At 54.2% G+C, this 70891-nt stretch overlaps 2 protein-coding genes and 1 non-coding gene across 4 annotated transcripts in view; 2 read left to right on the top strand and 1 right to left on the bottom strand.

Moving 5' to 3' along the window:
* Positions 1–30952: 30952 nt before the first annotated feature.
* TRNAS-AGA (transfer RNA serine (anticodon AGA)) lies at positions 30953–31034 on the top strand. Its single transcript has one exon. It is a non-coding gene; the product is annotated as a tRNA-Ser (tRNA).
* A 446-nt stretch (positions 31035–31480) lies between these two features.
* CFAP418 (cilia and flagella associated protein 418) lies at positions 31481–43478 on the top strand. Of its 2 annotated transcripts, XM_004619891.2 has the most exons (6): positions 31481–31712; positions 33820–33907; positions 37371–37435; positions 37868–37933; positions 39573–39668; positions 42279–43478. In XM_004619891.2, the coding sequence occupies exons 1-6, from the start codon at positions 31567–31569 to the stop codon at positions 42430–42432; spliced, it is 615 nt and encodes a 204-aa protein (XP_004619948.1). In that variant the 5' UTR covers positions 31481–31566; the 3' UTR covers positions 42433–43478. The 2 variants fall into 2 exon arrangements, with proteins under 2 accessions (XP_004619948.1, XP_054985117.1); XM_055129142.1 differs by lacking the exon at positions 33820–33907.
* A 19192-nt stretch (positions 43479–62670) lies between these two features.
* The window catches only part of PLEKHF2 (pleckstrin homology and FYVE domain containing 2), a 23604-nt gene continuing 15383 nt past the window's right edge, over positions 62671–70891 (bottom strand). The window contains exon 2 of the mRNA XM_055126983.1: positions 62671–64505. Within this exon, the coding sequence (XP_054982958.1) occupies positions 63742–64491 (750 nt within the window). The 5' untranslated portion in view covers positions 64492–64505 and the 3' untranslated portion in view covers positions 62671–63741. The remainder of the gene's footprint in view (positions 64506–70891) is intronic.

The following is a 70891-nucleotide window of genomic DNA, read 5'->3' on the forward strand; positions in this document are numbered from 1 at the left end:
CGCCTTTCCTTGACCACCGGCCGTCCCGATCCAGTCCACACACTGCGGTTCCAGGGCACCGAACGTGGGTGGTGAGACAGAGCCGCCCGGAGAGCCCGCGAGAGCACTCGCCCTTCGGCGAGCTTTAGTTTTTTACAGGTGGGCGGTGGACAAGCCCAGGGGTGCTTGGGCAGGAGCGGGAACAGAGCAGGTTAGGGCAGAGTCCCACAGGGCGGGGGAGAGGACCACATTTGGGGGGGGAGCAGCCCGGACAGTCGCTGGTTGGAGGCCGCAGGTGTGGGCAATGGAAGTTAACACTTGATGTGGGCGGCAGGAATTAACATTGATGTGGGCAGGGCAGAAAACAACATGTGATGTGGGGCAGTGGGAGATAAAATGAACATGTGATACGGGCAGTGAAATTAACGTGTGATGTGGCTAGTGGGGGAATTAAAGTATGGTGTGGAGGTCTCGGTAATCAACACATAATGTAGGGGTAAAAATAACGAGTGATGTGGGGGTGGAAATTAACATGATATGGGTGGAGAAATTCACATGTGATGCGGGGGTGGGAGTATGTGAAGTGGGTACCAAAACTAGCATGTGGGGGGCTGAGATGAACAAGTGATGTGTCTTTGGGAATGACTGATGTGAATGGTGGGGATCAGTGCTGGACGGTGCATCCTGGTCAGTCTCTGCCCCTCCTCCCAGGCCCGGGTGTCCCACACTGTCTCACCACCTGGACCTACACCTGTCCGCCAGAGCCAAGCAGGAGGGTCCTGAGGAGGGTCCTGAGAAGGCCCAAAGAGCCTTTCGTTTCAACAAGGGGAGTTGCCAGAGCAATGGAACAGCCCACAGGACGTTTATTTGCCCTACACGCAGCCGGCCAGGACTGGGTTGCCAGTCTCCCCTCCGACCCCACCCTGAGCACCGCCAGGAGTGATTCCTGAGTGCAGAGCAGGAGAAACCCCTGAGCAGCCCTGGGCGTGGCCCAAAAACAAAAACAAAAAATAATCATAATAAGAGGGTTTACAAGCATACCTGAGATTTTCATACCCAAGAGTCCATCCGTGACACCTCAAAGACCAGTTCTGAGCAGCCCTCACTCGCCCCCTCGAGCGCCAGAAGACGCTGCCATTTCTGGAGGCTCACGAGACCCTGCCCTCGGCTGGGTGTTGGACAGCATTGCCTTGTCCTTGCTCCTCCCTCAGGGAACTGAGGTTTATTGAGCTACTCCCACAACAGTGCCCCTGAGGCACACCCAGTTCCATCAGGCACCAATAATCCTATATTGCTTTTCTCTTTCCTCTAGGTCACTTGCATGGTTTAGCAATGTCCTTTTTGTATAGACACAGGAAGACAGTTCATGCTATGCTTTGTAACATGGGAGTTAATTGACTCCAAAATAATATTTACTCCTGAGCATCCATATTGACTTGACTTAAGCCTCAGTTGCCCTTGGTTCCTAGCACCCTAAAAGCAGTCTTCCAATGAAGGGATTGGATGAACCCAGGGCAAGCTGTAAGCTACCCTTGCATCGAAAGGGGACAAGGTAAGCACCATAAGTATAAGTTAAGAGCATGGTCATGGGACAAACTTTGTCATGACCCAAAAAGAAGTAACTGAATAAGGACCCTGCTGGGGTTAGGAAAGACTGACCTGGCCTGAGGACTGTGGTCTGGGATATATAGCGAGATGTCCCCAGGAAGAGCCACCCTTTAAGCTTAATATATCTCTTACTGTGTTCATACAAAATGACTAGAAATATTATAAGAACTAAATCCATGGGGCTGGAGCGATTGCACAGCAGGTAGGGCGTTTGCCTTGCATGTGGTCGATCCGGGTTCGATTTCCAGCATCCCATAGGGTCCCCTGAGCACCGCCAGGAGTAATTCCTGAGTGCAGAGCCAGGAGTAACCCCTGTGCATCACCAGGTGTGACCCAAAAAGCAAAAATTTTAAAAAAGAGCAAACTCATTATGACTGTTTAAGTGGATTACTTAGCTAAGGAAAGGAGAAAGCAATACACCCTGGATGGAGTCCCGCCCTTGAGCGGATCTCCTAGTAATCTGGAGTGCTGAACCCTCAGATGAGATCTTGTCCTTGAGTTAATCTCCTAGAACTTCCCCTGAAGGAGTGGCTTTACCTTTGTTTGCTGTTACGACAATGTTCAAGCCCAACTGTGTGTACCCCACCCTTCATGGTTTCTATGGAACTGTGCCGTAGGGGGTAGGAGGGGTGGGGGACTTTGAGATCTACGAGGAAACCAGGGTAATGGAACTATGATGACCGGGACTACCACTGAAACTACAGCTAGGACTGCACTGTAAGGGAGAGCTCGGGCCACGCTGGGGAGGAGAGCATGAACGACTACCCACCAGCCTGGGGCCCAGCCCTGTTTCTCTGTTCCCCCTCCTTCATCCATCCGTCGCCGTCATCTGGCCTGGGGAGGCAGCTCTCGGCCACCGAACACATGAGTCCAGTGTGCCCACAAGCTTTCCCTCTAAAACTCACAGCTGGGCCCCCCCCCCCGCCCCCTCCACCCACCCCCATTCCTTCCACCCGAAGTGCAAGGTCCGAGAATTTGTTGTCTATGCTGAAACTCTTGCCCGGTGTGGAAGCACCCAGCACCTATTCCACTCTGCCCCGGGTGTTCCTGACCCCGAACAGGAACGCTTGCCCAAGAGGAGGTTTTGGTTTTTTTGTATGAAGTCCAAGGAAAATTCTGCCAGTAATTGCATCCCTGCAAGCTTTTACTTCCCTTTTGTGGTGCTCATATGATGGAGAAGCCTGGAGAGCATGGGCCAGGGGCTCCCATCACAGTCTGGAGGCCTCTCCGGGAGCTGCTCGTGTCCAAATTAGTTCAATTGCCTCCAGGGTCAAGCTCGTGCAGCCACTGAAAAAGCGTATGACTGAGACTTAAACCTGAAAGCTTTGTAACTGTTCTCACAGTGATTCAATAAAAAAAAAGAGTTCAAAAAAATAAAATAAAATAAAATAAAATAAAATAAAATAAAACGCCAGGCTTTCTCACATCGCATGGTTGTCCTTCATCTAGTGTTCTGCCTATTCTTTTCAGGATGACAACTTGTATATGACAGACAGCAGGCAGATTGGGTGATAGTTGCCGATGTTGTGGATGTCTCCCTTCTTGTACAAAGAACAGTCCTGCTGGTTTTCCATTGGGACAGAACCTTGCATTCGGACAGATAGTGTGTGAAGAGCCAAGCCAGTGTATTGATGAGTACTGGCAGCAGATTCTTCAGATGTTAGGGTCTGACCTTGTCCAGACTAGGTGCTGAACCAAGATCGGTGTCTTTACCAACAAAATGGCATGTCGGAAGGAAGGACGTTGGGAATGACATATCCATCCTGCAGAATTTGGTATGTGGGCAGGTGGACATGGCTGTCAAAGAGATCCGAGTAGGAGTCATGAATAATCCTCTCCATTGCCCTTTTGGAAGATGTGATAGATCCATCGGGACATCGGAGGGCAGTCATCTTGGTCTTGTAGTTGGTGAAGGACAGGCGAGCGCTGCGAATACTTTTCCAGGCTTCTGCCGTATCGGCCAATACTGGTGCTCTTCTCTCTTTGAGGTCTTCCTTTATCGCTTCTCTGCACAGCTATGTGAGCTCGAACTTTAGCTTGTGGTTGCCTGAGGCTCGCGCCAAACCACGTTGATGAATGAGCTCAAGAGTTTCCAAAGACAGGCGTCTGTTTGTGGCTTTCTCACTCTTGGCATTCTTCGCGCAGTCATGGAGGTGCTGAACCAGTCCATTGTATTCCTTGTCTATGTTGTCAAGGACGGCATCTTCCCACATTGCCGCAATAGTGCCAAAGAGCTCCCAGTTGGTGGTCATTCTGGGAGTTCCCTTCTTAAACTTAAACTTTGCAGACCTTTCTCCCCTCTCTGTGAAGTAGAATTTTGCATGAAGGAGATGGTGGTCTAATCCTGTTTGGAATTTTGGGACAACAGCGACATCGGTCAGGCAAAACCTTCGATTGAATATGATGTAGTCAATTTTGTTGTGGAACTGTCCACCAGGAGACTCCCATGTCCAGCGTTTAGATTCGGCCTTCTGGAACTGTGAGTTACCATGGATGGTCTTGGTCGACATGATGAACTCAGACAGTCTCTCACCCTGATCATTCCATTCTAGGCCATGTGATCCAATGTGGAGTTCTTCAGGTGACCTTCTTGGTCCTATCTTGGCATTAAAATCACCAACAATGATCATGTAGAAGGTGTGGTCTTCTTTATAGAACCTCTCCAGTTCCATGTAGAACTTCTCAATTTCTTCTTTATCATAGTCGGATGTTGGTGCGTACACGACAAAGAAACTGCAGGCAGTGAGCCACATATATTCAAGCATAATAGTCCGATTTGGGTTTTTAGGCATTTGAATGAATCAATGCTCATGGCCAAGTTTGTGTTGACAAGGACACCAACACCACCGACGCCTCTGTTGTCGCATGTTCTGAAGAACAATTCTTCTCCAGTGTCGAAAATGACAGGATGTGATCGATGTCTTCTCATTTCGGTCAGACCAATGATGTCGTACTTGATCTTCTGTGCTTGCACCATCAGATGGATGCTTCCAATGCCAGCATACGTACATTGAAAGTACAGTCATTTCAGTTTTTCTTCATTTTGCCAGTCTAGTTCATCCCTGAGATTTTCTTCAGCCTCTTCTTGCTCATCTTTCTTAATGCTGCCATATTAGGGGCTCTTTCGGTGTCAGGTGAATGAGACCCATTGTTGTTACTGTTTTTGGCATATCGAATATGCCACGGGTAGCTTTTCAGGCTCTGCCGTGCAAGCGGGATACTCTCAGTAGCTTGCAGGGCTCTCCGAGAGGGATGGAGGTTTTTAGAGTGGCCTCCAATCGCCCTTAGAAGTGTTCCCATGGTTCACACCATATTTGAACTCTATCAAATATGGAGTGGGAATTATGGAAAATGGGTATTAAGTGTCTTCCGAAAAGGATTCAGCACAATCGACCATATCCACACAGCGACCAAACTCATTAAAGTTTCGAGAGAGTTCAAGATGCTGCTCTGTTTAACGTTCATCAATTTAAAGAAGGTTTTCAATTCTGTTGAGACTGAAGCAGTCATCGAAGCCCTAGCCAAACAGGGCATTCAAACTCAGTACATCAAGATCCTCTGAGAGCTGTATTATGGATTCACTACCAGGATCTCACCATTCTACAAGGAAATGATCATTGATGTAAAGAGAGGGGTTCAGCAGGGTGATACCATTTCACTGGAACTCTTCAGTGCCACCCTCGAAAACGTCATTCGACAACTGGAATGGGAAGGAATGGGAATGAAGATAGACGGTCAGCAACTACACCACCTCCACTTCCCTGATGACATCGTTCTCATAACACTGAACATTAGCCAAGTGGCACAAATGCTGGCTGACTTCGACCAAGAGTGTGGAAAGGTCGGACTGCAGCTGAACCTCAACAAGTCGATGCTCATGAAAAACGAACTAGTCCGGGGCTGGAGTAATAGCACAGTGGGGAGGGCATTTGCCTTGCACACGGCTGACCCGGGTTCGATTCCCAGCATTCCATATGGTCCCCTGAGTACCACCAAGGGTAATTCCTGAGTGCAGAGCCAGGAGTGACCCCTCTGCATCGCCGGGTATGACCCAAAAAGCAAAATAAAAAAGAAAAGAAAAAGAAAAAGGAACTAGTCCCTGACACTCCATTTGCTCTCAATGGAACCAACATCTCCTAATGCAGCAGCTATATGTACCTGGGTGAGAACTCAACATGAAGAACGACTTGGCACCAGAACTGCGCAGGAGGAAGAGAGCAGCGTGCAACGCCTTCAAGAGTGTCGAAGAAGTGGTTAAGAGGACGAAGAACCTCTGGCTCTGGGCACATCTTTTCAACTCCACCGTTCTTCCTGCACTAACATATGCTTCAGAGACCTGGGCCCTACGCAAACAGGATTCCTATTTGGGTATCCCAAAGAGGAATCGAAAGAGCTATACTTGAAGTATCACGTTTCACTCAAGTGAGAGAAGGAATACGGAGTTCCGACCTCCGTCGATGGTCAAGAATCAGGGACGCTGTCTCGTTTGCCAAGACATCAAAAATCAGATGGGCCAGACATGTAATGCGATTCAGAGACGACCGCTGGACTAAAGCTGTTACCAACTGGATTCCACTGGACGTCAAAAGACCACGTGGCTGCCCACCAATGAGATGGACAGACTTCTTTGTCAAAACCCTGAATGAACAGTTTGAGGCTCTTCATGTTCTGGAGCAAGCAGATGCCACTGGGCTACACTAGCATGTGACAGGGACAAATGGAGACATTACTGGCGCCTGCTTGAGCAAATCAGAGATCAACAGGATGACAAGTGATACAAAATGCCAGGATGAGCTCCTCGGTCCTGGCCCTTTGTGCTAAGCCCCTCGCTCGTGGGGATCAAAGGCACTCAACACCACACTCTGAAGAAGAAAAAGAAAAAAAAAAGGATTTTGGATGCATCTGAGAGTTTCTCCGCCAACAAAAGCTGGTCTGGACCAAAAGGCAGTGAAAATTCCTCTTAAACGTAAGTGCTCCGTGCACAGCTGCAAGAGTGACCGTCGGTCTGCCCTATGTCCAGCGAGTCTGAGGGCACCGTCAAGGTAGAGCAGAGCCGTGGAGGACTCGCCGTCAGCGAGACGCACAGCTTCCCCGCTCCAGGCTCTGTGTGCTGACCAGCTCTCTGTTCCTGTCACTTTCCCGCTTGTCTCAAAAATCATGGTTTATCTGGACAAAGTTCTGATAGGGTCAGGGGTAATATCAACAAAAGAAAAGTATCTGGTCTTGAAATTGGAGGAGGAAAAAAGAATCTAGGCAAAGTGCAATTAACGACAGAGCAATAATCCACTCAAACCAAGAGGAAATGGCTTGAACAGAAACAAATGACTTGAATTTTTTAAAAATAAACCGTTTTTAAATTATACAAATGCAATTTCCCACTTTTGTTTACTTTGGTCATATTCTTTTTCTATTTACATGTAAGCCAAAAGAACTGGGTGGCTGATTTTATCACAAAAAAAAAAAAAGAAAGAAAAGGCCCGACAGCAGAGGGTCAGGGTCCATGGAACCATGGGGTACCTGCCACAAGAATCAGAACCGCCCTTTGAGTTCAGTGTCTGCAGCTCTGGGGCTTCTGTGTGGCTTCTGCCCTTGACTCCGCCCTGACCTTATCTACAGTCAGGAAATCTGGACCACTGCTCAGAAAGGCAAAGAGAGGCAGAGACAAGCTTCCTGCTCGGCTCACTAACTCACACACACACACACACACACACACACATGCACACACACACACGCACGCGTGCACACACACACGTGCGCATGCACACAACACAAATCGGCTAGTTCATTCTCTGGACCCTGTTAAGCACGCCCCAACTACACCCAATATTTCAGTGCCACTCTACCCAGTGAGTGTCACTTCCCCTCCTAGTTCCTGTCCTAGGGACCCTGCTCCCAACTCCATGTGGCCTTAACCAAGGAGAGCAGAGGGACTGGGGGTGGGTGGAGGGGCCCCGCATCCTCCTGAGCTGCCACGCCCAACTGAACACTATCTGGACATTACCAGGGTTTTGCAACACCAAATTACACCCAGACAACATGTGCCCACACATGTTCTGTCATGTCCGAGAGCCTCTTCCTGCCATCAAAAGGCTGGAACAGGGGCTGGAGGAATAGCACAGCGGGTAGGCCGACCCGGGTTCGAATCCCAGCATCCCATATGGTCCCCTGAGCATTGCCAGGGGTGATTCCTGAGTCCGTGAGCCAGGAGTGACCCCTGTGCATCGCCAGATGTGACCCAAAAAGCAAAAAAAAAAAAAAAAAAAAAAAGGCTGGAACAAATGCTATGAATGGTGCCTTGACTTCATTCATTCAGTAAGTGCAGGCTCCTAGATGAGATCACGCAGACACGGTATCACACAGTGACGTCACACAGACGCAGTGTAATGCAGTGACTTCACACAGACACAGTATCACACAGGGATGTCACACAGGTGTAGTATCACGTAGTAATGCCACACAAACTCAGTATCACAGTGTCTTCACAGGCACAGTATCATGCAGTGACGTCACACAGGTGCAGTGTCGCGTGGTGACATCACACGGCAATATCGCACGGTGACACAACTCTCACAGCATGCTCAGTCAGGGGCTGGCCCTACTGTCCAGAAGCAGAGGGACCAGGGTGAAGGCTGGGGGCTCCCCGTGTCACTCCCTGGCGGGTGCTTTGCTGAGTATCCCTCACTCCTGACGGCTGGGAAGGCCCTCACAGACCGTGACTGCCAGGCAGGGCAGGTGCTTATCAAACCGCCCGCTGCACCCGGGGTGAGCCACACTGAGGGCGAGATTAACGCCATGGCGGCCCGCAGCCAACACTGAGTCTCAACCAGGCCTCAGTCTGTTTCCCCGGAGCAGGACTTGCAGATGCTGGTGAACTCCCAGTTGGGCAATTTGCCAAGGTAAGGACTGGGCAGCTGGGTCTGGCCATCATGAGGGGTCACTGCACCCTCCTTAGAAACTGCTGCTAACCATTGCCTAATTGCTGACCGCTGTTGTAAGAGGGCCGATACTAAAGATAGACCAGTATGTAAATTGCTTCTGAACTCTGAGCCCTATGTAAACTGCTTGTAGTTAGGAGTCGGGGTCCTGGTCCAGACTCCACTGTGTTGGATGAGGCTCGGACCCTAGCTGGGGCTAGTGATAAAGTTCCTTTGCTTTCGCATTATCATGTGTGGACTTGGTCTCTCTGTGACTGGGGACCCGAAACTCGGGCACCACACCACAACCCCCCTGCAGCTCAGAGACTGTCGTCACGCCAGCAGACTTAACACTAAACAAAACTCCCAGATATCAAGACCCAGCAGGGCGCTGACCCACACCACAGAGGGACGCAGGCCAAGAAGCCCGTTCCTGTGGGGGGTGTTGTCCGGGCCAGCCTTGTGGGAAACAGCACAAAGACCCTCAGCATGCCAGAGGGTCAGCGGGGTAGGCTCTTGCCTGTCGAACCACCCTCAGCTGAGCCCGGGCACCTCCGGGAATGGTTCCTGAGCACATTTCTAGGAGTAAGCACTGAGCACTGCTGGGGGTTCCCTCCCCCACCACCCAGTAAAAAAAAAAAAATGTTCTAGTAGAGTCCAGAACTGGAGAACAACAGCTCTGAGGAATGAGCAGGGAAGCAAGGGTGTAAAGTTGCATGCATCAGATAGACGTGACTATCCAGTTCTCAGCAGGGCCAGGTGGGCGCGGGGGCCGCCAGCAGGGGGTCGAGCTTGGGGGCTGGAAGGCCCGAGGCTACTCAGCCCACCCACCTAACCCCCAGGGCTGCCACTGTTCACCCACTGAGCCCCACATCAGATGCCACCAAGACGGTTCAGGTGAGAGACCAATGTCCCCAGTTTCTCTACCCCACGCCCCGCCCGCCCGCTGCTGCTGGAGTCCCCCCATCAGCACACGGGAAGGTTTGGCCTGACACTGTGCCTTAGAGAGCTGTGACTGCAGTGCTGGCACACAGGTGCCAACTCCAGACCCATGTCAGGGCCCGGCTTCCGCCCCCAGGGCCTCCTAGCAAACTCGTGACCAACTGCCTGCTGAGCATTTGGGTCACAGCTTACACTAGTGCGGGCTCAGAAGGGCTTGATGTCCCTCACCTTTGACCACTGAGGCGGCCGAGACCCTTGGCCAGTGCCCTTAAGTCAGCGCCAGACCCCCTCCCTCCCCCCTCACTCCCCTCCTTCCTGGCTCTCATTGTCTTTGTCTGAGTCAAGGGTTTCCATCACTTGATATTTGTTCGGTATCAACCAAAGATAAGGGCAGTCATCTGGTAACCAACATCACTTCACGGAATGCTTCCAGTTGCATACAAGTTGCAGTGGACAGCATGTTTCATCTTTACTTCTGGCTGCATAGTATTCCATCACATACATTCGTCTTTATTTCTGGCTGCATAATATTCCATCACATATATTCCCTCCTTTGATTAACTTATCATCGGTCTGCAATATTACTGAATCTCGGGTTTACCTTCGTACCTCTCTATGTGTCCCACACTCATCACTCCCATCACCAAACTCCCAGGGCCATCCCAGCCCAGAAAGCCCCCACTGCCTGTTCCTCCCTTCCACCCCTGCCTGGCACTCACCACACTTTCACTGGTAACCTACTGCATGTTCCTCCCATTTACATTTCTTTTCACACTGGCCTTGGGGACATGTTAGAAGAATCTCTGGGATGAAGCCAGAATTTAATTCTCACGAAGCATTTTAAGTTCTGCCTTTAAAAGCTAAACCCGGAGCAATTTTCCCGGTATCTGGGGAATGGTGAAAAAGTGGTAGTTGCAATATGAGACGAAGAAAGAAAAAATCATGAAAGGATGAGGGGGCTGGAATCCTGGGAGGAAACTGAGTGGAGGGGAGGTCAGAGGTCGTTGCCGAGGGCAGGAGGCAGCTTCAGCACCCAAAGGCACGTGGCCCTTCCTGGGTGCTGGGAGAGTCTCAGACGGGGGAGGCCCCTGTGTTGGGCACATCCCGGCAGCCCGAGGACCCTCTAACCCGATCCCTGAGCTGAAGCGTCTCTGGCCTTTCAGAGCAGCTGCTTCACCGCGGCTTCCCCCGAGACCGGAAGCAGAGGGGTCAGTTTCTGACTGTTCCTCAGGGCCAGGAGGGACACTCGAAGGGACAGCTGTGCACCTGGGCTGGACCCCGGCTCAGACACCCCCCAGTGCCACCGGGGATGGGCCCTCCTTGTTTCTTAATAGAAAATACCACTTAGGGGCTGGAGCGATAGCACAGCAGGTAGGGGGCGTTTGCCTTGCATGCGACCAACCCGGGTTCGACCCCCAGCATCCCATATGGTCCCCTGAGCACCACCAGGAGTAATTCCTGAGTGCAGAGGCAGGAGTAAACCCTGAGCATAGCCAGGTGTGACCCAAAAAGCAAAAACAAAAAAAAGAGAGAGAGAGAGAAAAGAAAAAAGCAAAAGAAAATAGCACTTAATTTCCTTGTAATTTAGGTTGCACGTCCATGGCTGCTCACTCACCACAACTGGCGTGCCCAGGCCCCTCCGCCATGCCGAGTCACCCCCAGACCAGACGACCCCCCTGTCTAGAGCTCCCTCTGTAGTCCAGTCTCCAGGCCGCTGCCCACGGATACTGTCCACGCCTTGGATCCTGTGGGCCATGCTCCCGGCACGGCACAGAGGAGGGAGACTGTCTGGTACCCCCTCTCGCTCCTGTGCCTCCAAGCTGCTGCGACCTGCTGTTTCCAGTGACTGCACCCCGCCCCGTGTCCACACACCCCGGCTCTCCAGCACTCACCTGCCCTGGACACGGGATCGCGTCCACATCCCGCTGCTCTACTCATCCGGCCAGGACGGCAGGTGCACGGAGACCTTTTGCGAATGAAGGTTTCTGGGCGTTGGGGATCTGTAAGCACTTAACTTGCAGATCCCTCTTCCCCGGCTCTGGTTCAGATCCACCAAGAGCCGAGTCCCTGTGTCCAGGGAGCCCTGTTCTTCGTGTCCTGGGGAACCCTGGACCAGGCTACACTCCTCACCACATCCACCACTCTGGCCGCTGCCCGTGCATCCCTCTCCCTGGCGTGAGGGAACACGCACTGTCATGCTCCTGATCATGAGTGATGAGGAACACTCGTTCATATGCTTATCGGGCCCCTTTCTCGGTGTATGACACCCAGCTCAGGGCTTACTACTGGCTCTGCACTCCCAGATCACTCCTGGTGGGCTCGGGGGACAATATGGGGAGCCGGGGATGGAGCCCAGGTCGGCTGCATGCCAGGCAAAAGCCCTGTCCTCTGTGCTACCACTCTGGCACTGTGACCCCTGTCACTGTCACTGTCATCCCGTTGCTCATCGAGTTGCTCGAGTGGGCACCAGTAACGTCTCCATTTTAGACCTATTTTTTAAAAATCTGTATAGTCAGAGAAGCAATTGCCCAAAGTGAAAAGGCAGAGCAGGGGGAGAGAGAGAGACAGAGAGGGAGACAGAGAGAGGGAGAGAGAGACAGCGAGACAGAGAGAGACAGAGAAGAGAGAACATGAGGGCAAGCGCTTACCTTGCAGATCCCTCTTCCCCGGCTCTGGTTCAGATCCCCAAGCACTACAGAGGGTCACCTGGGTGACTGCCAGGGGTTACTCTGGGACACAAAGCCAGGAACAGCCCCCGAGCACCACCAGGTGTGCCCCCACCCCGCAAAGCCAACAAGACACAAAGTGAAGGGGCAGCTCCCAAGATGAGAGAAATGCTAATCAACCAGAGCTGCAGGAGGGTTAAGATACAAATAAAATCAAGAACTCACAACTTAACAACCAAAACAGCCAGTGAAGAAGTGGGCAGAGGATCTGAATAGACATTTTTCCAGAGGAGACACACGCGTGGCCAACAGACACACGGGCCAGCGCCCGTGTTCCAATCCCCAGCAGACCCCGTCCACGCCGTAAGAACAGCCGTCACCAGGAAAACACAAGGTGACGGGAGCTGGCACAGCTGTGGGAAGCAGGAACAGCTCGAACCTGGGGCCAAGTCCAGGAGTCCACTGCTGGGGCACGAGTCCAGGGCGCAGAGAAGGGCACTGGGGTGCCCCTGGTCCTCACGAGAACCAGAGTACATGCGGAACAACCAAGGGTTCCCTCACACAGAGGGACAAGCAAGTCTACAGCACCACACCCACACACACACCACACTCACATATGCACACCTCACACACACCCCACCCATATGTACACCACACACGGCACAATCCCACAAACCACACATATGTACACTACACATAGCATACTCACACACGCCACACTCCTACATCCCACCACACACATATACACACCTCACACACACCCCACACATATGTACACTACATACAGCACACACTCCATGCCCCACACATATGTATACCACACATAGCACACGCACACATGCCACACTCCTACATCCCACCACACACATATACACACCTCATATATACCCCACACATATGTACACCACACACAGCACACTCGCATTCATATGCCACACTCATACATATACTACAGTCACATATACACACCACACACACACCCCCAAATGCTACATACACATTTATATATACGTATACATAAACACACACACACTACTACACAGACCTACCTCGCATCTGTACACATACTCGCATGCATACACCCCACAGACTGCACACGTCACACACCTGTACACACCACACAGGCGCACACGCTGCTGAGCGGCCCTGGGCAGACTCGCGTGAGACAAGCCATTCTGAGGAGGACAGAGACCTGGGTGTCGCTCGGTGCGGAGCGGGTCAAGTCCAGCTCTGGGGAAGCAGGCGGCCCGGTGTGGGGCGGGAGCCAGGACAGATGCCGGCGAGGCACCCCCTCCAGGAGCTGCTGGGTGCCGGCTTGCTCGTCACGGCGAGAACAGAGAGGGCAGCGCGGGGGCATGACCCGCACACTGCCGTGGCCTCCTGGCCCAAGGAGGAGGCATTGTTCCGGCCAGACCTTCGCGCAGGACGAGCCCCAGCTCCCGTGACCCTCCTGTCTGCCAGGGTATTCCCGGGGACCCTGTGCCAGAGGCAGCTGGCCCAGCAGAGCCGACAGAACCCTCCAGCATCCCGCTGGGACTCGCGTCCAGCACCCGAGACCAGCACAGCACAGGCCCAGCCCGGGAGCCGGCACAGAGCCAGGAGGCCTGATGGGGACCCCAGGCTCTGCCCCCCGCCCCAAAGTCCCCGTCTCCCCAGGGTCTAGTGAGAGAACGATCGTATGGCCCCACACTCCTGGGGGCCGGAGGGAGAGGCAGCGGGCCCCCGCGTCCTGCACCTCTGACTCCTCCTCCCGGGGTCCTGAGAGCCTCATGAGTCCTCCCAAGGCCAAAGAGCACCAGGCAAGGGAGGTGCCAGGCCCAAACTGCCGGCAGAGGACGTGCGCACATACCAGCAGGCGCGAGGACGCTCTCCTGGGTGAGGCCGCCGAGAAGGCACAGAGGGCGGTGTCCCAGCCGGCTCAGCCCCAGGACAGACTGAGTGCTCTCTGCACAGTGCTCTCTGCACACTGCCGGGGCCACTGGAGATGGGACAGTGAGAGGACAGAGGCCCTGCCCCGGGAACCCCGCCGAGCAGAGACACACACATTCCCACAAGCATGCAGGGCGCCGAGGAGTGCCGAGACTGTGGAAAACGGGGGATTATGGTGGGCTTCTGTTTCTCTAATCAAATATATATATTCCAGATTTTCTCTAATCAAATATATATATTCCAGATTTTTCCATTGTAATCACTAACTTAAGGTCAACATAAAGACTATGGTAATAACCTCACACCACTCACCCAAGAGTAGCGCAACACATTTGATGGGGTTTAAGGTAGAAGCAACCAATCTTAGAGGGAAACATTTTTACATTATATCACTGTATCATTGTCATCCCATAGCTCATTGATTGGCTCGAGCGGGCACCAGTAACGTCTCCATTGTGAGAATTGTTGTTACTGCTTTTGGCATATCAAATATGCCACAGGTAGCTTGTCAGACTTGCCATGCGTGTGGGATACTCTCGGTAGCTTGCCGGGTTCTCCGAGAGGAACGGAGGAATTGAACCCAGGTCGGCCGCGTGCAAGGCAAATGACCTACCTGCTATGATATAAATATAATATATGTATATATATTATATATAAGCACACAAGGCTCAACCCTTAACAACATATTGGTAATCTCTTATACAAGGGCTTAATGAGCCCTGGGCGAAATACAATAATCTTCACATACTCTCCTCTAAGGAAAGGTATTTGGAGCATTTTTCAGCAGTTTATTCACAACTAACAATACAAAATAAATTGTTTCAGCTCTGCTTTGGGGCAGGGCTTGGGGTTCGGGATGGAAACATCCAAAATATGATGGTGGGAATGTGTAATAGTGGTGGGATTGGTGTTTGAGTATTAAATATAATCTAATATTGTGAACTACTTTTTAAAAATTAAATTAAAATTTTTAAAACATTTAAAAGACTAAGGTAACAAAGGCTGGAGTGATAGCACAGAGGGAGGGCATTTGCCTTGCATGTGGCTGACCCGGGTTCTATTCCTCCATCCCTCTCAGAGAGCCCGGCAAGCTACCAAGAGTATCCTGCCTGCACAGCAGAGCCTAGCTGCTTTGGCCGGGAACTGAAGACATGCCGTCTGGGCATTTAGACTCCATCTCACAGAACTTCACAACTGGGTGTTTGGAACTTGAAGTACAAAAGCACCAGGGCGACTCCTCCACCCGCGAGCAGCCCCAGTGCCTCCCACCATCAGAGCCTAAGAAACCTTTATACCGCAGGGGAGGCGCTTGCCCTGCAGGAGACCCCCTGGGCTCCATCCCTGCCGTCCCATAGGGTGCCCCGAGCACAGAGCCAGGAGGAATCCCTGAGCATTGCTGGGTTTGGGCCCCAAACAAACCAACCCCCACTTGGGATGCCAGTGAGCCAGACCCGGCCTCTGTCCAGGCTGCCCTGCCCTCGGCATGGCCAACAGCCCCCATCCCGCAGGCCGTGTCCATGGCGACCCCTCCCGAGAAGCCGGGGACAGGTCCTGACGCTTTCTCCAGTGACAGAGGGCTCGTGGCCCCTGAACTTCGGTGCAGAAGAGCCTCCAAGCAGCCACGAGGCCTCGGGCTCTGACTGCACCTGCCGGGAACAAATAGAGCCTGACGCACGGCAGGGGGCCCAGCCTGACCCAGTGTGCAGAGGGGACAAAGGAACAATCTCAGCTCCCACACCCAGGCCTGGCCCCGGCGCTGCCCCTCCCAGCCCAGGTCCTCCAGGCCCCATGTGCCACGCTCACCGCAGGGGAGCACCATGGGTGGGTGGGGGCATGCAGAAGCCCCATCCCTCCGAGCTAGCACAGTGCCACCCCGGTTGGTTCACCCTCCCTGGCACGCTGGGTGCCCCGGGTGCCCTCTCGGAAGTGGAGCCGGCCCGGTTCCCCTTCAGCTTCCACTGCCTTTCTGCCCGGTCTGAGTGGCGGCCCACGCGTGCCCCGGCCAGCTGGCTCAGGAGGACCCTCCTGGCAGAGAGCACTTCCCCTCACCACCCAGCCGCTGGCTGCTTCCTACCACAAGGACGCCCCCACCCACAGGACGCCCGTTCCTGTGTGCTGCTCTGCCACCCCGGCCTTTCCTGCCCCCGGGCACGGCCGAGAGAGCTCCTCGGAACAGCTGGGCTGGCAGTGAAGCTGGTAAGTTTCTCATTTGCCAGGCAGCAAAGGTGGCACAGAAAAATTTCACTTGGCAATTCTTTTTTTTTTTAATAAATCTACTCATTTCACTGAAAGGTGTTTCCACTAATTAGACATATTTTTAGCCAGTAGTAAAAGATGAAGCAACAAGCACTCAGTGCAAGATGCTGGAAACACTTTTCAGACCCTTCCGGCTTGGCAGGGAGGGAGGGAGTTGACCCACATCATGAGCCACCTCCCTGCAAGGTTGACACATCCTCCCTCGAGCAGCACGTCCAAACACAGCGGTGAGTGCGAGGTTTGGCCCAGGGGGCGGGCGGGAAGGTCAGGGCCTCCCAGGAGACACAGCAAAAGGAAATCTCCAGGAGCACAAACAAGGGCTTGTCAGAAAGTCATCTGCCCGCGGTCTGTCCTGTGAACTAGACACAAGTTCCCCTCGGGCCTTGGCCCTGTGGATGCAGCCTCAGTCCATCTGTCCATCCATCCATCCTTCCATCCATGGCTGGAGCCACAGGCCAGTTTCACTCCAGCAACGGAGCACTGAAGCCAGAGAGAGCAGAGTATCACCACCAACTCAGTAATCCTCCTTTACCCCCCATGTCAACGGTCAAGCTGTATCAACTCTTGCAATAAGTTAGTTGGTCTGTATTTCCAACCACTTCATGTACCCCAAAAAAAAAAAATTTAAGATGAAGTATGCATAGGCACAGCCTGTACAAAGCAAAACTGAATTCTAACACAGTGACTAATCAAGACTGTAGGAATTCTAAGTGAGGCCCAGGAGAGCTCAAAGGGCTGAAATAGAGTCTCATGGCACGTCCAAGGCCCTGGGCATGGCCCCCAGCACCAAATGGCCCTTTGAGTCCCACAGGTTTGGCCCTGGGGGTCCCAGCCTCTGCTGCCCTGGCAGACCCAGGCACTGAACCATCAGCCCACGCACAGGCCAAATATCACTGGACATGACCTATAAGGCCCCTGAGACACTGATTATGCCCCCAAATATTTTAAATTTTAGAAATAGATTTTGTCAGTGTTATCCGTTGCTCATCGATTTGTTCGAGTGGGTACCAGTAACATCTCTCATCATGAGACTTATTTTTACTGTTTTGGGCATACCAAATATGCCATGGGTAGCTTGCCAGGCTCTGCTGTGTGGGCAAACACTCGGTAGTTTGCCGGGCTCTCCGAGAGGGACGGAGGAATCAAACATGGCAGAGCCTGGCAAGCCCCGTGGTGTATTAGATATGCCAAAAACAGTAACAACAAGTCTCAAAATGGAGACGTTACTGGTACCCATTAGAGCAAATTGATGAACATCGGGATGACAGTGATACAGTGACAGTGAAATAGATTTTAATAAAAGAATATCAAAGGAAAACTGTTAAGCATAAAATCAGTAGAATATATATGCTAATTATTTGGAATATGAAAATGTGTAAATGTATTTCATTTCTGTAAAGAAATAAATTGGCTGAGTATATATAATGCATCTAAGCTGCAGGGCCGGAGAGATAGGCCAGCAGGGAGGGCACTTGCCTTACTGACCAGTTTTTTTTGGTTTTTTGTTTGTTTGTTTCTTGGGTCACACCCAGCAATGCTCAGGGGTTACTCCTGGCTTTGCACTCAGGAATCACTCCTGGCGGTGCTCAGGGGACCATGTGGGATGCTGGGAATCAAACCCAGGTTGGCCACGTGCAAGGCAAATGCCCTCCCCGCTGTGCTATTGCTCCAGCCCCATTGACCAGGTTTGATCCCCAACATCACATATGCTTCCCTTGAGTCTGCCAGGAGTAACCCCTGAGTATAGTTGTGTGGGCCAAAATCTCCCCCACAACCCCCTCACCAAAGACAAAATAAACATACAAGCCAAGAGTTTTCTGAGTACACACAAGCACACAGGTGCATTCTGCTCTAGCGGGCTCACGACTCCTTCCATGGTCAGTGTTCTGGAAAGTTCCTCCCGTACCTCGAGGGGCATAGACATTCAGAGCAGGACCTATCCATCGTCTGCTTGCCTGCCCTGGCTGAGTGCGCCACCAGGGACCGAGAGGTGAGTCCACAGGCTGGTGTGGACCTGCCCACAAGGTGGGTTGCCCCTCACTGGCCCATGCTTCAGGGACCAACACCTGCTCGCCCAGGGCCAGCATTCTCGAGATCTTTCCCTGCACATGCCTGTTCCGTGGGAACTTAACCATCTGCCTCATATTTCTTTACAACAAACTCATTGAAATGCGTTGGCAAGAATTGCAGATCCAAGAAGCCTTTTGAGTTTTGTTTTGTTTCTTTGTTTTTTCATATAGACAGAAAACCAGAGATCACTGAGAACAAACAAATGGAAACCCCAGAAGGTCCAGGTTTGATTTGAAGCTCTGAAGTCTGTGAACTGTCTTTTGGGGGAGTCTTGTCATCTGGGACAGTGTCGAAGGGCCTGGAAGGACCACATGGAGTGTGATCACCCCGGGTGAGAAAGACGAAGATTATCTGGTCTCAGGTGAAGAATCGCAGAGAAAACAAAACGTCGCAGGTCACTGAGATGGGAGAGTGCAGGTCACCGGGTATAGGGGGCACAAGAGAAATGCAGGGGCCGAAACCCCCACTTTTTTCCGGCCTCTGAGCCTCACTGACCCCCATGGGGGGCCCTCAGCCCACACCCCACTCCAGGTTCACTCTCAGCTTCCTGCCCGCCTGCCCTGGGTGGTGCTGGTTCTTTGTCCCTTGGCCATCCAGGGACATCAGGCTGGTGCCAGGACATGAGCACCTCGAAAGGGCAGGCCTTGCCCTCGAGTGCCAGGTCCCATTGCCTCTTCTAACCCTTGCCCAGCCCACGCCATCTCCCACCTATGGGTAGGAAGGGGGATTTGTTCTGCCTCCTGGGTCATTGGGAGGGAGGGAAGGTATCTCTGCCACCAAGCCAACGTCCCACCAAGCTCACTCCTGGAAGAACTCCCCAGAGTCAGGGGGAAAGTGAAAGGTCAAAGGTCACCTTGGTCTCCCACTCTCCCTCCCTTCCCTCTCCCCACACGCCCGCTCTGGTCACCCAGCACCAGGGAGACCCACAGAGCTGTCGTCCTTGTTTCCCTGGCCAGGAGGGCCCCTTGGGAGATCCCCTGGGCGCCGGTGTCATCCGCGGCCCAGAAACTTCCTTCCTTCCCCTGAGCTTTTCGGGTTTGGTTTGGACAAACCTAAGAGACATTTCGCCTGTGGTTTTCCCCACCATTTTCAATCTAAATGTATTTTATGAGAAATCTATGGCCGCGTGTTTCGGATTAATGTGTAAGAGCCATTTGATGTCCCAGGGCCTTTCAAGTTTTTACAAGGCTTTTTAAGACTCGCCCTGCTAGGGCTCTGCCAAGGGAAAGGGAACTCGGAGCTGGGCGGTTTGAGCTCAGTGCCAGCCAGACACTCTCGGAGTCAGTGCCCATCCCATGGAACTGACCCGGCAGGTGGACCTGACCGAGGCTCCCAATGGATGGCATCCGAGTGGCACCTCCCATCGCCAAACGCACTCTCCCAGCCGGGCCGACATCCCCGGCTCCTCGGGAGACTTGTGGTTCTGCTGGTGGTTGCCCCAGCCAGGCTTGAAGGCCAGCGGCCCTTGGAAAGTGAAGCGTTGCCTCCTGACCACCTAGGGTTGTTTCTCTACTGAAGATCCGGCTTCCTCCTGAACCATGCAACCCTGGACAAGCCGCTAAGCCCCAATTCCCAAAACTATAAACTAAAGATGCTGGTCCACAGCGCCATGAGGGTGAGAGAGAAAGCCAAGTGTCTGGATGACTGCTGACCAGGGTGTGAGCAACTGGGAGGAAGATGGACATAGCAACCATCGCCCCACTCCCAACCCACATACACATGCACACACGTGCACACACGCACACACATGTACACATGCACACACATGCACATGCACACACATGTACACACACCCATACACATACATGCACACACCCATACACATACTCACACGCATGTACACACATACACACACATACATGGATACACACATACACACATACACATACATGCACCCGCATGCACACACGCACACACATGTACACATGCACATGCACACACATGTACACACCCATATACATACATGCACACACCCATACACATACTCAAACACATGTACACACATACACATGTACACACATGTGTACACACATACACGCATATGCATACATGCACACGCACACACATACACACATGTACATATGTACACACATACACATGCACACACATGTATACACACATACACGCATACACATACATGCACACACCCATACACATACTCACACACACGTACACATGTACACACATACACATGCACACACATGCATACACACATACATGCACATACCCGTACACATACTCACACACATGTACACACATACATACACATGTACACACATGCGTACACACATACACGCATACGCATACATGCACACGCACACACACATACACACATGTACATATGTACACACATACACATGCACACACATGTATACACACATACACGCATACACATACATGCACACACCCATACACATACTCACACACATGTACACACGTACACACATACACATGCACACACATGCATACACACATACACACATTCACACCCATACACATACTCACACACATGTACACACATACATATGCACACACATGCATACACACATACACACATACATGCACATACCCGTACACATACTCACACACATGTACACACGTACACACATACACATGCACACACATGCATACACACATACACGCATACACATACATGCACACACCCATACACATACTCACACACATGTACACGCGTACACACATACACATGCACACACATGCATACACACATACACACATACATGCACACCCGTACACATACTCACACATATGTACACACGTACACACATACACATGTACACACATGCGTACACACATACACGCATACGCATACATGCACACACATACACACGGTCACATGCGTACACACACACATGCACATGCAAACAATGACTATGAGCGAGTGAGAAAGCAGCAGGGACAGGCCGGCTTCGCCATCGCTGCCATGAGGCCCTGCACCTGCATTCGATGACCTCATGAGGGACCCTGAGGCCCACACGCACGAGCCCGAGGAGGCAGCCTCTCTGCCAGCCCTTGTCATTCCCGGGGGCCCAGCAGTGCAGCTTGCTTGGCCTCTTCCAACCCTGGCCCCTCTCACCCCGTTTCTCTCCATGGCGCTCTGGTCCTTCCAGTGTCGAGCCGTACCCATCCCATTGATGCGATTTTCTCCTGGGGACCCTTGGGCTGTTCTGGGGCCGAAGCTGAAGAACCCTTGGCTGGATGGCCAGGGCCACCCAGGGTGACCTGGGAGACGGGGGCCACCCCGTTTCCTGAGCATTATGGGACAGATGTGTAGACATACCTTCTGAAGCATCTGAATTCGCCCTGAGGGAGGGAATCAGCCCCCTCGGCAGACAGACCCGTGAGGGTGGGAGGGCTCCTCCCCTGGACTGTCCAGGCTGATGTCCTAGGAGGTTGGATAAGGGTCAGAATTGCTCTGTGGGAGTCTGTGGACAGGAGGAAACAGCCCTGAGGCCAAGTGTGTGGGCAGGCCCATGGCAGACGCAGACAGGTGCCAGCTTGCCCAACCTCACCGCAACCCCATGAAGTGGGCGATGTTACCACCCGGGTCTTACGGACGGGGAACCTGAGGGCCAGGGAGGGTTGGCGCTTTGTCCAGCAAGAACTCCAGGTCCTGCTCAGCCGAGCCTGGGAGGCCACAGCCACCAAGCCATGGAAGGGAGGCCACCAGGGGCGCTGGACAGCCAGGGGAGACGCCAGGGGCGCTGCACAGTGCCTGGCCCCTGGAAAATGCAGAGTGCTGCCATAGAATCCAGCCACACTCAGGCACAGGATACGATGCTGTGCTGAGAAAGGAAAGGGGGAAACGGCGACTCCCCAATAGCAGGAGAGGACAGGTTAGACCTCGCATGCCAGGACGATAAAGGACGAACAGTGGCCGGACGGTGGCTCCTGTCACCAACACCCCCACTAGCTTCCCGGCGCTGGCCACAGTGCTGGTGGGGACTCTGCTTGGACCAGGTGCCCGGGGGGCCGCATGCTTCCATTGTGTGCTGGGGGGTCTCCCCCTGGCTGCCTGCACCCTCTCTGTTGTGTCCACTGAGCACTGGACATCACACAGCACAGCGATGTGTGGCGGCCTGAGCTCTCTCTCTGCAGGGCAGGCCGCCGCCAACCGAGCCCTCGGGATAGCAGTGGGCACCCGTGGGGGGGCGGGGAGGACATGGCGGGTCACTCCCTTGTGATTGGTAGGTGAGGATTCAGTGAAATGTTGCTGAGGGGAAACTAGACGCCAACCGTGTAAACCACCCGTTGACGTGAAAAATAAAACCCAGCTGCCACTTCAGAGTTAGGTCAGAGATGCCACGGGCAGAGGTGAGGTGCCAGGAGCCACTCCATGTCAGCTCTGGCATTGGACAAAGGAACGAAGTGCCAGGCGCCCTGGGCTGGGGGACACGAGACCCTGCCCACCAGCACACAGGGCTGACAAACTGTGATGTGCCTGGTCGTCACACCCAAACGTGTCACTTTACAAACACAGAGGTGGCCCCAACGCCCCGGAGCCCAGAATGTGCACCCAGGAATTCTCAGTGACTGGGGAGGGGATTCTCCTGGGGGGAGATGCTGGAGGGAGGGGACAGCCTGAAATGCCCCGCGAGGAGGCGCAGTGCTGGCACCCGCATCCAAGAAAATCCCACCACCCTTCTCAAAAACAAGAAAAAAAGGAAAAAGAAAATGCCCTTGGCTATGGTGCAGGCACCAAGAACCCCTGAGATCCACGGAGAGTACTAGAAAAGGGAATCGACTCTCCAGCCTTGGTTTCACAGACACTTTCCAAAGTATATATTCCAGCCTTGCAAACCCACCCCCCTTAGCCCCCCAAAAGAGGAGATACTAGTAAACATCCCTTGAGTAAATAATTATAATTAAAATGAGCAAATACATCCTGAGTACAGATTCTGGGAACGCGTGAGGCCCCAGGAAGGAAGACGTAGATTTGTCCTTGGGTGGGACTCGCCCCATCCCAGGGGACACGGGAGAAGCTTTCTCCAAAGGCCCTTTTCCCTCTGACACCTGAGAGCTGGAGTGACCGGGAACCCCCGAGGAAAAAACACCCCCAACCAGCCTTCGCATCCAGAGAAAACAGATCCAGCTAGTTAAAGCGCCCGTGAGCGCAGCTCGGGCGGGAGGCTTTCCCGGTGGCTGGGAATCAAACGTCGTCGGATGTCAAAGCTTCAAAACAAAATGAGCTTGGTTTCCCGGACTCAGCGCAGTTGAGAAAACACCAGGACGGTTCTGGAAAGTGCCGTGGATGACTTCACACTGAGCCACTTCCAGGCACAAAGGCGAGGCCCGGGGCGGCCGGCGCATGGCGGTCCCACACAGGTGCCCCTCGGGGCTGGGCACGGGTGCTCTGGGAGGACGGCCTGTCCCAGGGAGGTAGCCCCCGCACACCAGGGCTCAGGGGCGCCACAGAGAAGCCTGTCACTGTCACTGTCCTCGGCGTGGGGACGCGGGCAGAGCCTTTGATGGCAAGTGCCAGGCAGCTGTGCGTGTGCCCGGCCTGCGGAACAAGCAATAAAAAAGAGCAAAAGCCAGGAGGCCGCTTGCCAACCCCTGGCAACATGGAGCCGGAAGCACTGGGGCCAGACTGATGGACTTTCCATGCACAGGTGGCCCCCGGGAGGGAAGGGGTGACACAGGGCAGCTCCCGTCACCTCAGCCTCACTGCCGCCCCCCAAACCCAGAAGGCAGAAGGGGGAGCCCCTCACGGAAGAGCCCGTCTCTGGGCCCAACAGGCCGCGAGTTTGACCCCCTGAACGGAGCCCCTCTTGCAGCAGAGCCAGCTTCCGAGAGAGGACGGCAGGGGCGGGCAGGACAGCTGATTCTTTTTAGTGAATCACCGTGAGGTACAGTTACAGACTTACAAATTTTTGTGCTTGTGTTTCAGTCATACAATGATCAAGTACCCATCCCTCCACCAGTGCCCATTCTCCACCACCAATGATCCCAGCATCCCTCCTACCCCTACCCCCCCGCCCCCCATGCTCCCCCCACCCTGCCCCACCTCTGTGGCAGGCCATTCCCTTTTGCTCTCTCTCTCCTTTTGGGTGTTATGGTTTGCAATAGAGGTATTGAGTCTATAGTCTACTTTCAGCTCACATCTCCCTTCCCGAGCGGGCTCTCCAAGCACCCCATATTTGGTGTTCCCTTCTCTGAGCTGCCTTTTCCCCCAGCCTGTGAGGCTGGCTTCCAAGCTGTGGAGCAATCCTCCTGGTCCTTATTTCTACTATTCTTGGGTGTTAGTCTCCTACTCTGTTATTTTATATTCCACAGATGAGTGCAATCTTTCTATATCTGTCCCTCTCTTTCTGACTCATTTCACTTAGCATGATACTCTCCATGTTGATCCACTTACATGCAAATTTCATGACTTCATCCCTTCTAACAGCTGCATAGTTTTCCACTGTGTAGATGTACCAAAGCTTCTTTAACCAGTCATCTGTTCTCGGGCACTTGTTCTTGGGAAACAACAATCTGTTGTTTCCAGATTCTGGCTATTGTAAACAGTGCTGCAATGAACATACAAGTGCAGATGTCATTTCGGCTATACCTTTTTGCCTCTCCAGGATATATTCCCAGGAGTGGTATTGCTGGGTCAAATGGAAGCTCAATTTCTAATCTTTTGAGAATCGTCCATACTGTTTTCCAAAAGGGCTGAACCGGTCGGCATTCCCACCAGCAGTGAAGGAGAGTCCCTTTCTCCCCACATCCGCGCCAACACCGGTTGCTTTTGTTCTTTTGGATGTGGGCCAGGAACAGCTGATTCTTCACCCGCGGCTGGGGAGGAAGCAGGGAGCCTCTCAGGGGCTGTGGGTGGGCCCCCAGCTGATGGGACCTTCGGCCTGTTCCCCACCAGAACCCCCACCTGGGGCACCTGATCTTAACTCCCGCCTCTGAGCCTGAGATAAAGGCTGGATGAAGCCAGGGCAGCCCCAGGCCTGCAGGTGCAGGAGGGACTGGACACTGAGTCTGGCCAGAGGAGGCAGCACCAAGACCTGCCCCAGAGGGCACAGGGGGACTGAGCCCAGCGGGCAGCAGGTGGGATGGGGAACACGCTCGCCCAGCCTAATGCAGGGGCCCCTCCCCACAGCTCTCACCTGCCCGTCGCCCGCGCCCAAGCAGCAGGGGCCAGGCCAGGGTGGAGAGGCCAGGGCCCCACACCACAGCAGGACAGACACTGTCCTCCTGACCTGCCAGTCACACACACTCACACCTGCATACACACACACCCGCATACACACACTCACATACATGCACACACATACTTACACCACACACACACTCACACCTGCGTACACACACTCACACCCACATACACACACACTCACATCCATGTACACACTAACACCACGCACACACACACCCGCATACACACACTCACATCCATGCACACACATACTTACACCGCACACACACTCACACCTGCGTACACACACACCCACATACACTCACACCCGCATACACACACTTACATCCGCATATACACACATATACATACTCATATTTGCATACATTCACATTTGCGTACACACACATACACACAATCACACCTGTGTACACACACATACACACTCACATCTGCATACACACATATACATACTCACATCCATGTACACACTCACACCTGTGTACACACGTCTGTGTACACACACATACACACACATATACACACACTCCCAAAAACAACCACACATGCTCTCAGACACGCATACACAAAAGCACACAACCACACATACATACACACACTCAAACACACTCCCAAATACACACAAACACACATGCTCTCACGCATGTATACGCACACACTCACACATGCACAAAACCATACATGCCTTCACACACACTCATACACACTCATATGCAGACTCACAGACACAGTCACTCACGTACAGTCACACTCAAATTCACATACAAACAGGCATACACACACACAAACTCAAACACACTCATTTTCTTTCTCTCTCTCATGGGAGGAAGGGAGAGAGAGAGAGAGAGAGAAGTGTGTGTTCAAGAGAGAACACAGGCTTCTCCAGAGTGGGAATAAGCAAGCAAAGAAACATAGAGACAAACAAGTGAGGGAAGGAAGGAAGGAAGGAAGGAAGGAAGGAAGGAAGGAAGGAAGGAAGGAAGGAAGGAAGGAAGGGAGGGAGGGAGGGAGGGAGGGAGGGAGGGAGGGAGGGAGGGAGGGAGGGAGGGAGGGAGGGACAGGAGGAAAGAGGGACCCTCCTCAGCAGGCACCAGCCCAGGGCCCACCCCCCGCCCCGCCGCCTGCTCTCCCCAGCCCTTGTTAAGCATCCCCCAGTCAGGGTGGACGCAAGTGAGTGATGTCCTGCACAGCCCTGTGAGCTTGGTGCCAGGGAGGCCAGCGAGTGCCTGCAGTGCCCCCTACTGGCCGCTTTTCTAAGCACCCCGCCCCAGAGATGCTGAGAGCATGTGGGTGAGTGGCGGAAGGGGTCCCCACACACCTTCCATGGGCCAGCTTGGGGGCACGAACCCTCCAGGTGATGGCTGGCAGGGTAAGAGTCCCCTGGGTGGGCACTCGGTGTCGGGAGAACCGTACGATTTGCTGCAAATCAGCCATGGTTGTGAGAGAAGTCGCTTCACCAGAAGGACTCCGGGGGTACTGAGTGTGAGGGGAGGGTCCCGACCGACCTCGCAGCACTCTCCCCGGGGTGCCCACCAGAGCCCCACAGTGAGAACCCTGGCCAGGGATGAAGATTTGGCTCGAAGGGCTGGAGTGAGCTTCACACGGGGCCTGGGAGAGAGGCCGAGGACAGCTGAGTTATCCCGGGTGGGCCCAGGTCTCTGGAGACTCCCCGGCCAGGGCAGATGGACCCCCGCCCTGCCACAGGCCCAGTGCTCCACACACACCCCTCCAGCTCCTGCCACTGCCTGAGACACAGCCCGGCTCAGGACTGGCCTTGGAGAGGCCCCAGCGGCTGACGGCTCCAGTTCCACGGCGCCTGGGGCACGTGGCCACACAGGTGGCCGGGCACACCTCCAGGCTCCCAGAGTGACAGCCCAGTCGAGCACAGGAAACCAGATGAGGACGTGACGCAGAAACCCACTCGGCCCCATGAGTGACAACAGCAGCCCACAGCTCCTGCAGCTCAGTAGCCCCCCAGACGGCATTGCAAGATACATGTTGTAACAAGCAACATTCAGCTTATTATTTTGTGCCTGCACCACTTTGGTTATTCTTTTTTTAATAAAGTCTGCAGGGAGATTTGTGAGCGAGGACAGCGGGTAGAGTGTTTGCCTTGTACGCAGCCAACCTAATTCGATACCTAGCACCCCACAGGGTGCCCTGAGCCCCACTAGTAGTGATCCCTGAGCACAGAGCCAGGAATAAGCCCTGAGCTTAGCTGGGTGTAACCCCAAACCAACCATAATACAAAGAAAAAAAGTCTATAGCTCCAGAGAGATAGTACTGTGCACGCAGCCCACCAAGGTTTGATCCTCAGCATCCCATACGCTCCCCTGAGCCCCCCTGAACACAGAACCAGAACTAAGCCCTGAGCAACACAAAGCGTGACCCCAAAATAAAACAAAACCAAACCACTAAGGTACACCAGCAGTAGTACAGTGGAGAGGACACTTGCCATGTGAACAGCTGACCCAGGTTCAATCTCCAGCATCCCATATGGTCCCTGAGCACTGCCAGGAGTGATGCCTTAGTGCAGAGCCAGGACTAAGCCTTAACCACTGACAGGTGTAATTTTTTTAAATTAAACACTTTGAAAAAGAAAAAAATGTCTAAATCCTAGTAAACTTGTAGCAATACTGTAATATTTCCTCCAAGAAACATATACACAGCCATGCACAGGTCAATAGTGATTAATGTGTCTTCTCTTCAGACTGGAAAAATGTTTGCTAAACTGTCACAAAGAAATGAAGGGGGGCCTGAGACAGTGCAGTGAGGAAGGCGTTCACCTTGCACACAGCAGCGGGGTTCAATCCCAGCATCCCGCCAGATTCCTGAAAGCAGAGCCAGGATCAATTCCTGAGCATCACTGGGTGTGGCCCTCCACCCACGGGGGTGTTTCCACCCGGAAAAAAAAGAAAAAAATGCCGAAAGTTTGGACTGTTCTATTTAACACATTCACAGGCAATCCGTGCATCCTAATCTTGCGCCAGAGATAGGTCCGTAATAAATCATTTTTGGTAACCCCAGCACAATTTGAAAGAACAACAAAATACTTCGTATAACAGTTGCATCATCCCACTTTTTAAAGGACTTTAGCATAAAGTTAGCGACAAATATGTGGTGACAAACATAGTGATGGGTGGACTCAACCATCTGGAGCCGTGGCCTATAGCTGGACTTGACCGTCTGGTGAGTGGCCGTTAGCCACTGGCCCATGGGTGGAAAGGTTGCAAACACTGGCTTCCACTTCAGTGGTCGCTGCTGACGCACAGAACTCTGCCTCAGTCAGGTGCAGCTCCCTCGAAACCCTGACTCAGGGGGCCCCGGGGCCTCAGAGCCAGGCTGTGAAGCTCCAAGGAACGCACAGGGTCCGGCTCTGCCTTGGAAGAGCGAGAGATGCTGGTCAGGATGCAGAGCTACTGCGCCCGCCTCCACACCGGCCAGCAGATCCACGCACCCCGGCCGCTCGGCTGCCCCCCCTCCCCCCCCCCCCCCGCCAAAGCCGAAGGTCCAAGGTCGCAGAGCTTTGGGCGACCGCGGGGGTGGCCGCCACTGCCCGTCCCAGGCCCAGGGCTGGGTGAGGGCGCAGAGAGGGACAGCTAGAGGGCAGCACCACACTGGCCTTCGCCAGGCTGCCCGAGCGCCTGGCCTCCCCTCTGGGGCGCAAACAGCACAGGAAGCAGAGGCCGGGATGACAAATAAAGGAGTGAGTCCCCGGGTGCCCTCCCGAAGGGGACAGGAGACCTGGGCAGGGACGGCCACTGGGCAGCTCTCAGCACTTCCTCCCGAGAGCACCGGCAGGCTGAGCACGGCCCAGTGTCCAGCCGCCCACAGAGCCACGGGGACAAAGCCCAGAAGGCTCCGGGCCTCATCGCTGACTCTAACACGGTGGCCGGTGGGAGCAGCAGGTGGTCAGCCGGCCAGGAGACAAGCCGCTGCCTGCCCTCAGGGTGACGACCGAGCACCACACAGCAGGGCGCTCAGGGGCGAACTATGCCCCAGCAGGGCCTGGACAGTGCTCAGGGGCGAACTATGCCCCAGCAGGGCCTGCACGGCCCCAGGGACAGCAGGGCACGGCCTGCATGCAGGCTGGCCGCCCCACAGCAGCCCCAAGCTCACTGTGGGACTCTTCCCTGGATCCCAGACTCACAGAAGCCAGAACCGGCTCTTCCTGGTCAGCTGAAGGTGGAGCCTGTGGTCACCCGCACACTCTCAAGGACAGGGGCGTCTGCGGGGGAAACTGAGAGCACACCCGGATTCTCCACGTGGAGGACGCTGCGACACCAGCGGAGCTGTGCAGTTGGCGCGAGTGCACGACTCACGGACACGCGGAGATCCGGGCAAGACCCACAGATGAGAATTGAAGAATTCCGTTGTCCAGCTGGGGCAGGGGGGATGGTACAGCGGGTTGGGCACTTGCTTTGCACCTGGTCCACCCAGGTGTGACCAAAGTTGGGAAAAGTAATTAATTAATTCATTCAATAAATTTAAACATGGGGCCGGAGCCATAGCACAGCGGGTAGGGCGTTTGCCTTGCACACGGCCAACCTGGGTTCGATTCCCAGCATCCTATGTGGTTCCCCGAGCACCGCCAGGAGTGATTCCTGAGTGCAGAGTCAGAAATAACCCAGGATTGTCGCCCAGAGTGACCTACAAAAGCAAAAATTAAATAAATGAATTTAAGCAATGGTGGCCGAGAACACTCTGGGATAGAGTGGTGCTGGAACATTGTATGCGGGAAAGCCTATCGTGAGCGGTACAGTAAATCAAGAGGCTCAAACGAAATCTTAAAATTCAAAAATAAATAAAATTAACTGGGAAATCGGGCTTCTGATGTCCTGATAGCTAGAACAAAGCCTAGAGGCCTGACCCAGAGCTGACCCACGGGGGCTGGGGGAGGGGAAGGGGGGAGGGTGGGAAACACTAGGCGAGGGCAGGCTTCGCCCCCGGGTATTTGCAACTCCCCGGGTAAGTAGTCCAAGATGGCTGGTGCCAAGCTGCCAAGCCTCGTCCCCGGTGGGAGTTACGGAAGCGTGCACGACAGCACCGCGGCAGAGCGCTTCTCCTGGGCGGCGAGCAATCCAGCTGGGGGTCTCTAGGGCGTGAATTTGGGTTCTGCTTTTTTTAATTTAAATACAGTTAATTCAATCGCAAGAAGCGTGTGTGTGTGATAAATGTGTATATATATGATTTTTTTTTAATTCTTTCAAACAACGGCAGCATTTCCCCCCCTAGCTGCAAACTTCGCGACGGCGGCGGGGCGAGCTGGCCCGGTTCGGCCCGGTTCGGCCCGCGCGGCGCGCACCCTGCTCTGCAGCCTGCAGCGGGGCCAGAAGCCCGTCCCGGCGCCCGGAGCGGCGCGAGGCCCGGAGCCGCCGCACAGCCTACATGCGCCCGGCGGCCGCCTTCCGCCAACAGTAGTCGTGGCCGAGTGGTTAAGGCGATGGACTAGAAATCCATTGGGGTCTCCCCGCGCAGGTTCGAATCCTGCCGACTACGGGAAGGCAATCTTTTTTCCTGCTCTTGCACTTGACGGCTTTTCCCCTTTGCTGGAAACCTCTGCGCTCATGCTCCCGCCGCCTGGGAGCCGGGTGGGGGGCGAGCCCCGGAGACCCGCCCAAGGGACCCCCAGGCTGCAAGCGTGCAAGGCCGGGGGGTGGGGGGTGCGACCGGGATTAAAGCCGGGCCCCGGAGCTGCGGACGCAGGAGACGAGACAAATCCCGCCCGGCCTCGGTCGGGGATGGCGGACTGGCAGCGCGCGCGCAGCCGCAACCGGAACGGCCACTCCCCACCTCGGCCCCCGCGGGCAGCCGGGACACCCCGGGGACTCGCGCACTACCCGGCTGGCTGGGAGCGCTGCGCGCATGCGCGGGGCGGGCGGGGCGGGGCGTGGTCAAAGCGAGGGGAGGGGTGGGAGGCAGGGAAGGGGCGTGGCGTCCGGTGAGAGCGGGGGCGCGCCTGCGTATTGCGGGCTGCGCGTTGCCCCGGGTAACCGGGGGCGCTGGCGGGGCGGAGAAGTGATGGTTCAAGATGGCGCAGGACCTGGACGAGCTGCTGGACGAGGTCGAGTCCAAGTTCTGCCGGGCCGAACCGCCGAGATCGGGCTCGGCCGAGCGGCCCACGGGCAGTGGCCCCGACAACCGGGACCGGAAGCGGGCCGAGGCCAAGGAGACCAGGTTCGCGGCGGGTCGGGTGGCCGGGAACCCCCCATTCCCCCCCTCCCCGACCCCAGCCCCCAGCAGGCCCAGGAGCATCTCACACTCCCTGGGTGGGGGGCGAGGGGGTCTGGGGAGCAAAACTACCTTTCCAGCCCGCTTTCTTCGTTGCACTCGTCATTTCTTCATTGCAGTCGTCAGATAACGGGACTGTGGCCCTCGTCCCCCTGCGGCCCCCAGCCCGCCCCCCAGGAGGCCGGGGCTCTGTGCGAGCTGGCCAGCCGCGGCCCGCGTGGGTTGGCGGGGGCGTCGGCGTCGTGTTCGTCCCAGAAGTGCTCCGAGGCCTCTGCCAACCCGGCGGGCCAGGCTTGCTCCGAATTTCCTTCTGATTAAAAAGATTCACTCCCAGCACGTGCATCGTTCTTGAAGAGAGACAGAGAGCTGAGCTGTGTCCCCTCCGGCCCCCTGCCCCTTTCTGCCTCTCTGCCACCCCGCGTCCACCCTCCGTGCTGCCCACGCCCCAGCCCACCTTTATTCTAATCGCCGAGTGCCAGAGAGATGGGGCAACAGGGAGGGCGTTTGCCTTGCACATGGCCCACTAGGGCCTGATCCCAGAACCCCAGATGGTCCCCCGAGCACCGCCGGAGTAATTCCTGAGTGCAGAGCCAGGAGTAACCCCTGAGCATCATTGGGTGTGGCCCAAAAACAAATAGACAGAACCCCTAATACCAGATACACTGCCTTCTAGAATAATGTGTCAGAGATGAGAATGTGGCCAGGAGTGGAAATTGATACTTGGGAATTAGAAGCACGTGTATCTATTTATACTGAAAGTTTATGGACAGAAGATGCTTCCTGTTTCTAGTGGCGTCACCCAGATCTCTTGTAACAGTTAAAAATAACTGAAATTGTCTTTCTACGCAGTAACTCCACCAGTAGTAAAATTGATGACTGGCTGTGACCAGCTGCAACATAAGCTATCAAAACTTGCAATTTGTTCAAGTGTTCAGAATAACAAAGAGAAATAGATAATTCACTCAGGGTGATGCCAGACACTGCCTTAGCCCCTGGGGATTGACAGCAGTGACTAGCCACCAGTGTTACCTGTTTCCTGTCGCTAAGCCTCGTTTCATCTGTGCATGAGGTATATGCTGCTGTTACCCAGTTCCACTCACCAGCCAAAGCTCAGCCAATTAGTCACTTGTCCAAGCTCGTATTTCTAAGTATGCCAGAACACTGTCAATCTGGGTTTAAAACTAGATACCGCTTGCCTTGTATGTGTGATGCCCAGGTTTCAGTCCCCAGCACTATATGTCTTTTTTTTTTCTTTAAGAATTTGCCTTTTATGGGGCTGGAGAGATAGTATAGCGGGTGGGGTGCTTGCCTGGCATGCAAGCCAAGAGTAATTCCTCAGTGCAGAGCCAGAAGTTATTCCTGAGCATCACCAAGTGTAACCCCCCAAAAACAGAAAAAAGTGTGTTTAGTTGTTTGTTTGGATTTTTTTTAGTGCTTTAAAGATAATTTTCTTTATTGCAGCATTATTTATAGTAGCTAAAACATGGCAGCAGTATCATCAGGCGATTAGCTAAAAATATGATACATTTGCACCATGAAATATTTTTCAGCTATAAAAACATTAAACTTTGCCACTCATAGCAAGATAGAAGAAGCTCAAAGGAATTAAGTAAATCAGGGGTCAACCCGGGTTCGATCCCCAGCCTCCTGTATGGTCCCCTGAGCCCCAGCAGGAGTTGTTCCTGAGTGCAGAGCTAGAGGTAACCCATGAGCATCAGTGGATATGCTCAAAAACAAGCAAAATAATCATAATACCCCCCATGCTCAAAAGAATAAATGCCCATACATGAATTTTAAAACACCCCTGTAGGACAGAACAGAGAGCACTGCCGAAAGTCTCGGCCTGGAGAGAAGCAGCTTCTGAGTCCGCTTCTCATTCTTCAAAGCCTGGGGAGTGAGGAGGAGAGAGGCTGGGTCACGGCAGCCCCTGTGAGTGGAACAGGTTTTCTCTTGACGCAGCCACTTCATTTGGGAAATAGCACCTTTTTGTTTATACATAACCTTTGGCTCCTCTAATAGAAAGATATTTTTTAATTTTGTTTGTTATTTTCAGATCAACAGAAACATTTCGAAACAAAGATGATCTTGACAGTCTTATTAATGAAATATTTGAAGAGCCCGACTTTGGAAAAGAAACTTTTGTAAGTGAAGTATTCTAAGGGTGCAGTAATTCTTTCATTATATGCCTAGAATAGTCTGAAACTGAACGGCCAAGTATCTATAGTCCTTTGAATTTTGGCACATAATATTCTAAGAAATCGTTCCGCTTAGAGTTGTAAAGAAATAAAACATTAGGAACTTTCAGTATGTGTTGTCATTTTTCAGCAGGAAGTTGGACAAGCTGTAAGACCAAATGGCAACTCAAGATGAAGTTGCTTGCTAGTGTTTATTCATAGACATGAACTTGACTAAGAAACCCAGACACACAGTTTCTGTTGTAGGAATATGTGTGATAGCTCAGATACAGCGCTCTTGCTGTTTGCTTATGAGCTGATGAATAACTTGGCACCCTTTAATTTTTTTTTTTTTTTGATGCCTGTGTAGCTAAATCATCTCTACAGAAAGCTCACGAAATAACATTCAATTTTACTTTTTGTTTTGGGCCACACTCAGCAGTGCTCAGGGCCCGCTCTCTGCACGAGAATCACTCCTGACAGTGCTCAGGGGACCCTGTGTGTGCAAGGCAAGCACCCTAGCCCTGTGCTGTCACTCTGGCCCCGTAACACCTCCCCACGTACATACCACCCATGGTAAACGTCTGATCACTTTGCCATATTTGCTTCTCTGGATTTTTTTTTTTTTTAAGAAATAAAAATTAGATGGGGCAGAGAGAGTCAGGGGCTAGGCACTAGCGCTGCATGTGGCTGACCCTGGCCCAGCCCCTGCTCCATAGATGGCCCCTGCGAACCACCAGTTATGGCTCAGAAACCCAAAAGGTAAAATGGGCGTCTTAAGAATTCTCCAAGCGGGGCCGGAGCAATAGCACAGCGGGTAGGGCGTTTGCCTTGCACGCGGCCGACCCAGGTTCGATCCCCAGCATCCCATATGGTCCCCCAAGCACCGCCAGGAGTAATTCCTGAGTGCAAAGCCAGGAGTAACCCCTGAGCACCTGAGCATCGCTGGGTGTGACCCAAAAAGCAAAAAAAAAAAAGAATTCTCCAAGCAAAAAAAAAAAAGGGAGGTTCGAGTGATAGTACAGCAGGTAGGGCGTTTGACTTGCATGAGGCCGACCGGGGTTCAATTCCCAGCATCCCATATGGCCCCCTGAGCACCACCAGGCGTAATTCCTGAGTGCAGAGCCAGGAGTGACCCCTGAGCATCGCCAGGTGTGACCCAAAAAGCAGAAAAAAAAAAAGAATTTTCCAAATCCTGCTCTGCGGCCTTCCTCCCCATCGGTGTCTGGGACCCTCCCACACACCACATGCCCGCCTGCCCCACTGAAGGCATTTCCTCGGGGACAGAGAGCTAGGAGTGTCCCTCGTCAGCGCCAGTGCCAGCGCTGCCCAGAGTGGCCGTGTCACTTGTCTCAACATCAGAGAATGGATGGAGTATGGAGGAGAGTTTGCAGACTTCTACTTTCATTGGTTTGGCAGGTGCAATACAAATTTGTTAGACTTGAAGAGACCAAATAGAAGTCTAAAATACAGGGCCAGAGCACAGTACGTGCGGCCCACCCCAGTTCAATATCCAGCACCCCACAGAGCCCCCTGAGCCCCCTGTGACCCCAAGCACAGAGATAGGAGTAAGCTCTGAGCACCCCTAGGTATGCTCCAAAAACCAAACGGGGGGAAGTAACTTGAAAAACAAGGGCCATAAAAAAAAAAATTCTAAGAAAAATAATGCCTAGCCATTTATTTGGGCTGGAGTGATAGCACAGCAGGTAGGGCGTTTGCCTTGCACGCAGCTGACCCGGGTTTGGTTCCTCCGCCCCTCTTTGAGAGCCCGGCAAGCTACCGAGAGTATCCCGCCTGCACAGCAGAGCCTGGCAAGCTCCCCGTGGTATATTCAATATGCCAAAAACAATAACAAGTCTCACAATGGAGACGTTACTGGTGCCCACTTGAGCAAATCGATGAGCAATCGATATAGCCATTTATTTATTTTGGAGGGAGTCCGTCTGTTCTCAGAAAGTCAGGGCCAGAGGTGGGCCTGGGCCAGGGCAGAGGTGGGCACAGTGGCCAGTGATGCTGAGGGGAGCCAGGGGGGACAAACTCAGAGTTTTGCACATGTTGTCTTTCTCCCTGAGAGGGTTTTCCTTGAAAGGGGAAAGATGAAAACCAGGCAGAAATTTCTGTGGGTTTCTCTCGGTTCAACACCTGCCACCGTCTGGGGCCACTTCGTAGCCAGAGTCTCGCTGGGCTGGCCCAGACAGGGCAGGCCGCAGAAGCAGGCTCTGGGCTCACGGGTCACCTGAGTCCACCCTGCGTCTCGAGTCCCCGCGGTGTCTCTGCGCAGGACACATTCTCTCTGCAAGGCGTTTCTGAAGGAGGAGACACACCTCCGCTTTGCCACGTGAGAGACACTAACAGGCCAGCAGCGGTTCCGTGGCTGTGTGAGCACGGCAGGCCGAAAGCCCGGACCCAGAACACAGCACCGCGTGCTCACCAGACAGCGGGAACAGTCCCGAAGCAACGCCGAGGGTGGCCCAGGGCTGTGCTTCCTCCCACCCCACCCCCCAAAAAAGATATAACTGTAAATAAAAATCACTCTTAGAGTCGGGAAGAAATCAGCTTGTGTGAGCAACCCTTTGACTCTCCTACGCGCAGAGCCCTGGGTTCTCCACCCTGAGGAAGCCGCTTCCCAGGCCCTGTCCTGTCCCCAGCCCTCCTGTCCTGCACTGCGGCTCCCATTGTGTCCCCAACACCGGCACCTCCTGGGGGCAGCCCTGGCCTTTGGGAAATGCCCCCGACAAAAGGTCCCCTGCATGGAATTGCTTTTCCGATGCACCCAGAGCTCTCCCCATTCTAACATCAGAGAAAGGAGCAAAGGGAAGTAAGGTGAGGTTTAAGTTCTCCCCACCTGGAAGGTGGGACGAAGGCTCGTCTGTGTTCGTGTTCCCTCCGCGTTCCCTCCGCGCCAGTGGTCCCAGGACGTGGCTGGGGGGTGCCAGGGTAACGTCCCCATCGGCGCCTCCTAGCGCTTGGGGCGCCTGGCTCTATGCTGTCCCATTATCAAAATGATTGAGCCTGAATTAGCCAGAGCTGGGCACGGCAGGGTGTGGCCCAGCTGGGTTGCCCTTCCCAGGCATTTCAGGGGGCCTGAGGGGTTTTCCAACCCCTGCCTTATTTGTCCAGGATGAGATCTTAAGTCACAGGGCTTTCCTATCCCGTCTGGGGGGGGGGCGGGGGGGTCACCCGAAGCGTGAGAAAGGCTCTCTGCGGCTCAGCATGCTGATGAGGCGACCCACCCACCCTGGGCTGAGAGCACGCTCATTTGCAAACCCCTCCGAGAGGTCCCACTTCCTCAAAACCTGTCCGAGGGTGTTTTTATTTCAGAAACTGGAAAATGTTATCTTTTTTTTTTTTTTAAAACCAACTCAGAAAATCCTTGCTGCTTCTCCTGGTACAGTTCTCCAAATGACCCTTGGTCTTTTGTCGTTAACAGAAACTGAAGTCGAAATGTTCAGGCCACACAGCTGTCCCGGACCCCGTCCAAGGCCTCAGTAAACGGTAAGCGCAGTGGCCTGAGTGGGCCCCGCATCAGCTGTGAAGTCGGGAAGTCGGTCACCCTGTAAACCCTGGGCCCTGCCCCTCCTCCCCCCACCACACACACGGGCACCAGAGTGGCAGGTGGTCACTTCCGTGAGCGGGGTTCAGGCCCATGGGCAAATGAGCGTGGGCAGTTTCTCAGAAGGAATGTTCTGGTAGACCCCCCAGCAGTCCCCTTTGCCCCCGCATGCAGTGGCAGGCGCGTTTCTCTGAGGCTCTTTGAACCCCCGTGTCCAAATGGATGGTAGAGAGGTCACGGTCCAGTCCGGCAGGACCCCTCAGCTGACCCCCACTTTGAGGCTACGGCTGTGCCCGGGAAAACACCCGGAACTCAGGAACCCAGATTCCAGTGGCCAACTAACGCTTCTGCTTCCTCCACCGCCTCCGCCGCAGCTGCAGCCCCGCCTACCTGGGCGGCTCGGGGTCCCCACGAGGGATTGGAACCTGCACCTCCCCCAGGTAAGGCCTTTTCCAGATCCTTCCCCTGCCGGGAGATGGAGCTTGAGCTCTGGGTACAGCCCCGATTTGGGAGTAAGATGGTAAGGTCACCGCCAGGACTTCCACGCGCTTGGAACACAGGGCCCAGGACGCGTCCTGCAGAATCAGCGGGTGGACATGGGACAGGCCTCGTCTCAGCCCAGGAGAAGCTCACTCCTCTGTCGGTTTGTTTTCTAAACCACTTGCAGCACTGGATTGTTCCTGAGGCTGGCGTTATTATGGTCTGGTAGAGTGAATTGTAGCAGAATGATTTCTTAGCTATATATAGAGGTTGTTTTTTTTTTTTCTTTTTCTCAAAGGGCAGTTTTTATAGGCAAATGTGGTGGTGTGACAGGATTTGAATAAACTGCTAAATTTTGAATTAAATTAAAAAACTGCAAGTAACCGTTATGGTTGAGATTTGACACATACAGAATGTCAGGAGATTCTGAATCATAATTCCCACAACAGCCATAGTTCAGCCAGATTGCACATATGTATTAAGGCAGTAAATTTAACACTCCTCTGTCATATAACAAACCACATATGCATAAGAAGGCAAGTGAGAACAGTGCTGGGAACTGTCATTGTTCATTTCTGCCTTGTCCATTCAGGATCCAAACATATCAATGTAATTATGTTGGATTTTCATATGTACAAATACATCTTCATAAATTGCTGATGCTTTTCAAAGAAAGTATGGAATTGCTTATATATAAAACCTAGATAGATTTTAAATGGTTATGGTTATGATTGGCAGTACATTTAGAACTATAAAACATTTACTCTCAAAGTAATTTTCAGGCCCGAAAGTCTTTGCAATTTTGAACTTAATATCTGAAATTTTTTTTTTTTTTTTTTACTTTTTTTGTGTCACACCTGTCAATGCTCAAGGGTTACTCCCAGCTCTGCACTCAGGAATTACCCCTGGCGGTGCTCAGGGGACCATATGGGATGCTGGGAATCAAACCCAGGTTGGCTGCGTGCAAGGCAAATGCCCTACCTGCTGTGCTATCGATCCAGCCCTGGTATCTGAAATTTTAGAGGGAGATAAAGGGGTGAAAATCTAATGGTAGGTTTCATATTCTTTCTCAATAACAGGAGCATGATATGTTTAAACAAATAAAAACAAAATTGAGAACTACACAAAGAGAAGGATGATAATCCGTTTCCCACCCTTCCGTCTTCAAACCCTTCCCCCAAGTTAGAACTTTCAAGTCTGTTTATGTTTGTAACAGACTTATAAATACCCAGCCAAGAATTTTTGTTTATTTTTTACAAAAACAGGAGCCTGCCCTCCAGGTCCTGGGCCACTGTGTGGGGCATGTCTCCTGGTCCCGGGCAAACTGGCTATTCTCTCGCTGTGGTAGGAATATGGTGCATGGTACTCAGGATTGCCCTCCCCTTCCCACGGCAGTCAGCCCAAATCCCGGACGGAGAAGCTGGTCACTCATTGCCTTTATTTTTCTTGTTGGATTCTTGCTCCTGCCCACTGATGCTTCTGACCACAAAGCAAAAATGGCCTCTGCGTCTGGACGCCCACGCTTCACTCAGTGTCTGGCCCCGGGCTCCGTATGTTCCTCTCCGTGGCACTCACACACACTTGTCCTTCTCTGCACAGAGCCTGCGACCACCTGCGCTGTGTGGCCTGTGATTTCCGGGTCGCCAGCTTCGACGACTACGCCTGGGATGGGACGTGCGATTACTTGTTCTTCAGGTAGGGCACCGACGCCCCCTCGGCAGGCTGGGCCTTTCTCCCCTGCCTCCTCCTCGCTCTCTCCACCCGTGTCGCCTGTGCAGGGGTTCCCTTTCCCCAAGAAGGGGAGCAGGGAGGGAGGCCACTACCCACAGCCTCTCCCTCTATCCCGACACTCGAGGGGGCGACACCCAGCACTGAGCCAGGAGTAGCACCCAGGCACCGCCAGGTGTGGCCCCAAACCCCCCAAAAAACAAACTTCTAGGCCAGGAGGCGGCCCGGGGCTGCGGGTCCAGCGGGGTGCAGGGGCCTGGGGTTGGCCAGAGTGGAGCAGTGGCTAGAGCTGGGGAGGGTCACAGATACGGGAACCCGCTCAATTCAGTGGCTTCTGGCCCTGGGTGGTAAAACCCAAGCCGGTGTTTCACCTCGTCTTGTAGGTGAGGGCAGTTTCCACTTTGTAATCACTTGGACAAGTTCTAGAACTTTCTTTTTTTCTTTTTTCTTTTTTTTTTAAATAAGCTACTCTATTTAAGCACCGTGGTTTACAGAGTTGTTCACTGTACAGTTGTTAGGGGCTTTCGATGCTCCAATTCCAGCCCCAGCTTCAGAGTGACCTTCCCTCCACTGCTGTCCCCATTTTCCAACCACCCCCACCCCCAGCCTGCCCCCTTAGCAGGGACACAGTAATTTATTTTATATCGCTTGTTGCAGCTGCTTGGCTAAAGGAGTTATCAGAAACACTTCAGTAAAAGGAAACCTGTGGAAATTATCCTATTCCCCTCTGGATCCTTCTGTCCTTGTTTCCGGGGCTGTTTGTCGCCAGTCGAGCCTTCTGTGTTATTGTGTGTCGAGTTGTGTTGGTGTCTGTGTGGCCTTCCCACCTAATTTGGTGTGTGCCTACAGGGAATTAAGGCTTCCGGGTGTGTGGGGTGGGGGAGACTGCCTGCCCCCCCTCCAGGGAGACCCCGGAGCTCTCAGCCGGGGACGCTGGGTACCTGACCTGTCTGGCAGTTTGGTGCCTGTGCAGGACCGTTGGGGAAGCCGTGAGGTTGAGCCATTGGCCAGGCTGCCCCCCACTCCCGAGGGTGTCCCAGAGTTTTCGGCCAGGAAGGACCCGTGTCACTCTGATAACTCCTTCAGCCATGAGTTTCAGCAGCTTTACAAGAAGTTCTGTGCCCTGCTCGCCTACCCTGCCGTCTCAACGCCGGGGCAGCATTGCCATTTCCCCTCTGAGCCACACACGTCTCTGAAAGCTTTTGAAGATCTCGATCCGTTCCCTGGCTACCGGCCACTCCTGCTCCCAGAGGTCTCGTAGCGCCCGGCCAGGCGCAGGTGTCCAGGCTGTCCAGAGAGCCACGGCTGAAGAGAGGCTCTTTTCCTACATTGTGCGCTTTGGCTTGAACCTGACTGGCACATTTCATTTTGTGCCATTTTTTTCCCTTCCTTCCTTCCCCTAGTTTTCCAGGACCTCAGCTGAGTCACTAGCTGGTCAGAGTCTGAAATCAGTGAACCTGGAAACTCCGAGGTTTTGCTCCCCTCGAACTCTCTAGGTTCACTGCCTTTGGTGCCAGAGGGAGCTGGAGGCCGCGCCCAGTGGCCAGCAGAGGGCCACCACCTCCTGCTGTCCCTCGGACACATGACTAGCGCCCACTTCTTGATCACCTTCAGGCGACTCTTTCCTCTGCTCAGTCTCAGCACGGCGACTTTCAGGACTTCAGTCTGGATCACCGGGCATAATTGATCTTTTCTGATCAGACTGAACTTTAATAACCGCAGCAGCCCTTTGTCCCCAGGCTTCTGCCCTGTTAGGACAAAGATTGTGGTTGTGATGTCACTGACACCTGTTTCAGGATGAGCGTTTGTTTACGTTGCTGATGGTAGAACCGGCTGGTTGAAGCAGCCGGGATCTCTGGGTGCTCACCACACAGGAGCCAGAGGCGCTGTCCTTCATGGACGCTGCCCTGGGCTGTGTCTCCGTGAGAGGGCCTCACTGGCCCTGCCTCGCCCGCGCCCCCCTGCAGCATAATTGGTTTCAAGACAGGGACTGGGCCTGTGTGGGAGGCACCTGGCCTGCCACCCTCGGCAGCCCCGGCCCTCCTCGGGCTCTGGACAGTGGTACAGGCCCAGGGGCCACCTGGGAGCTGCATCTGAAACTCTGTTGTCGGGGCCCGAGCGATAGTCCAGTGGGTAGGGCGTTTGCCTTGCACGTGGCCGACCGGGGTTCGATTCCCAGCATCCATATGGTCCCCTGAGCACTGCCAGGAGTAATTCCTGAGCGCAGAGCCAGGAGTAACCCCTGAGCATCGCCGGGTGTGACCCAAAAAGCAAAAAATAAATAAATAAAAAAAAAACTGTTGGCCTGGGCCTGGAGAGAGGACAGGGGGCAGGGAGCCGGCCCCTCACGACTCACCCGCATTCAGCCCCCAGCACCCCCACAGACCCCTGAGCCCTGTCGGTAGTGACCGCTGAGCGCATGGCCAGAGCAGGGCCGGGCAGGACCCCAAACAAACGCATGTCGGTCCTCCGGCCAGCGTGTGGCCCAGCAGAGCCCCCCAAGTACCCAGACAGCGCAGAGCTGCTGCCGTGTCCGGGGCGGGCGGGCGGCACCTCCTTCAGCACCTCCCTCCCCAGGAACAACATGCCCGATGCCCACAAGCTCGCCAGCAAGCTGCTGCGGAAGCCGGGCAGCCGCGCCTACGCCTGCCAGTGCCGCTGGAGGAGCGTGGACGCGCCCACCGCCCTGCACAGCGACCCCGAGCTCCGCTGGGTCTGCGGGAAGCACTGAGCCACCGCCGACTCCCTCCCTCGGCACAGACTCATGTGGACTTGCGCGGTCCCCGCCGGGCCAACACTCCACGTGGCGACCGCCTGCCGTGGACCCCGTCCCGTCATCGCTGCCCACGGCGTCACGAGTGGACACGGGCGGCTGGCTGTGGGGCCCAGGCACGAGCTCCCCGTCTCGGGCAGAGCAGGGCAAAGGGCCAGTGAGGGTGCCGACACCCCTCCAGCCTCTTGCCCCTTCACACTTTGGACCGACCGAAGGTGGGTCTGAACCAGCCTGGCCCCCTCCCACTCATCCCAGACGAGTGCTGCTGCACTGCCGCCTCCTCTCCCCTTCCCCTCCCCTCCCCCTCTCTGCTGCGGCACTAGTGCCATCTGCTCTTCTCACGGACACCACGCATGTATTCAGCCTTGTTTTGAGGCGCTTACAAGGGAAGCCCAGGCCAGTCGGAAAAGGCTGACCCCAGTCTGCCCGGCCTTTCCCGCCAGGAACCGCACCCACGGGCCTGAGCGGCAGACGGGGGTCTCCAGGCAACCTGTGCTCGTGTGGGAGACCCGTGTGGGTGCTCAGAGGCATCGGGACCCCCCAGGCCAGAGGACACCTACCCCCCCCTCCCCCGAAGCAGCACTTAGGGCCCCGTGGTCTCCTCCCAGCCTGCCCACGCCCACCCCCGTGTCCGGCCCCTGGTTCTAAAGTGTGTCCCCACACACGTCTAGCCAAAGCAGCCCCCACCGGCCCCCAGCCACGGCCAGGCAAGGAGGAAAGGCCAGTCGCTGGGCCTCGTCTCGAGGCCCTTCCTCTGTGCCCAGCGAGCGTCAGGGCGGGTCAGTGGCTGGTGCCCCGGGTTTGTATGGAGAACATGTTTACAGGCCAGAGGGATGGGCCAGGGGCAGGGCATGCGCCTGGCCCGCGCTGACCCCGGCTCCACAAAGAGCCCCCTTCGCCCCTCCGGGAGTGATCCCTGAGCACCACCAGGTGTGGCCCCCGAACAGAAGGAATATGTTTACAGGCCTCTAAATAAAAATGCTTGACTCCAAAACTCTCTCTGGGGATAGTGTGTCTGACATGAGGGGGCAGGTCGGACTAAACTGGGCGGCCCCCACAGTGGCGGCACAGGAAGGGCCACACCGTTAGAGCCACGGCACGCGGGGCCTCGGCCACTGCACGCGTCTGTAGCATGGCCACGGCACCTGCCCTCCTTGGCCTGGCCAGAGTGACCCAAACCCAGGAAAAGAGAGTCCTCCTCCTGTGGTTCCTCGGGACCCTCCTGTCCCTGGGCCGCACCTTCCCCTCACCCCTCCAGCCCCCGAACGATGGAGCAGACACTCACGCCTCAGTTTCCCCCTCTGGCAGGCCATGGCGGCGTCTGGGGTGTTCTCTGCTCATCTGGGAGCCAGCAGCGGGCAGTGGGGTGCCTCGGACTTGGACTCCTCCCGAGCCCACCTGCCTGACCCCCACTGACCCAGGCCTGCTCCGGGACTTCTCACGCCGAGGCCCCGCTCTGCTGTGCCCGGGGCCCGGCCGAGAGGCGCTGGGCAGGTCCGAGTCTGTCTTTCCACTCAAGCCCCACGGACACGGATGCACAGGTCACAGCTGAGCAGGGCCCAGAGCATCTGCGTCCCGGGACCACCACCGAGTCACACCCCGGGTACAGCCAGGAGACTTGGCCAGCGGGGAGCGGGCCTGGGGCAGGTGCAAGGCCTGATTCCTGCTGGGCTGGGCAGTGGGCGCCAGCCCCTAGGGGCACCCCCACACCAGGCCAGCGTGAGTCTTGGCCCTGCTGGAAGTGGGCCCCCGCACCCACCCCTGTCTGGTCTTCTTTCTGGAAAAGGGAGACCCCAACACTGTCCCCGCCACAGTGAGGGGGGCCTGCCGCCCCTCTACCAGCCTCTCCAACCGCAGCAATACTCACCTGCACCCCCAGGGGCTCCCGGGATGAACCTTGGGGGGCCCGGCCCTGGCCAGTGGCACCATTCGAGACTCCGGGTCAGGACGGGGAACATCTGCGGTTGGAATACCCCGAGTTACTGGGCCCTCGTGGTGGGACCCTTAGAGCTAGCAAGCGGGTGGCAGGGGCTCACCCACAGGGGAGGGAGGAAGAGAAAAAGGGAGGGAGGGAGGGGGAGGGAGGAAGGAAGGGAGTGGGGGGGCTAGCAGGCAGCATGGGAAGCAGGGCCTGGTGCTGCCCCTAGAACGTGGCTTCGGGGGCCGGGCCAAGCCCTCTGAGCTGATGTTCCCCAGCGGGCTCTGGGAGGCTTTCAAACAGGCTGAGGGACAGGATGGCAGGAAGGCGCCTGTAGCACACCCTGAGTGGCCTGTCCTCTCCTCTGTCACCTTCCCGTGTGGCCTCACCACCTCTGTGGACCCTGGGAGGGCCCCCCCAACAATGAGGGGGACAAGGAGAGGGGCAACTAATGCTCCCCCGCCCCTCCTCTCCTCCCCTCCCTCTTCTCTTCCTCCTCTCCCTGCTCTTCCTCCTCCTCCTCCTCCTCTGCTTCCAGGTGCTCCTGGCGTCCCTCCGGGGCTCACTGCCCAGACCTGCTGCAAATGGTCCTGGGCTTTCCTGCCCCAACTCCTGTCCCAGGGCCTTGACGATCATGGTAGGGCCAGAGAGAGCACACACAGGCACTCGCACGCAGCTGACCTGCATCCCACCCCAGGAGTGTTCTCTGACCCCAGAGCCAGTGGTCAGCCCTGGGAACCCTGGGGTGGCCCCAAACAAACCCAAATCGGCCTGGAGTCAGAACAAAAATGTCCCGAGTCAGTTTTCCAGGGCTGAGGTCAGGGTCACGGGCTCCTCCAAGGCTCGGCAGGAAGCTGCCTTCTCGCCCCGGCTGCCGCTGCCCTGAGCTCGTGCCTCCGATCTTGAGGTGTCCACACCCGCTGCTGCCCCTTTAGGATAATTGGCATGCACTGGGGGCCACGTGTGGGGGGTGTGTGTGTGTGTGTGTGTGTGTGTGTGTGTGTGTGTGTGTGTGTGTGCGCACACGCGCGCGCATGCATGTGTGTCTGAGCTCCTGGGCTCTACATGGGTCCCGTGGAACTTCAGAGCCGTCATGGGAACTCTTACTCAACCTGACCCTGAGACTTCCACCCTCCCGGGCACTCAGGAGGGGGGCTGCCACGGGGTCGGAGTGGGGGTGGGGCAAGCCACAGAGGGGGAGAGTGATGAAAGCGCAGGCCCACGGCCTGGTCTGAGCATCACTGCGCCTCGCTGGTCTCTGCCTTTGATCGTGCTGTGGTTTGCCGAGAGGTTTATGGGGAGACTGGGTGAGATGTTGGTGCGGGAGACCCTCCCAAGCAGGCGGCATGGAGAGTGGGGGCTGCACCCCGTAAAGCCGCTCGTGCCTGGCAGGCACCCGGGGAGGGGGCGGGGTGACGCCCAGGCCTGGAGGCACTGAGCAGGCAGGGTGCCACCTGCCCGGCAACTCGGAGCTTCCATGTGGTGAGGAGGCTCGGAAAGTTCCACAGAGCCAGCACGGCAAGCACGGGGCTTGGAGCCAAGAGGAGGGGGAGTCCACGACCCCCACGCTGCCCGCTGACCACACAGCTAATGAGGAACAGACACACCAAAACAAGCATGTGTGTGTGAGTGTGAGTGTGTGTGAGTGAGTGTGTGAGTGCGTGTGTGAGTGCTTGAGTGTGTGTGTGAGAGTGAGCGTGTGTAAGTGCGTGTGTGTGAGTGAGCGTGTGTAAGTGCATGAGTGTGTGTGAGTGTGGGAGTGTATAAGAGTGTAAGCGTGTGTGGGAGTGAGCGTGTGTGTGTGGGAGTGTGTGAGTATATGGGAATGTATTATTACATATGGGGATGTATGTACATGTGTGTATGTGGGAATGTATCATTACGTGTGAGGGGGAATGTATGCCCATGTGTATGAGTGTGTGTGTGCTGTGTCTGAGCGTGGCTGGCTGGGGCTATCAGCTTCCGGGTGGGGCTTCCAGAACTCTCCAGTACCACCAGGTAACATGCATGAGTGGTGAGAGACACGGGTTTCCATCACGGGTTCCACCACAGGCACGAGTCCCCGACCCACCCGGGGCCGCCGTGGGCAAGGACAGGCCAGGGCAGGCAGCCCGCAGAGCCCGCCGGGAGGGCGAGGCCCAGAGCCTTTGAGAGTTTGTTGCCCGAAATAATTGTGGAATAATTACAGGTCAGGAGAGCGGGAGAACGGCCGTTTTCAGTCATCCTCCAAACGCCTCTGTAAGGCGCCAGCCGCGGCTGCCCCACCTCACGGGCACCGCGCCCCGCCGGGCAGGCAGATCTCCGCAGCGCCCAGAAGCCCCGTGCCCGTGGGGATGGTGCCGCCAGAGGGGCTGGTGGGTCCCCAGGGGCACCCCCGCAGGCTCGCGGCCCAGTGCATGTGACCCAGCCGGCCTGCAGGCGGGGCGGGGCTTCCTGGCACAAGCGTGTGACCAGCCCAGCGTCCACAGAGGCCGTCAGCCAAGCAGCGGCCTCAGACCCTCTCCCGTGTGTCCAGCCCCAGCAGCACCCCTGAGGCCTGATGTCCCACTCCCCGAAGGACCCTCCTTCGCAGCAGCAGGGAGTAGGGGGCCCGGGACAGCCCCCCTGCGTGGGCCTCTCCTCCCTCTCTCCAGGCTGCAGCTCCCTCTCTCAGCCTCTTCCGAGCACGGAAACCCCTCAGAGACGCTGACGGAGAGATAGCTGAGCCCTGGCGACCTTCCTCGGAGGCGGCAGCAGCAGCAGGCAACGCGGAGAAGGTCTCCAGCGACCCGGGCACAAGCAGAGGCGACTGAGGACAATGCCCTTGGTGGTCTTAGACACTACAAATACTCAGACTTGAGAATGACCTTGCTCAGGAGGTGGGTGGGGGGCAGAGCCAAGCCTGAGCGGGAACCACACGCTGGGCCCGCTGACCCGCAGTCCTCTCTCGGCCCTCGGACCTCCTGGGAACGGCCTTGCTCTCAGAACGGGATGGCACACAGGGCTTGCAGCCCTGGGGGTCAGGGCACCTCCCCGAGGACCAGAGACAAAGGGTCAAGCAGGTGGTCGGCGGGGGACACCTGCTCGCCCCCCACTGACACCTCAAATGGCGCCCTGAGCACTGCAAAGGCCCCTCCTGCACAGAGCCAGGAGCAGGCCCTGAGCACCACTGGGTGAGGCCCAAGCCCCCCAGAGTAAGAAGGGGGTGCCTGGCCAGGCGTCGGGGCGAGAACTGGCCAAACAGGAGCCGTCACTTTCAAACATCACTTCCTAACTCTGGGCCACCTGGTGATGGAGGCCACAGCCCGGCACGTCCCGGGCGGCCATCCGCAGTGGCCACAGCACGCCGGGCCTGGGGGGCCTGGTGGGGTCCAGACTGACAGGTGACCACCCCTGGGGTCAGGGCTGAGCCGAGGGGCCCAGCAAGGAGCACCCGGTTCTCACAACACTGGTCCAGGCCTGGGGGCTGCATCCAGCTTCCCCCGGAGCAGGAAGTTCCCGTGCTCACCAGATCCCCCAGAATCCGGGGCCAGGCACGCTCCCAAGAGCTTCCTGTTCTCTCCAAGAACCCTGGGTCGGCTCACAGGGGGCCTGCAGGCACTGGCCGCCCCCCCTCCCCGCCAGCCTGCAGCGTCTCCCAGACCAGGCCATGCGCAAGCACTTCGCTTTCTCCAGTAAGAGCCACTGGAGACTCCTGTTCAGAAGGGCCTGGGATGGACAGAGCTGGCAGGAGCCCCTCGGGGACCGGGTCCGCACAGGCCACGCAAGACAGGCGGGCTGGGCCAAAGGGAGGAACACGGGGCCAGGAGATGCCTCCGGCTGGAGGGAGTGCTGGGCCACAGAAAGGACCCCCGGGCACCACATTTGCATTATGGCCTACAGCCTAAGAATACCCAGAACACCCCTTAGGGAAAGCAAGCCAGGACGCACCCAGGTCCCGGAAGGAGAGCCTGGACCCCAAGCAGGGGCCACTGGCTGCCTCAGGACACTCCCCACCCCTCAACAGAGCACCCCGGAGACCTGACAGTGGGGGCACTCAGAGAGTGAAGTGGAAAAGACGCACCCCCAGACTACAAAGGAAGCGGGTAAAGCAGTGCAGGGCCCCAGCGGGGGTCGTGGCTGAAGACCCATCCCCAGGGCTGCGTCAGTAAATGACCTTCTACGTGAGTCATAACCTCCCCGAAAAGGAATCCAGAGTGGAAATGCTTCGGATGTTTAACGAGGGCAAAGAAACAATGGGACAGACCGCCAGTGAAACACAAGAGGGACGAGGGCAGAAATGAGCCAACTACAGAAACGACAGGAGTGAGGAACCTGGCAGGCGAGAGGAAAAGCCCCCTGAAGGCCTCGAGTGCCTGCTGCTGGGGACAGAATCAGGCAGCTCCGTAGGAGCAGCAGAAAACCTCCAGGCAACAACAGCCGAAGACGGTGGGGGGTGGGGGGAAGCCTCAAAACAAACCAAGAGCTGACAGGAGAACTTTCAGATGAATTTGAGAGGAACAACCTAAGAATCCTCCGGAGCGCAGAGGGCCAGGAAGGCAACCCTGATGAAGAAGCGACAGTCAAACCCATCGTTGCTGAGAAGTTCCCAGAGCTGGAGAGGGCAGGCACCCACGGCCCAAAAGATCCAAATAGGAAGACTCCGAGACAGAAGGCTGGACACCTTGGAGATAGAATACCGAAAGAAAATAGCAAGATCAGAGACGGAAACTAGATACATCCTGAAGATTTACAGCAGCCCCACCAAAGTGGCTGCTCCGGGCCCCAAACACGATAAACTCCTGCAGAGAGATGGCACCAACCCCTGACAATAATCTCCCTCAGTGTCCATGGGCTAAATGCACCAATTAAAAGACAGAGAGTGGCGGGAAGGATCAGAAAATTGAACCCAACACTCTGCTGCCTGCAAGAAACACCTTTGGACTATCAGGGGGCCGGAGTGATAGTACAGCGGGTAGGGCATTTGTCTTGCACACGGCCCATCCAGGTTCGATCCCTGGCATCCCATATGGTCCCCCAAGCACTGCCAGGAGTGATTCCTGAGTGCAGAATCAGGATAACCCCTAGCTTCGTGGATGTGCCCCCAAAAAAGCAAAAAATGAAAAAAGAAACACCTTTGGATAATCAGAGCAAACAAACTCAAAGCTAAAGGCTGGAAAACAATTCTTCAAGCAAACAATCCGCTCCAAAAGGCTGAGGCAGCCATACGAGCATCAGGGGACAGACTTCAGGTTGAGAAAAGCTGTAAGGAACAGCAAAGCTCATTTTATCTGTACGTCAGGGAGAACCCAAGACCCCTGAAGAGGCTCCCCTCGCAGAGAGGGGGTGGGAGGCACGTGGCCTTGGTGTGGCCTTGGCCATGCCCTTGATTCAGCTGTCCAAAAGCCACAGTCCTGCGCCAACTTGACAAGCCCGCTGGCTGTGCCGTCTTCCTTTCTTTCTCACAAACCCTTAATTATAGTGTCCAGGCATGCCTCACCCCCATGCCACACCCACCACAGAGCCACTGCCCTCCACAGGGTCCCAAGAGCCCTCCCAACCCCCACACCAGGCAAGCTCAGGGCTATGGACAAAATCTCCAGTTCCGAAGACTTTGAATAAAGCTAAACTCCTGAAATCCCAGAAAACTGTAAAGCAATGGCAATAAGCTCATTTTTTTTCAAAAACTATGTCTTTTTTTAACAGGTACATATTTTTTAAGAATGAATATATGAATAATTAACACTAATATGTCTAAAATGTGAAATAGATCAAACCTACAAATACAAAATTTAGTAAGAGTAAGGAGAGGACAAGTAAAAAAAATTTAAGGGAAAAGATGAATAGTCCTACAAAAGTATAGGGGTGTGCTATATATCCTAAAAAAGGAATATTTCTTTATGTTATAAAACATATTATAGATAATATTTAATTGTCTGCATTAATAAGTAAAATAGTGTAATAAAAATCTCTATAAAAAAAATCCGACCAGATTTCCCATTTTCCAGTAGCTCGGTGGTCACACCCAGGGACTGCCCCCAGCGTCGTGTAATCCCACCAACGGCCAACATCCAGAGACTTAAAACCAAGCTCCCGGACACCTTATAGGGTTTCCTGCCCACATGGGAGAGCCTCACAAACTCCCTGTGGTGTATTAATATGCCAAAACCAGTAACAAGCTGGGTCTCATTCCCCTGACCCTGAAAGAGCGTCCAATGCAGCATCTTTGGGAAGGACGAGCAAGGAGAGGCTTCTAAAATCTCAGGGCTAGGATGAATGCAGACATTACTGAGACTGCTCAAGAATTTGATGATCAACGGGATGATGATGATGATGATGATGATGATGTAAAAAAATCACCAAAATAGATATGAACATTCAGTATATAACTGAAACATTAATTTATTATTTAAAAAGTGTAAACTCCCTTAGCTACTTGGGAACAGTTCTTTCTTAGCTTAGCAGAGGAGACTGGAAATGCCAGGCGTGAGTGCCACACTCTGGCAAGGTGCTGAGAAGTTTGCCCTGTCCTTAAAAGAAGCTCCTTTAATGCTTCTTGCAAAACTGGTTTCCAGGCTATGAGTTCCCTTGGCTATTGCCTGTCCGTGGAACCTTGTGTTATCCCTTCAAATCGGAGTGCTAATCTAGTTGGATAGGTTATCTCTGGCTCATTTTAGGAGCCAGAGAGGTAATACAGCAAGTAGGGCACTTGCCTGGCACCCCGTATGGTCCTCCCAGCTCCACCAGGAGTGATCCCTGAGCACAGGGCCAGGAGTAAGCCCTGAGCACCACCAGGCGTGTACAAACAAAATGAAGAGTACTCATTTCACTGATTTTTTTTTCTATTTTTTTCCATTCTCTTCTGGCTCATTTGATGGACCTGCTGTGATTCTTATGGGCTTTTTCCTTCTTAGTCAGTTCCTTTTACTGACTTGGCTGCTTTCAATATTCTGTCCTAGCTTTTTTTATTCTGATTTTTCAATGTGTCTTGGAGCTTTTCTATTTTGGAAATGGCGTTCTCTTCTCTGGAGGGGAGGGGCCACCCCCAGCAGTGCGGTGGCTGGGGTCATTTCCAGCAGTGCTGGGGGGACCTTTCATGCCAGGGATAAAACTGGGGCTCCCACATGTGTTCCAGTCTTCTGAGCATCTCCTGGGCCCTCGGAAACTGATTTCCCTCAGAATGCGCAGAAGGAGAGGAGAACTATTCCACTGGGATAATGATGAGGACAGAAGCAGCGTGCCCTAGCCGACACCTTACCATATGCCAGTTCCTATGCTGAGACGTGAATGCTTCAGGGGCCAGGGAGATGGCCCAATGGCTAGAACACATGCCTTGCATGCAGGAATCCTTGGTTCCATCCCAGGCACTACCTGAAGCAAACTCTGAGCACAGAGCCTGGAGTAGTTCCTGAGTGCTACAGAATGTGCCCCCCCCCCGCCAAAAAAAAAAAAAAAAGCCAAATGCCTTATTAACTCCCACCCTTGTAAAAAAAAAAAATCCTTTGAGGTTCTTCCTACATAAAAATCCTGAGGCAGCGGCCCAAAAGCAGTGAATCCTTCAGGTCAGGCCCAGATTTGAATCCAGGCCATCTGCCGAGAGGCCTGGGGAGTGGCTCCAGTGCTCACCTGCCTTGTGTGCAATGGCCTGGAGGGGGCTCTGCACCCCCAGAACCCACCAAACTCTACAAGCTAGATGAGCCTGGGACGTCCCCAGCAGGTGCCAGGACTGGGGCTGCAGGAGTTGGGGTGCAGCTAATGACGGTGGCAAAAGCAGAGATGGAAACCGCTTGGCACAGCTCAGCACAGCCAAGGGGCAGCGGACACCAAAGCCCAGAAGCTTCTGCGAGGGTGTCAGGACCCCCAGAAGCCCGGCTGAGGTTCTGCCTGAGGCCGGCTCCTGGCTACCAGCCCACCTAGCACTCACGCAGGCCCAAGGGAGTCCCCATCTCTGGCCTGAGTGTGGCTCTCCAGCTCTGTCGAGAAGAGCAGTGGGACCCAGCCCAACAGTGACCAGTCAGGTCTGGCCCCCAAACCTCGGCCAGAGCCTGAGGGCCCCGTGGAGGTGGCCGCCTGGCAGCAGAAACAGGCCTGGCCGGGGGGCTGAACCCGAGTCACACTCAGCAGCAGCTGGTGGGGGGCCAGGAGGGGGCGTTTCTCGAGGCTCCAACGCTCCCTGCCCACCTGGGCAGTGACCCCAGGCCACAAGATCCCAACCCGACGCTAATGGGTGGCAGGAGGCAGGGTCTGGGCAGACGACGTCCTCGGCTGCGGCCTTTCCCCAGCAGAAAGGTGAACTTGGGGTCTTGGCCTCCCAGATGAGCTTGGGGGGTCCTGGAGCACTGATGGCGGTGACGGTGGTCCGGCTGTGCTGGCCTGATGCTGGGCGCCAGGGGTGTGTCCACCCCTGTGGACTCATGGCCCAGCCCCCCAGAGCCCCCGAGCCCCAGGGGACACCTTCCCCAAAGCCCTGACAAAGTCTCCACGTGTGGCCAACTGACCTTGTCCACTCTGTGGGGGAATGGCAGGTCACCAGACGCCCTGGGAAGGCGTCTGAACAGGTTCCAGAAAACAAGGTGAAAGGCTCCTTCCGGTGGTGAGTGAAACAGGAGCCGAAACCCAACAACCCGAAAGCCAGATCCCCCGGCACCCCCCGAGGGTCTCCGCCCAGCCTGGCCCCTCGCAGCAGAGGCGGGATGTTGGCCACAACACCTACTGTGAGACCCTCAGACCTGCCAGCAGCACCGAGGGGCGAGGTTCAGAGGAGAGGGTCGCGCAGGGCAGGGCTCTGCCGGGCACAGGACAGGGCGGTGCCCGTGGGATGCCCGAGGCGCTTCTTGGGGGAAGGCCCACCACAAACACGTCTGTCCGTCCTGCCAGCTGAGTCAGAGAAAAACCACGGGCCACTGTCACGAGGGCCAGGAGTTCCTGAGCACCGCCGAGACCAGGTGTGGGGGGAGACACGGGGAGGCAGAATCTCCAGGGTCCTCCAAAATGCAGCCCCCCAACCCCAACGCTCCTCAGGCCCACGCTCAAGAGATGACCACGATCCCCCGTTCCTGAGGCCTCTCTGAGTTCCCACCCTCTTCCTCACCGTCGTGGCCCAGAAAAAGGCAGGGAAGAGGGGAGCAGGGTGCTGGAGCGGTAGTGTAGCCGGGAGGGCCGCATCCCCTAGGGTCCCCCGAGCCCACTAGGAGAGACCCCTGAGTGCCCTGCCAGGGGTGAGCCGCCGAGTGTGGCCCCGAAGCAAAACAGCAACAGGAGGCACATAGCTAGGGGGTAGACACAGGCCTGAGCGCCACCCGGGCCCTGCAGCAGCCCCTGAGCACGGCTGGAGACCCGGCCCCCCACGCCCCTGCACCCGCCGCGCTGGCCCTAGCACAGGGGATGCGAGTTGGTATCTCTGGGAGCGGGCTGGGGAGGGGGGGATGTGGTGGGCGGGCCAGTCCAGGGCTCTGAGGAGAGAACGTGATTGGGCCACGCCTTGGGAACCCACCCGTTCATTGGCCGGGGTGGCCGCTGGGCGGAGCCTCGCCTAGAAGGCCTCCTTTGCAAAGTACCCGGCCCAGCTGAGCTGGGTCCTGCATCACTGCGGGCGCGGCCGGTCTGGCCTGACCACTCTGTCCTATAAAAAACGATGAGGCAGAGGCGTCGCCTGCTAGGCTTGGCCATGTGCCCGGCTGCCAGAGCCCTCGAATCGGGAAGGTGCGTCTGGAGTGGACACAGGTCCAGTCCACGGGCCTCCCAGCGTTCCCGGGGCAGTTGCCTGGGCCAGAAAGCAGGGAGGGGGCGCTGCTGGGGGAGGCCAGCCGCCTCTCCCCTGCCTGCTGGGGGCTCCGCCTGCTTCTTACAAGGACTCTGTGGTGTTTTTTTGGTTTTCTGTTTTCATTTTGGGTCACACCAGGCGATGCTCAGGGGTTACTCCTGGCTCATGCACTCAGGAATGACTCCTGGCAGGGCTCGGGGGATGCTGGAAATCTGAACCAGGGTGGACAAGACAAACGCCCTACCTGCTGTGCTACTGCTCCAGCCCCAGAACTCTGTGGTTCTACTCGGCTGATGGCCCCCACCCGGCAGCTTCCACCACACCTGCAAATGCCGTGTGCAATTAGGTGAGACAGACACAGGTGCTTAGTCCTCATGACGAAGGCTGGAGCCGGGTGCACAGGATCAGCAGCAGACGCAGAGCCACGCTGGGTCTTCCCAGGCCAGCCAGAGCACCTCACTTCATTTATTTATTTATTCTTAACTTTAAAGATCGTGGTTTACGAAGTTCTCATGACACAGTCCTTGCAGGCAGTCATGTTCCAACGCCAAGCCCTCGGCCAGAGTGACCTTCCCTCCACCTGTCCTCACTTCCCCAACCATCCCCCAAGCCTGCCCCCTTAGCAGGCACAAAATAATATTTTAAATATTATTTGTTGCGACTAAACGGCTTTGTTGAATCATCAAAGAATTCTACAGTCCGGTTCTCCGCCGAGATGTGACCCGAGCAGCCACACGTGTGCGGCCTCTCCGTTGCTGAATGCCCATGATCCCAGAGGCCACCTATCAACTTTTGGCACCAGCAGCTTCTTGCAGAAATGTCTCTAGACTGTGAACTAAGCCACGGCCCCATGCCGCCCCAGGAGGGGAAAGGTTTTTCTCTCTCGGCTTTTCCTTTCTGGAGTGGGAGGGTAGGGGGGCTGTGGCGACCGCCATCTTATAAGGACCACTAAAGAGGTACGAGCTTGCAATGATGCAATTTCTGGCAGAAATTTCCCTGGACTTAGTTACTAAAATATTAAAATACAGAAATCCAAAACCACACAGCCGCGATAGTGGCTTCATATCTCTTCATTCTCAGCAATGGAAAACAAATTATCAATTTCAGCAAGTCTGATTTTGGGGGGGAAACTCCAAACAATAATAGTGAGTTTTTTGTTGAAATATTGAATGTAATCAAAGCAAAGAGAAAGTAAAGTGAAAATTATCAGCTACACAGGTCGGGGGGGTGGGGGTGGGAGGGGAGGTATACTGGGGTTCTTGGTGGTGGAACATGTGCACTGGTGAAGGAATGGGTGTTCGGTCATTGTATGACTGAGACTTAAGCCTGAAAGCTTTGTAACTTTCCACATGGTGATTCAATAAGAAAGAAAGAAAGAAAGAAAGAAAGAAAGAAAGAAAGAAAGAAAGAAAGAAAGAAAGAAAGAAAGAAAGAAAGAAGAGAGAGAGAGAGAGAGAGAGAGAGAGAGAGAGAGGGAGGGAGGGAGGGAGGGAGGGAGGGAGGGAGGGAGGGAGGGAGGGAGGGAGGGAGGGAGAGAGAGAGAGAGAGAGAGAGAAAGAAAGAAAGAAAGAAAGAAAGAAAGAAAGAAAGAAAGAAAGAAAGAAAGAAAGAAAGAAAGAAAGAAAGAAAGAAAGAGAGAGAGAAAGGGAGAGAGAAAGAAAGAAAGAAAGAAAAGAAAGAAAGAAAGAAAGAAAGAAAGAAAGAAAGAAAGAAAGAAAGAAAGAAAGAAAGAAAGAAAGAAAGAAAGAAAGAAAGAAAGAAAGAAAGAAATTCTACAGTTCAATAAAGTGTGTGAAAATTGTTTTATCTCACCAGGAGGTCATTAAATCTTGCCTGAGGGTTTCCTGAGCTGTTTGCCTTCTGGTTGTTTTTCCTGTTTTGTTTTGTTTACGAGTTTAGCCTCTATGTTACTCCCCTGTCTAATTTGGTGTGCTCGGCCTGGGCTGTCAGTGTTGCAGAATTTGGAGGGGGCACGCAGTCGCATACAACACCTCACTTGAAAGTGTATGTGCTCAGTACAGCAGACAAAGATACCCAAGATCTGTAGAGCCCTCAGAAATCTCAACCGCGGCCAGATAATCCCGACATCGGCGACGATCAAGAGTCACACGTTCTTCTCTCCGGGAAGGAAGCATAACACGACATACACCATAGCCATGCCTCTGGACCCTGCGCCAGGCTATTTCATCTGGGGCACCCAGGGGGCACCTGGGGAGGGGGGCGGGTGAGATCCCTCCCTGCCCCAAGGGACCCAGTCCCAGTAGCTGAAAACCTCCAGAACTCACCGCCACCATGCTCAAGGCCGTTCTCCACATGCTCGGGCAGAGACTCACCCACGACTGAACCTATTCCTGGACATCTCAGACCTCACACCACCCATCCTCCAAGAATACCGCGCCACACTGGATGGGGTCTAAAGTAAGAAGCAACCAATCTTAGAGGGAAATAATTTTTTTTACAGATAGATATATATATATTAGCACACAAGCCTCAACCTTTAACATGTTAATGATCTCTTATAGAATGGCTTAATGGCCCCTGTGAAATGCAACAATCTTTACACAATTTCCTCTAAGGAAACTTTTTTATAGTATTTTCAGAAGTTTTTCATAACAAACAATACCAAATAAATTATTTCGATTTTGCTGTGAGGCAGAGGTTGGGGTTCGGGATGGAAACATCCAAAATATGGTGGTAGGAAGGTGTAATGGTGGTGGGATTGGTGTTTGAATATAATTAAATATTGTGAACCACTTAAGACTTTTTTATCTTTTTGGGTCACACCTGGCGTTGTACAGGGGTTACTCCTGGCTGATGCACTCAGGAATTACGCCCAGCGGTGCTCAGGGTACCATTTGGGATGCTGGGAATTGAACCCAGGTCGGCCGCATGCAAGGCAAATGCCCTACCTGCTGTGCTATCACTCCAGCCCCTTAATAAAACTTTAAAAAATATATTTTTATAAGAAAATCTCAATAGCAGAAGAATCCAATGACCCCATCCCAAAGTAGGGTGAGGAGATGAACAGACACTGACCCCAAGAAGACATACAGATGGCCCACAGGCAAATGACAACGTGCTCATGACCACTCGTGGTTAGGGAATGCAAATCAAAACAACATGCGATATCATCTCATGCCAGTGAGGCTGGCATGTATCCAAACGGCTGGGACAGCCAGCGTTGGTGGGGATGTGACGAGAAAGGAACCCTCATCACTGCCGGTGGGTTCAGCCACTACAGAAAGCAACATGGAGATCTCTCCAAAAAAGGATTCCCAAATGGTGCCAGATACTGCTTCTTGGAATCTATCCCCAAAACACAAAAATATTGGGGCTGGAGCAATAGCACAGTGGCTAGGGCGTTCGCCTTGCACGCGCCCGACCCGGGTTCAATTCCCAGCATCCCATATGGTCCCCTGAGCACCGTCAGGAGTAATTCCTGAGTGCAGAGTAACTCCTGTGCATTGCTGGGTGTGACCCAAAAAGCAAAAACAAACAAACAAAACCCCAAACAGGGGTGCGGAGGGGAACTGAAGGCCTGGCAGGGTTGCACCCCAAGTCTTCCAGCGTCCTCTCAGCACTGGCAGGTTGCCGGGCTCACTTTTGCCACAGCCTGGAAGCGCCTCTGGGCCACCAAGCTGAGCTACCACCAAAAAGCCACTAAACAAGAGGTTCCTTGGGGACAGGAAACCGCACCCCCTTAACAGCCACGATGGCCAGGCGGGGAAGGTCAGCTAACGGGCAGACTGGCCGGGCTCACCGACCACCAGCTCTGTCTGGCAGCGGGTTTTGGTTTGTTAGGGGCCATGCTTGGTGGTGCTCGGGGCTCACTCCTGGCCCCGTGCTCAGGGATCACACAGGGTGCCGGGGATCAAACCCAGGTTGGATGCATTCAAAGCACGTGCCCTCCCTGCCCGCTGAGCTACGGCTCCAGCCCATGGCCGCAGGTTATTGGTGCCATTTATTTCTGCAGTGTCAGGGTGGGGCCTGTATGAATTCCACTGTCCAGCGCACGCACTTCACACTCTTCCCAGGTCCAGCGGAGAAGCCACCTCAAACCTCAGCTCCTCAACAAGGTGGGGGCAGGCGGCCAGGCACAGGGTGGAGGGCCCTGGGCACCCCCCTTTCCAGGAAACAGACAGGAAGTGCCGGGAGGAAGCCGAGGGAGGAGCACCTCCCATTTCCTGCTGAGCTTCCGGCCGCAGCCTTTCTGGGGTCCGGCTCAGCCCCGACCCCGGTCAAAGGCACCACCTCACCCCTCAGTTGCACACAAGCAGCTCCCACGCCCTAGGCCACGGTCCCTGGGGTCCCGGGATGCTGCCACAGGGAGAGATGTCAGGGAGTCTCCAAGCCATCCGCACACATCCTTCCTCCCCCAGCCCACTGGAACTCACGTACAAAGGGTTGAGAACGAGGCCCTGACTGGTGAAGGGATGGGTGTTTGGTCATTGGGTCATTGTATGACCGAGATTTAAACCTGAAAGCTTTGTAGCTGTTCTCACAGTGATTCAATTAAAAAAAAAAAAAAAAAAAAAAAAAAAACGAGGCCCTGGTCACAGAGGTCAGACAAGCTAGGAGTGGCCAGAGCAGCCTCGGTCCGGGCAGCAGCCTCATCCTTAACTGCCCTTAGCCCACAGGGTCAGGCCAGAAGCAGGCGGCAAAGTGCTCGCCGGGCAGGCTGGCGGGCTGGAGTGGCCCAGGGACCAGGGACAGGCACAGCAACGCGGGGAAGGAGCTATGTGGGGGCTGCAAGCTGACAGATCCCGAGGGCTCTCCCTGCCTCCAGGACCCCCGAGTCCTTTGTCCCACACGCACATTGGGAGGAATAAACGCAAATGAATGGTTCCGCCTGTGCTGCAGCAGCGACGTGGCTGAGCAGCTCATTTTCTCCAGAAGCTGCTGGTAGACAGGACTGGCCGGTCATTCTGTCCGACCTCGAGGTGCCCGGCCGCTTCGGCCAGCTCCCAGGAGTGCAATGGGCGGGCCGGAGACCTCGGGACGATGCAGAGCAGTGCCGGGGCAGGCAGGCACCTGGTGCAGTGAGCTGGAGCCCAGAGAGCAGGGCGTGGCCCAGGCATCCGGAAGGAGGGTGCCCTCCCAGTGCCCAGCACGGAGCGGGGCATCGGCACGGGGAAAGGTTCCAGGCTGGGGGGCCAAGGGTGAGGTCGGGTGAAGAGGGGGCACACAGCAAGCTCAGGAATGGGACTGACCCAGGAAGGCTGTGAGAGAGCAAGTAGGGTCGTGTCCTTGTACGGGTGCCCCCAAGGGGGGTATCAAAGCTAAGTCTGGTGTGGGGGGGACCTTCCCCCCACAGCCCAAGAAGGGTCCAGAATGCTTTGGAGCAAGTGGGTCCTGGGGGGTGGTCTGTGCACAGCCCCCCTTGGAGACCAGCTTGGCCCCAGGCTAATTGGAAGGTGAAATACATGGGGGTTCACAGGTAAGAATGAAATGAGGTTCCAAGACCACCCCAAACAGCCCCTGAGAACTTGCTAGAGATGCTAATCCCCAGGTCGCCCCAGGCCAGTAGAATTGGGGAATCGAGCCAGGCCCAAAAGCCATGTCCCAACCTCCCCCCCACGGGGTCCCCATGGTGCAGCCCGAGCTGACGTGAGCCCGTGCCCAGGGTGCAGGTGCTGCTTCCCACACCGCTCTGAGAGCTAAGGGATGGCTCTCCTGTCTCCGGAAGGATCCAGCCCCTGCATCTGATACCCGGCAACACCCAGCAATGCTCAGTATCTACTCCTGGCTCTGCACTCAGGGATCGCGCCTGGACGGGACCACGTGGGGTGCTGGGGACTGGACCCGCCTGGCCCATACAAGGCAAGAGCCTTCCAGCGTCTTAAGTGCGTACGTCTCTGTCCCTGCTATTTCTGCTGAGCCAAGGCAGAACCTGGGACTTTGAGCCTTTTCTGGGCAGTGCCAGGAATCGAAACTAAGGGACTCACACATGCAAGGTCAAGTGCTCTAGTACTCAGCCACCACCCCGGGCTCAGGAGCTGCATTTAGCAACAAGGACACATCAGACAACCCCATAATCACAATTTGTGACGTGTGATTCATAAGATAGCATGGGGCTAGAGATAGTACAAGGTCAGATGCTCACTGTGTATGTGTTTGATCCGGGTTCGAATGCCCAGCACCACCAGGGATCCCTCCCGAGCACTGCTGAGTTATGGCCCCCAAAGTAATAAAACTAGCCTGAAAAACAAGGTAAGACAGCGCTGTGGCAGTGACTGTCCCAGCAGTGGGCGACAGTCCAAGTGCTCCATCAGATGCAGACTAACAGTTCACAGAAAGGAGCTCAGGAATGGTCTCTGAGTCACTGGGGGCGTCTCGGGCAGCATGAGCGATACAGAGATCTAAACTGAGGCATGAGTGATTATACAGAGGGAGGGCATTTGTCTTGCACGAGGCAGACCTGGGTTCAGCCCCCAGCTGCCCATAGGGTCCCCGAGCCCACTAGGAGTAATTCCTGAGTACAGAGCTACCACCACCAGTGTGGCCCAAAGGTGCCCAACTGACAGCAGAGAGTAGAGCACTTGACTTGTACACGGCCAACCTAGGTTTGATTCTTGTCACTCATGTGGTCCCCTGAGCTCCATGGGTGATCCTTGAGCCTAGAGCCAGGAATAATCCCTGAGCAGCACAGGCCGTGACCCCAAAACCAAAAGAAGAGATATAAATCCTTTACCTGGTTTTGTATCTTGTTAGACGAGTATTCTTGTCCTTCCTTCACTCTCTAGTATTAGTTGGGTAGCAAAGCCAGATTGAGTCTATGAAGGTGACCCCCCCCCCATACAATAGACTGCCTCTTAGCATACAGAAGGCTGTTTGGGGGCTGAGCCCCAGCTCAAGAAAGGCTCAGGGTGAAAGGGCTCTTTTACAAGGCTGAAAAGCATTTTCAGAACTTTTCCTGTGTGAGAGGGTGTCTCCCTGCAGTGCATGGGGGCAAGGCCACCCCCAGATAGACGAGCCAGTTGTATAGGCTTCACAGTTCCACCCAGTGTGTGAGGACCTTGTGGTGGTGGTAGGGACTGAACTCGGCCGTGTGCCCAGCGGGCAAGCACCCCACCCCTTTATCTCCTTGGCCTCTGAACCATGAATCAGGTTCACAGCAAACGGTTCCCAAGCCTAATTCCAGAGGTGTATCAAGGCTCCATCTGCCCTGTGCCAATAACCAAGAGTCTTCCCCAGACTCGGCGCTAAAGAGGAAGAACATGGGAGGAGCTCATGAGGATCTCAAGCTGGATTCTTGGATAGGGCAAAACCAACATAAGAAAGTTAATAGCACCAGAGAGGGAACTCGACAGGCTGGGCCCGTGCTTCGCATGAAGGGAAGCAGGTTTCAGGGCTGGCCCTGCATAAACCCCCACGCTTGGCTGGGTTCAGCGCCCCACCCCAAAAAAGAATGAAATTAAGTCCTCATTACGAGTCAACAGGAAGTATGCAAATCTGTAAGAATGTGTAAGGGTGATAAACAACTTTCTAGCCACTGTGGCCGTTTCATGCTGTTTATGCCCCGACCTAAAGGCACGCATGCTGGCAGTGGGAGGTGCCCCACTACTCCCCTTGGCCCGTGGAGTCCCCGCTTCCTTTATGCCAAGCTTTGCTCATGCACTGCGAAGGCAGTGCACGGTCAGTCCAGCGCTGCCAGTGAAGTGGCTCCACAAGAGAAGCCACCACGGAAGTCACTGTGGGCTTAAATCTGGCTGAGGTTTATAAAACCATTCACAAGAGCAGACAGCAACAGAGGAAATGACCCTGGCTTCTCGTGCGCATAGTGAGCGCCTGTGCGCCCCCAGCCCAGGGCTCCACTGGGCACAGAGAGGCACGCAGGGCTGTGAAATGAGGCAAAGTGTGCATCCGTCCGGGTGGCCGGGGGAATCTCCACGTCAACCACGCACAGAACAGAAGGGAAGTTGTCAAGTAGGTTTTATTGTGAGAGGAGTCCCCTAGAGTCCCTCTGGTTCCTGCATTGCTGAAGTCCCCCCGCCCCCCCCCCCCACCGCAGTCCCCCGTTCAGAGACGACGGCTGATTGTGTCTGGGTACAGAGCACTGGAATCAGAAGTCCGGCCAAATGCTAAAACCACCAAAGCGCCCGGGGTGCCTTTCTCTCCCATTTCCTATCTAGAGCACACTGGAGCTCAGACATTTCACAGCGAGCTCGGCGCCTGAGCCAAAGAACTGGCCGTGACAACTTACTGAACCCACCACTGACAGCAGGAGCAGGCAGGAGCAATGCATCCAAATTTAAAACAGGCAGAGTTTAAAATTTGAGATTGATGCTTCAAAGACTATAGAAATCTGCAGCATATGAGTGGTGCAAAACGCATCAAGGTTTTTATGATAAATACATTTTCAACCTAATGGCTACCTCAAAAGCAAAGAGTAAAAAATACCCACTTGTCAAAAGCAATCCAGACTGACTCAAAAGTTCACAATTTAGAAAGAGCCATTGCTACTCTATTTCCATAAATTGCAAAATGATTTCAGAAATAGATTCAATGTATAATTCTTTACAAAAATAGAAATATTGTTTGGGACATTACAAAACTATAAAATATAATACTTTATTTGTAAATTCAACATCGTTTCGCAAGGAAATAGACAAATACTCCACAGATACGAATCTAGTTCCACCAAATGGGTCTGGTCCTTGCCATCTGCACACACCATTTCTTGCAAATCTTCAGCCTAAGCAAATCTTGTGCTCTGTAGTAAGATTTAAGAGACTGTTTAATTTGAAGGACTTTATAAGATTTTTCATTCTAGAAATAATGTTAAAGATGAATTTATTCCTACAAATAAGTCTTACAAAAGGTAGAAACTAATGCAATATGACAACTCTATATCTGATCAATAAGAACGACAACCTATTATTCATTGCAAATGTTGACAATTACAATTTGGTACCTATAAAACATAAAAATATAATCACAACTATTTTATGGAAAAATATTCTTAGAGAACGGAGAACTTCTAAATTTAGGATTTTTTGCAGCTGACAGAAGTATTTTCTAAGTACCACCCATTCAGAAACGTTCTTTTTATCACTTCAGAGAGCACCAGTGTATTTTTAGAACAAACCAAAAAGTAAGAAAGTAGGGCTCATGATTTCATATAACAGTGCTATTAGGATAAGGCACCACTTGGTATACAAAGTATTTCCAAATCCTGTGTTTTTGTTACTGGTGTCTTGAACATTAGCAAGGATGGTGAGAAAATTTTAAAAAGCTGATAATACAATTAACTCACCACAATATTCTCATTTCCCCATTATTTTTTGCTTTGAGTTTTCCCATATGACAGGACAGATAATAAACGACAACATGGGTCATGATCTGTAAAACACACATCTTTCCCCGACCTTCCCCCAAATCATCTGGAGCAAAAGGAGAAAAAGAAACCAAACATTCATTCCAACACAGCTGCACTGGTCTATCCCCAGAGAACATGGGGGCTGACGGGGAAGACACAGCAATTATTTCCTAGAGAATATACTGAGGCACGTAGGTTAAAGGTTTCTCAAGCAAACTCATGGCTAGAGCTGAACGGGGAGCTCAGAATATTACAGCCCTGAAGCTGGTTTCTCAGAGTCAGACCCGATAAATACGTCCAAGCACGCCCTCAGTCGCTGCTGTCATCATCGTCGTCATCGTCTGACGCGTCATTCAGCGGCGACTTCAATGACTGGCTGTAGGAGTCCGACCTGGTGGGCTGGCCCAGGCCCGAGTCCCCGGTGGAGAGCAGGTCATAGCAGAAGTCACAGATGCGCACAGGCTTGGAGGACTGGCTGGGCAGTAGGAAGCGCTTCTCGGAGCAAGACCCGCAGACCACGAAGCCGCACTTACGGCAGTGGTGGCGGCGGTTGACTGGCGTGAACTTGGCCTTCTGACAGCGCATGCACACAGTAGCCTCTGAATCGGGCACCCAGACCGCGGCGTGCTCGTTGCTGGGGGTCTTGCCACTCTTGGAGAGTAGGTCGGTGACGCACTTGTTGATGTGATTCATCCACTCTGACTTCTCGGTGGCGGTGGCAGCGTACACAGCAAAGGACTTGGTGGGGGTCTTGATGAGCCAGCCGTTCCTCAAGTCCCCCTCGTCCTTGATGGAGTCGATGGTGACATTCTCCAGGGGGATGATGTGCTGTTTGTTGTATTTCTTCTTCTGGATGACAATGTTACCATACACAAGAATGTCATTAAATAAGAAAAACTGCCTGGCTTTGGGTTTTTTTCTACACAGCTTAGTCAAGACACCCTCTCCGATAAGAACCCGTCCGGGGATGGTTAAGGGCTGACCAGCTGCGCCAAAACAGTTTTCAACAATATTTATACGTCTGGTGTTGGCTTCACTATTAGCCAAGCGATCCACCATCTTTTGCTAGTAGCCTTAAAAAAAAAAAAAGAAAAAAGAAAAATAGTAAGTATACAGAAATCATAAATGTATATATTAACTTACAAAGTCTAAATTTAATCTAGCAAATTATTAATTTTACCCAAGGACAAAACATCCCAAACTGTTCCTTCAGGGATAATTCCCACACGTACCGAAAGGAATAATCTCTGCCAGTGTTCACAAGCCTCAGAAACACACTAATGCTCAACAAACAGCACTGCTGCAGTTAAGAAGGCATCACGAAAGTATCTTTACTGACATAAAAGAATTGGACAATGAAAATAAGTTATCTTTGCAAAACAGTACAGCCAGTACCATGACATGTAACCTCTGAGGGATTCTGAACAAGGGGCCAAAGATTACAGAAACTAACAGGAAAGAGTGTCCTCCCAGAAGACAGCTGCCGCCCGCACCGTCACGAGTGTTGCTCTGTGTGTCCCTGAATCCGCTTAGCCCCTAAGTCAATCTTCAGGAAGATCTGGCAGATGCAAATCTGATCCTGAGCCTCAAGACGGGCAGTGTGGCACGTGGGTGCAGCCTTGCCAGCCGGCTTGCCTCAGTGCCGCCCCTGACCCTCCCGCTGACCCTTCCCAAGCTCAGGTCTTCTCCCAGGCCGGTGGGAGTCGTTAACTGTCCTCAGCAGCAAGGTTCCTGCCAGTTCCAGCAGACCGAAACCCTCTAAGCTCTGTCCCCTTGAGTCCCCCAGTTGCAGTGGACCTTCAGCTCCTCTTAGCAAGGGGCTGGGTCTGCCCCATCCTGGGCTGCAGTGGAAGCTGGCCTGTACCTGAGATGTCTGCCACAGGGCAAAGCAAAGGTGCTCGAGCACATCAGCAAGGTCAGCTCTGTAACGTGCCGTAGAGCCCGTATCTGCCACCTGCTCCAGGGCCCAGAGCTGAGCCCTAGATGCAACCCTGACTTGCAGGGCCTAACAACTGGAGCTCACGCTTTGCGCGTGGGAGCCCCGTGCAGTCCCTGGGGGCAGAGCTGCGTGTGGCCCCAGACAAGCTGAGGAATCCTGCCTTCACTCCAGTTTAGACCTGCTGACGCCCGACTGCCCTCCCCTGCCCTGCTGGGGGGAGACTCTCAGGTCCAGGGTCACTCCTTTTGGTGTTCAGAGGACCGTGTACCATGGCTTGAACCTGGGGCTTTGCATGCAAAACCACTGCAGTTTTTTTAACCATTTCCCCAAGTCCTTAGAGAGGAGCATTTACAGCTGTGATGGGGCCAGAGAGCTTAGGATAGGGCCAAGGCACTTGCCCTGCACCTGCCAATCCCAGTCCAAATCCCCAGACCACATACAGTACCTGCTCCCCCTGCCCCCACACTGCTCACACATACTGCCCCCACACCACACCAAGTCACTCCGGAGCAGAGTCAGGGCCAATGCTGAATTTACCATTTTCTTCCCTAGTAGGAAGGTACTGTAGGGGCTATGGCGCATACGTGCCTGTGCCCGACCCTAGTTTGACCCCTACAGGGAGGTCACCACCTCCAGGCCCCCATAACACCACCTCGGGCCCTGAAATGTAGCCATCTGGCCCGGTTGGCCAAGAATCACGAGCAGGACCTTCAGACTCTGAGCCCTGCATGGGAGGGTGTGTAAGAAATGAAAGGGTCCAAGACTGACAGCACAATCTAGACACATTCAGTTCCTCAATGGACACTCCCTGGAGGCACACGGAATAGTGGCTGGCACCGCCAAGAAGTGGCAGCTCTGAATGTAACCATGGGGACCACTGGAGAAACGGAGGTGGGAACAGAGTGGAGCACTGAAATAAAACCATATTTCTTGGGGTCAAAGTGCTAGTACAGTGCTAGGGCAACTGCCTTGCACGTGGTTGACCTAGTTTCAATCCCCTGAGACCCCCCAGATGGTCCCCCAAGAACCACTAGGAGTGTGAACATAGAGCCAGGAGTAAGCCCTGAGCAATGCCAGGTGTGACCCCCCCAAAACACCACATTTCTTCTATCTAAGATGCCACAGATTTCAAGACCCACCAGTTTCCTTTCCCTTTTATCTGGCGATGCCAGCAAGGCAAGTGTGTACTGCTGGAAACTTACTCGCAGTCCAGAACACATCATCTACATGCCAAGAAAAAAAATGCCAACAACTCAGTCATGGGATACTGTGATGACAGGGACAACGAGGAGTCAATGTACATGCACGCACACAAAACCAGAAATGAGCAAATCACACGCCACACTAACAGTGTCACTTGCAGGCTCCGAGGACTGCAGCTGCACTTCATGGTTCCTCATCCTTTGCAGTACAGGCACATTCACAGCGTGTCTGCTCGGCACCCATCGGGTCTCCAGAAACCAGGCTAGCACGCTCTGCGATCTCAATCTTCCCACCCAAGCCGAGAGGGTCCGGGGGAATGGAGACACACACAGTAAGTCATGTCAGGAGTTTGCACCCATCAGCTGGAGCAACTCAGACCAAAGTGGTACCAGATACCGCAGTGTTGGGGACAGGGGAGAAGCGTCTAGGCACAAAAACTGCAGAGGTCCTGAGGCAGGACAGGGAGGCTGACAAGAAACTAAAGGTATCTATTCCCACTTAATCCACTGCAGTGTCCCCAGGAAGTGGACAGTCAAATGGGCCTGGGGGCTGGGTAGTGAGTTTTCAGGAAGTCATAAAGTCAAGGTGGGATCAAAACAAGTTACTCTGCTGCCAGCCCAAGGGAACCGAAACTGAGCATGCCCAGACCCGCCATGTGGACAGTCACTGAGGCAGGGTGGGGCAGCCAGACTCCAGCTCCACACGGGGCCGACTGTAAAACAGGCCTGTAAAGCCTTGGCAGAGGCCAGAAGGGCACTTCCCCTCTGGAGGCTTAGCATGTGTGGCTCCTTTTGATTTTCGGGGAGCCCTTGCTCTCCCCCTGGCCCCCAGCCCTGTGGAGAAGCCCACTCTCTCTGGAAGGCATGACCCTCGCTCGCTCCTTCCTCATCACTTCTAAAACTGCCTCCTTCACTGTTCGTCTCCTGGAATTCTTTTCTGCTTTTCAGCGAGGAAAGCATCTAATAACATTCGTTGAAATGTGAGCTGGCAAAGAAATGGGAGCAGAGTGGACGCAATAATGGAAGAGGCAAAGAAGCCGGAACCCAGTCTGCACTGGCCCCCGAAATGCTGGAGGGGAACCTGGCCTGCCAGGTGCCTGCAGTACCCAGGTGTGTTACCTGGGGACCTACGTTGCCCGGGTGCCTACAGTACCCAGGTGCCCATGTTACCCAGCTATTTGCGTTACCCAGGTGCAATACCCGAGTGCTGTGTTACCAGGTTCCTGCAGACAGGCATACTCTTCCAGACTAGTTTTAAGCAAGCACAGACAAAATGTTAGGCTTTCCTGGCTGCTCCACTACAGAACTACTTCCTATGCCCTGCTAAGCAGTGGGTAGGGGCACCTTCAGGTGTACTGACGACCCTGCTGGGGCAAGAAAGTAGTGCCCATCATCAGGCCTTCACTGCAAGCCCTAGCACTGGCCAGAGATAAGATTAACTGGGGAAGATGACACAAAAGGACAGGTCATCACCATCAATGAAGAATGTCGTTTTAGGACCGTGTGACCTTCACAGCCTAGCGACATCTCATACCTTATGCCACTGATAACACCAAATTTGATGGGGTGTAAGGTAGAAGACAACCAATCTTGATTTAAAAAAATAATAATTGGGGCTGGAGCGATAGCAGAGCGGGAAGGGCGTTTGCCTTGCACACAGCCGACCAGGTTCGATTCCCAGCATCCCATATGGTCCCCTGAGCACCGCCAGGGGTAATTCCTGAGTGCAGAACCAGGAATGACCCCTGTGCATCACCGGGTGTGACCCAAAAAGCAAAAATAATAGTAATAATTAAATATATATGTATATATACATATTAGCACACAAAGGCTCAAACTCTAATAACATCTCAATGCTCTCTTATATAGGGGCTTAATGGTTCCAAAATGATACACAACAATTTTCACACACTTTCCTCTAAGGAAACCTTTTTGGATCATTTTAGTCAATTATTCATAACGAATAATACAAAATAAATTATTTAGCACCTGCCTCTGGGGCAGGCTTGGGTGGTGGTGGGAAAATTCCAAACAATGGTGGTGGGAAGGTGCAACAGTGATGGGACGGGTGTTGAAATACTGAATATAATCAAGTATTGTGAACAACCTTATGAAAATAAAATTTAAATATATATCTGTATATATAAAAGAATGTCCTGTTAGTGTGGTCCCCTTTGAGTGTTGGAAAAAAACGAAGCCTGGATCTCTATTCAAACAATCCCTCTCAGTTTAAGGCTGATGCAACGAAGGAGAAGCGGGCCACTGCTCGTTAGAAGGTGGCAAAGACAGGAGCTCTGCCACCCGGTTTACAGACATGTAAGCAATTCTCTTTGGGGGGCTGCTCCCAACTGTGCTCGGGGTTTACTCCGGGCTCTGCATTCAGGGACCACTCCTGGCAGATGCCAAGGACCACATGGGTGCCAGGGACTGAACCCAGGCCACTCTCTGGTCCCACACAATTCCTGAATGACGAACAACCGTTTCTAACATCTTCATTTGTTTGAATGATGATTGAGTCCCACTTGATATTTCCTTAAGGAACTCTGACTTTGCCTGCTGCACTATCCCTACTCATCTGGAATTATTTCTGTACGGGGGACAAGAAAGAAGGGAGCCTCAGAAAAAAACTGCAGGAAAGAATATAGAAGTGCCCCGGAAAGGGAGAGGAGAAGGGAAGATGATCGAAAGAGAAACCCAGCTCTCTTAGCTGGATGGACTGCTGCGCTAGTCACAACTAGTCTGGGGACACTGGAAGGACCCCACACTGGCCAGTGCAGCAGAGCCTTCCCTCCCCCACAGCAGGAAGCCCATCCTCACACCAAGTAAGCCCGGATCTGGGAAGGATGGTACGAGGGTGCTGCAGATCTGTGCTGGGGCGGAGGGAGCACAGACTGCCCAAACAAGGAAACAAGGACATGAACAAAGAGTGCGCCCATCTGTGGGCAGCGAGTGGGACTCTGGCCGGCTGAGACCTGGGTGCCACCGCAGAGCCCCCTTTTCAGGCCACACTTCAGGAACAGAAACAACTGGGGTATGACAAGACTGTCCAAGGCTCCTCCAGCCCTTCTGAAAGCAGCGTCACGATTTTACCCATCTTGTCCAGCACACTCCAGTTTTCCTTCACAAATCTCAGCCACTGGCTAGACAAGAGAAGGCATCTCATCTCAGCCACTCCCCTCATGGCTTCTCCGTCCACACTCTGGGAGTCGGACGGACACCAACTCCCAAGCTCGCAGGGCAGAGCACACACCAGTAACTGCAGAGGATGACTCAGGCAGGGAGGACGGAGAAAGGCTCTGGGGGCCGGGAGGACTTCCCACACGCCTCAGGCCTCACTGCGTGGGCGGAGTCTGGGTGTCCCCAGCACCAGTGGCCCACCCGGGCACTGAGACAGCCAAGCACCTTCTCCTCATCCTCAAGCCAGTCCCACTGGCTCAGTATCCAGCGCCCTGCAAGGGCCCCTCCAACAGAAAATAAAAAGGTCCCAGTCTGGGGACTAGAAGGGTCATTACACAGCCACACCCTGGGCCTCAGAACGACAGCAGCTCTGCTGCTGAGCCCCTCCCGCCCCTTTGGATTTTTAATTTTATTCTTGAGCCACACCAAGAGGTACTCAGGGCTTATCCCTGGTTCTGAGCCCAGGGATCACTCCTGGCTGCCTTGGGGACCACAGGAGATGCCAACTCTGGGTCAGTCATAGGCAAGGTGGCTAGAAATATTCTCTGTACAGGGGGGCAAGAAAGAAGGGAGCCTCAGGAAAACACTGCGGAATGAACATAGAAGTGCTCCGGGAAAGGGAGAGAAGGGAAGGTGATTGAAAGGGAAACCCAGCTCTCCGCTCTCCTACCCACTGTACTGTGGCTTGGCTGCCCCCTGGCCACCTTCTAATGGGCTTATTCACTAGCACAGCTCCACGGCCCTCTACTTTGGGCTCTAGGTCGGAGTGTGCTGTGTGAGGTCGTCAGCCCCTTCCTTTGTTTGTCCTGAGGAGAGTCTCCTGCCATTCTGTTCATGGTACTGACCACAAGGACCTTGAAACAAAACAAATGTCAGGCAGGAGAGACAGCAGAGTGGGTAGGGCACTTGCTTTGCTTGCTCTGCACACGGCTAACCCAGGTTCGATTCCCAGTACATATATGGTCCCTAAGCCTGGCCAGGAGAGCCCTGAGCACTGCCAGGCATGGCCCCCAAACAGGGGGGGAGGGGGGAGAAATGCCATCTTCCTATACAGTGAGCTCTCCCTGGCCTTCTGTTTATTGTTGTGATCACAGGGCTGGCAACAGAGAGAAGACTGCAGTGTCCTGGGAAACAGTGATCT

The sequence above is a fragment of the Sorex araneus genome, chromosome 2 (genome assembly GCF_027595985.1).
Source record: "Sorex araneus isolate mSorAra2 chromosome 2, mSorAra2.pri, whole genome shotgun sequence".
Classification (NCBI taxonomy): domain Eukaryota; kingdom Metazoa; phylum Chordata; class Mammalia; order Eulipotyphla; family Soricidae; genus Sorex; species Sorex araneus.

Bases quoted from the DNA above. Each gene is read 5' to 3' on its own strand.
- CFAP418 (XM_004619891.2), top strand. From the start codon at position 31,567: ATGGCGCAGGACCTGGACGAGCTGCTGGACGAGGTCGAGTCCAAGTTC. The intron at 31,713-33,819 runs GTTCGCGGCGGG...TGTTATTTTCAG, and splicing joins GCCGAGGCCAAGGAGACCAG to ATCAACAGAAACATTTCGAA. The intron at 39,669-42,278 runs GTAGGGCACCGA...CTCCCTCCCCAG, and splicing joins TGCGATTACTTGTTCTTCAG to GAACAACATGCCCGATGCCC.